The 59,556-nt window shown below is 39.9% G+C and overlaps 2 protein-coding genes and 1 long non-coding RNA gene across 4 annotated transcripts; 2 read left to right on the top strand and 1 right to left on the bottom strand.

The window, feature by feature from the left end:
• The first annotated feature begins 12,250 nt into the window (after nt 1-12,250).
• On the top strand, nt 12,251-57,211 carry NLRC4 (NLR family CARD domain containing 4). 2 transcript variants are annotated; one of them, XM_043468273.1, is made up of 9 exons: nt 12,251-12,399; nt 22,662-22,788; nt 24,661-24,921; nt 25,825-27,819; nt 36,696-36,788; nt 36,940-37,110; nt 39,870-39,962; nt 42,581-42,748; nt 56,900-57,211. In XM_043468273.1, coding segments are annotated over exons 2-9 (3,075 nt in total). In that variant the 5' UTR covers nt 12,251-12,399; nt 22,662-22,787; the 3' UTR covers nt 57,193-57,211. The 2 variants fall into 2 exon arrangements, with proteins under 2 accessions (XP_043324208.1, XP_043324209.1); XM_043468274.1 differs by lacking the exon at nt 24,661-24,921.
• On the bottom strand, nt 39,821-45,139 carry LOC122441543. The gene is made up of 3 exons (XR_006269386.1): nt 43,552-45,139; nt 42,298-42,713; nt 39,821-39,925 (listed from the first exon to the last, which is right to left on the bottom strand). It is a non-coding gene; the product is annotated as an uncharacterized LOC122441543 (long non-coding RNA).
• LOC122441542 (ORM1-like protein 1) lies at nt 40,144-41,114 on the top strand. The gene has a single exon (XM_043468275.1). The coding sequence runs from the start codon at nt 40,212-40,214 to the stop codon at nt 40,671-40,673; it is 462 nt and encodes a 153-aa protein (XP_043324210.1). The 5' UTR covers nt 40,144-40,211; the 3' UTR covers nt 40,674-41,114.
• Nucleotides 57,212-59,556: the final 2,345 nt, after the last annotated feature.

Raw genomic sequence — 59,556 nt, 5'->3', positions numbered from 1 at the left:
ATTAATGTCTTAAACTCTGACAATACTTTTTGAAGTATTTATATATAAGTATATATTGTATTCCATAACTTTAACATTTTCTAATGTCACCATGTTTTTTCTATTTTAATGTTGCCTTTTATTCATTTACTGGATATATTATAATTTATAAACTGTTTTCATTGACTTTCTTTCCAAATGTTCATAATGATAAAACAGCACCATGATAAACAACCATATAGCTGTACTTCTGTATTAATACATATTCATGAGTGTTTCCTTAGGATATATTTTTAAAGAGGAATAACTCAGATCAAAGAGTACAAATGTCTGAGGTTTTAAAATCCATATTTGTAAATTGTCTTCCAAGAGATAGTAACAAATTGTGTCTCCATTGACACAGTAAAAGACTTTCCCTACCTTCATCCTTGTTATTAATACTGGACATAATATTTTTTGAAACATGCCAATTTGATGGATTTTTTTGTTTCAATTTTCTTTCTTTCTTTTTTTGACCACACCACAGAGCATGAGGAATTTTAGGTCTAACCAGGGATCTAACCGTTGCTCCCTGCAGTGTAAGTGTGGACCACTGGACCACCAAGGAAGTCCTGAAACTATCATCTTAATGATTTCAATTAAATTATGACACTTCAGAGTGATTGAAAAGTAGAATCTAAAGAGTGAGTCCAAGAGACACTTTAGATGTGAATTGAAGGGAATGTTTTCTATTTTGAATTAATACTAGTGAGAGAAGAATGTAATACAACAAACTGTAGCATAAAGGCAAATAAATCCAAAGTGAAAGTGAAGTGAAGTTGCTCAGTCATGTCTGACTCTTTGCAGCCCCATGGACTGTAGCCTACCAGGATCCTCCGTCCATTGGATTTTCCAGGCAAGAGTACTAGAGTGGGTTGCCATTTCCTTCTCCAGGGGATCCTCCCGACCCAGGGATTGAACCCGGGTTTCTTGCGTTGTAGACAGACGCTTTACCTTCTGAGCCACCAGACCTCAGTCAATTGTCATATTTACAACCAAGGAAGCATACGTTTATCCTCTTGAATGGACAATGACTCCAGAAAAAATGAATTGAAAGTTCAAGATTTATTTAAGCATATCTGGTGCCAGTACGTACCAGTGCTAACTCATTTTTATCTTGGTAAATGACACCTTCATTCACTGAAGCCGGAAACTTGAATGTCATTATTGACTCCTCCCTTTCACTCACCCCTCAGGTCCCATCCGGTCTTGCTTGTTCTATATCTCAAATAGAGCTTGGAAGAAATTCTATTCATCTTCACTACTGCCACTCTTATTCAAGTTACTGATATCTCTCACATGGAAATCTTTGAACACTTCTTAACTGGTTTTACAATGCAGCTGCTAAAGTGATCTTTTAAAACAAGAACACCATCATGCCTCTCTCAGTGTAGAACCTTTTCATGAATTCCCACTGTATTTAGGATAAAATCCAAACTCTCTTACCTTCTCCTGCTTACCTCACTGGCCTCATCTCTGCACTCTCCCACTTGCAGTCAATCACCCTGGACTTTTTTCAGCTCTCTGTGCTTGCTCTTCTCGACCTGGAAAGTTCTTCCTTGGCATTTTCAGGGCTGGTTCCATCCATTCTTGAGAACTCAGCTTAAATATCACCTTCCTAGATTCCTTGACTGCCATATTAGTCTCAATGATAGTACCCTGGCTATTTCTAGACCTTATCACAAATATGTCATTATGCTATTTATCTGCTCATTTATTTTAAATAATTTATTTATTTGGCTGTGTCTGGTCTTTGTGGTGGCATGTGAACTCTTAGTTGTGGCTTGTGAGATCTTGTTCCCTGACCAGGGATTGAACTCAGGCCCCCTGCATTGGGAGAACGAAGTCTTAGCCACTGGACCACCACCAGGGAGGTCCCTGTTCATTTATTTTTTTAAAGGGCAAATAAATGAAAGTGTAAATGAATGCAAAAACCAATTTAGATACCACTTTTCACCCATAGGATGGCTATAACAAAAAAGACAATAGCAAGCGTTGACAAAGATGTAGAGGAATTAGAACCATAACACCACTCTCATTATTTAAAGTAAAATAGTGCCACTACTTTGGAAAACAGTCTTTCAGTTTCTCAAATGGTTAAACATAGATGTGCTGTATGATTTAGCAGTTTTACTTCTAGTATATACCCAAGAGAAATGGAAACTTATGACCACACAAAAACTTGTTCAAAAACATTTATCGCATCATTATGCATAATAGCCAAAAGTGGAAATAGTCTAAATGTTTATCAGTTGATGAATGGATAAGTAAAGTTGGTATATCTATACAATGGAATATTATTTGGTAATAAAAAGTAATTAGTTAATGCTACAACATAAATGAATCTTGAAAATACTAAGAGAAAGAAACCAGTCACAAAAGAATGCATATTATGATTCCAATTATGTGAAATATCCAGAATAGGGAAGTCTCCAGAGACAGAAAGTAGACTAGTGATTGCCTAGGGCTGGAGGGTGTAGGGGTTAGGGATGACAGCTAAAGAGGACAAGTTTTCCTTTTGTGTAATGAAAATGTTCTAAAATTGACTGTATGTTGCATAAGTGGGTATACAACATTAAGAATATACTAAAAGCTACTGAATTGTACACTTTAAATAAGCAAAGTGGGAATTATATCTCAATAAAAGCGGTTTAAAAAGATAACTGAATGACCTTGTGCAGAAAGTGAATAATATCCAATCTGTGTGTGTGTGTTAGTTGCTCAGTCATGTCCAACTCTTTTGCAACCCCATAGACTGTAGCCCATCAGGCTCCTCTATCCTTGGAATTCTCCAGGCAGGAATACTAGAGTGGGTTGCCGTTCCCTTCTCTAGGGTATCTTCCTGACCAGGGATCGAACCCAGGTCTCCTGCATTGCGGGCGGATTCTTTACCGTCTGAGCCACCAGGGAAGCCCAGTTTATTTTTAGCAGTTACTAAAAGATTGAACTTAAGTTTTAACATATTTCTGTTTAAATCTTATTCTGCCACTTATTGGTTATATGACACTGGGGAAGTTACTCGTCTGTAAATTGAGGATGATAATCATGTCGTAGGTGAGGGTTAAATGACATAACCTGTATAAAACAATTAGCAGAGTGGTTGGCACTTAGTAAACACTCAATATGTGTCCTGATAAAAAACATTCAGCAAACTAGGAACAAAAGAGTAGCTCCTCATTCTGATAAAGGACATATGTGGTAGGCAGAATAATGTCCCCCCGCAAGAAAGAGTCAGATATGACTTAGCGAGCAAACAACCAACAACAACAAAGATGTCCACATTCTAATACCCAGAACCTGTGAATACATTATGTTATGTGGCAAAGGAAAATTAAGATTGCAGATGGAATCTTTGCCATCTTGTGGTAACAAACTTAAATGTGACGGAGAAACACAAAGCATGAAAAAAACAAATGGTGAATTGAACTTCATAAAAATTAAAAATGGTTGAAGATTTTGTTAAGTCACTGAAAAAACACACCACAAACTGGGAGAAAATAGTCACAATCCATATATCTGACAAATGATTTGCCTGCAGAATAATTAAATTGTTACAGCTCGTCATTAAAAACATGGACAAAAGATTTGAACAGATGTTTTCCCAAAGAAGATATTCTTTTGATCAGTAAGCATATTAAAAGTACCCAACATTGTTAGTCACAATGGAAATGTAAACTATAACCACAATGAGATGCTACTGCAGGCTCATTAACCAGCTACATTGAAAAAGACTGATATGGGACTTCCCTGGTGGTCCAGTGGTTAAGAATCTGCCTTCCAATGCAGGAAACACAGGTTCAATCCCTGGTTGGGGAACTATTGACAAGATCCCACACACTGCAAGGCAACAAAGCCCGCATGCCCTAGAGATCGTGCATCAAAATTAGAGAAGCCTGCATCCTGCTATGAAGATTCTGTGTGCCACAACTAATAACCACACAGCCAAATAAAAATAAATATTTTTTAAAAAAGAAAAAGACTGATAATACTAAGCACTGGAGAGGATGTGTCTGTGAAACTCTCATACACAAAAACAAACTTCAGTAGTTACTTATAAAGCTGAAAACATATCATTAACATGGGATCCATGAATTCTAAGTACTTACCTAAAGAAAACCTATGTCTATGCAAAGATTTGTATGAAATGTTCATAGCAGATTTTTTTAATTAATTTATTTTTTGAAGGATAATTGCTTTACAGAATTTGTTGTTTTCTGTCAAACCTCAACATGAGTTAGCCATAGGTATACATATCCCCTCCCGTCTCCCTCCCCATCCCACCCCTCTACGTTAACACAGAGCCCCTGTTTGAGTTCCCTGGGCCATACAGAAAATTCCCATTGGCACCTATTTTACATATGGTAATAGAAGTTTCCATGTTACTCTCTCCCTACATCTCACCCTCTCCTCCCTCCCCCACCTCCCGTGTTCATAAGTCTGCTCTCTATGTCTGTTTCTCCATTGCTGCCCTGCAAATAAATTCATCGGTACCACCTTTCTAGATTCCGCACATATGTGTAAGTATATGATATTTATCTTTCTTTTTCTGACTTCACTGTATAATAGGCTCTAGGTTCATCCACCTCATTAGAACTGACTCAAATGCTTTCCTTTTTATGGCTCAGTAACATTTCATTGTATTCCATAGCAGATTTATTCATAACAACCTAAAACTGGAAGCAACCTAAATGTCCATCAAAAGATTAGTAGATAAATGGATAAATTGTGATACAGCCATACAATGGGATAGCACTCAGCGTAAGAAGGAATGATCTACTGATACACATAAGGATATGAGTGAATACAAAAGCCTTAAGCTGAGTGATAAAAAAGACACAAAAATGTATATACTTTATGATTCCATTCATATGAAATTCTAAATAAGAGAAATTATGATCTATAGTGACAAAAAGCAGATTGGTGTTTGTCTGGGACCAAAGAGGCTTGAGGGAAATTTTAGAGTGATAAAAAGGTTCTCTATTATGTTCGTGGTGGTCTTTATCCAAACTCATCAGCTGAACAACTTTAAATGGGTACAATTTCATGTATGTAAACTGTAAATCAATAAAGTTGATTTGTAAAAAAGAGGCTATATCACACAGGGAACTCTATTCAACATCTCATAATAAGCTATAGTGAAAAATAATCATATACATATATGTATAAATATCATTTTGCTGTACACCTAAAACCAATACAATGCTGTAAATCAACTGTACTTCAAAAAAAAAAAGAGGCAAAGGACTTGAACAGACAGTTCATAAAATAAGGACTCAGAATTGTCAGCAAAGATGAAAAGAACTCAACTTGACTAATAATCTAAAGAAAAGAATAATCAAGTAATAGTGAGGCACCATTTTACATTAATCAGATTAGCAAAGATTAAGTGAATGATAATGCAGTGCCCAATGTTACAGGTTATGAATGGTTCATCTCTCAATAGCTACATAGATACATCTTTTCTAAAAAACAATTTGACAAATTGTATATCATACATTCATATCCATGAATGTATAATGCATCATTCATATTCATTCATATATCATACATATCATACATTCATATCATAAGATTTTATTGTGCCCAGACTCTTGCATCTCCCCATACATAGTGAAGTGCTAAAACTCATTAATTTGAGCTGTCTGATTTTTCTCTTGACAAATTTTATTTTAAAATCTTTAAACAGTTTATTTTCTTTGACACCAAATTTCTGTTTTTTAGAATTTGTTCTGGGAATTCCCTGGAGGATCAGTGATTAAGACTTGGCACTTTCATTGCTAGGGTCTGGGTTCAATCCCTGGTTGGGGAACTAAGATCCTGTAAGTCATGCAATGCATCCAAAAAAGAAAAAAAGAATTTATTTTTTAAAATGTGCACATTGAGGACATTTATTAAAGATTAATGTATGTGTCCAATTTGGACACAATTAAATGTCCAGGAGAATGGGTAAGGAAATTGTGGGACATCCATTTAATAAAATGATACACTGAATCATCTTCTTGAGTTATTTCATGATATGGAGGAAAATCTCAAAATTCTTCATGAAGCGAAAAAAATCTGTTTGTAAAACAGTCTAGCATGATCCCAATTTGCATATGGTCCTAATGTTATAGATACAGAGATATAAGAAAATATAACTGAAAAAAAAAAAAGAAAATATAACTGAAAGGATAACATCTCAAAGTGCCAAGTGATTATTATTGTGAGTGACATCTACTTTTTTCTATATTAAGCTTTTCTATGTTTTCCAAATTTCCTGAAATTAATATGTATTACTTTTTTAATTTAAAAATATTTTATAAGGATAAAAGCAGTTTACTTTCAAATAGTAAAAAATATATCTCCAAAAAAAAAAAAAATCTCATTCAGTGCTTGCTGTATTTTCTTCATTGAACCAAAGGTAATCATCTTGTTAATTACATACAAAAATGCTTTTGCAAAATCAATTTTTTAAAAACAGAAAACAGTATGTTCACTTCTCAAACATAAATAGCCTAAACTAGGACTACCCTCAATAAAATCTGATGGATGAATTATTTTAGATACTAACCAGTTATCTCTGCTCATTTTTTCCTCTCAAGAAGTTTCTCAGTGGTCCTGAGTCCACTGATCCAGAAATCTAGAGCATCCGTGGTTGGGAGGGGGAAGCCCCTCCCATCCAGCTTCTGGAGGCTTCCAGCATTCAGGAAGTCTGAAGTTCCCAGCCTTCCGTGAGGAGACGGGAGAAGCAGAGAGACCCAGTGTATCAGGCAGGGGTGGAAAACATGCATTCAAAGGCTGAGATGTAAACTGCTGACTTGGAGCAATAGGAGGAAGGAACCACACTTTAGCAGTCTCCTGGCATCAGGCAACCAGACAGAATGCACATCAGGAAATGGAACTTAAACACCCATGAGCCAAGCACCACACTCAAGATGAGCGCAGCAGCGACATGCTCCATCAGAGGAACTGAGTGGAGAGGAGGCTTCTGATCCTCCTTATTGCTTTTAGAGGCAGAACTTAGAATACCTCCCATGAAGGAGAGAGAGGAAACAATATCAACAGGAGTTTTAAGTTGGAATATGACTAAATTATAGATCTGGATAGATTGAGGGTTCATTGAACTGGAGAAGCTTACCTCCAAATGAATAGATTAGAAGTCTACCATCAACTGAAATGGAGACTGTATCAGAACAGCAGCTTGATTTATACAGAAGCAAAGTTTGCATATGTTCTCACCTGAATTTGTTAACTGTGAGATTCATCACTAAATCAAACAAAGGAAGGTAGAGTCATCATAGACTTGTTGCAAAATATTTCCACTGTAAAAATGGACTGAGTGGTTAGGCCTGTGCTTTACCTAAAGGAATTGTTATATGACTGAGGGTGGACCATCAGGTAAGCCTTGGCCCAGCTGTCTTCTGTACACTCTTGCTTCAATTTTTAAGTCAGCTGTAGTGGAAAAGTAATTGCAAATTGTTTATGGGACACTGATCAAATGTATTTACCCGGATGTCCTGCTTCCCGTACCCTTACCACTCTAACTCCCAGAATCACAAGTTGGATAGAAATCAGAACTAACTCAACTTCCCACATAAAGCAAATGCCAACCTCCTAGAGAACTGATGCCAATCAATTGCTAAGACAGTACTTTACAGGACAAGTACAACAGAACCCACTTCAGAGAGTTTAAGCAAAAAAGGAATTTATTGAAGAGATCAGAAAACTAACAGAATCGTTAGGAGGGTGCAGAGAACCAGGACTGGAAGGCTGTGTAGGCAAGAACAGGTAAGTTCAGTGCTGGGTCACTTGGAAACTCTCCTGTCTCTCCCTCTGGACTCAGGCTCTGCAGGACAGAGGTGGAGCAACTCTGCCACTGCTTTCCCCAGGTGGATGTCTCTCTGCTGTTTCACCAGGATGGCTTTCAAACTGTAACCCCTTGGCGCTCCAACTGTAGTCTTATGTTGGCTTCCAATCAGCAGACCCCTGAGAGTAGGTGTGTCCGCACTAACTTCAAGGAACATTGTGAACAAGGATTTCTGCAGACATTTGGACACAGTGTGGGAAGGTGAGGGTGGGATGATTTGAGAGGATAGCATTGAAACATATACATTACCGTATGGAAAAGAGATAGCCAGTGGGAGTTTGATGTATGACTCAAGGAACCCAAAGCCGGTGCTCTGCAACAACCTAGAGGGGTAGGAAGGCGAGGGAGGTGGGAAGGGGGTTCAAGAGGGAGGGGACATATGTACACCTAATGTCAGTTCATACTGGTCTATGGCCAAAACCATCACAATATTGTAAAGTAATTATCCTCTAATTAAAATAAATAAATTTTCAAGGACTTCCCTGGTGGTCCAGTGTTTGGGAGTCTGCCTGCCAATGCAGGAGTCTTGAGTTCAATCCCTGGTCCGGGAAATCCCATATGCCACAGAGCAACTAAGCCTGTGTGCCACAACTGCTGGTCTCACGTTCTAGAGCCCATGTTCCACAGCAAGAGAAGCCCCTGCAATGAGAGGACCCCGCTCACTACAACTAGAGAAGACCCGCATGGAGCAGCAAAGACCCAGTACAGCCATAAATAAATAAATACACAAAATAGGTAGAATATTAAAAAAAAGAAAAAACTATTTAAGGAATATATATATATATATATTTTTTTTTAGAAAAAAGGGTTTCTGGCTTCTGCTTTGTGAAAAGTGAATGTCGCTCAATTGTGTCTGACTCTTTGTGGCCCCATAGACTATACAGTCCATGGCATTCTCCAGGTCAGAACACTGGAGTGGGTAGCCTTTCCCTCCTCCATGGGATCTTCCCTTATCCGGGGATTGAACCTAGGTCTCCTGCATTGCAGGCAGATTCTTTACCAGCTGAGCCACCAGGGAAGGATTTAGGAATATGGATTTCATAATTTGGGAAACTCTTCAATTATTGGAAGGGTATTTTAAAATTCAAGGAGAGTAAAAGGTAATCACCAATTACCCTAAAGAAGTACATTACCCTAAAGAAATATCTTTGGGCTTCTTGGCATTTTGAATGAGATTCTGATTCCTTGTAAACAGCATTTATTTGTCATAAACATCTGAGACCTGCTCCCTCTTCCCTAGGCCACACCCCTGTGGGCATCTGAACACAGCTGAATCATACCTCCTTAAGGTATTTTTTCCTTTTTGCCAAATACCTCCAGCTATTTCAAATGTTAATTTTAGGAGAGGATTTCAGTTGCCTTGAAAATCAACAATCCATCCTCCCACATTTAGTTTCTCTCACTAAAGCCTTTCTTATATTAGTGCATCTGAATTATTAGGCCAGTTGTAAGGAGAAAGGATGGGGAATTATAGATTTTTAAAAAGTAGTTTATGTGTATATATAAAACAGAGAATAATAACACAATATACCCCTACTTCCTAAAGGAGTTAGTCAAGAAGTTTTGACTCTCCTTTTTAAGGCATACTAGGAAGTTACCAACGGAGAAGGAAATGGCAACCCACTCCAGTGTTCTTGCCTGGAGAATCCCAGGGACAGTGGAGCCTGGTGGGCTGCCGTCTATGGGGTCGCACAGAGTTGGACACGACTGAAATGATTTAGCAGCAGCAGCAGCAGCAGCAGGAAGTTTACCAAACATGAGTTGGCATAGTAACTTCCCCTGCCACTGACTTTCTGGGCAAGAAGACTAGCAAAATTCTAGAACAATTAGAATTATGAGTCACAGGCCCTCAGGGAGAAAAGTATTGTGACTTTTCCTCTCCTTTCCCATTATACTGAGAGTAAAAGACATGAGTATCTATAAATGTTTAAAGTCACAGAATAGCACGCAGGTGATATTGTCAGATACAGTAGCTCAGATGATGTTCAAAAAATCCTGGAGCAAGCTGGCTAGCCACCATTTTACTGCTAAGAAGCTTACCTGACCTGTTTTATAAGCAAGATAAAACCCACACTTGAATTTAGTTCTTAGCTCCAGATCCCTGGGCATTTCCATTTTGCCACACTCCCCAGAAGAATAAAGGTTGGGAAGAGACTGGGAAGAAAAGTAAAAGGGCAAGGGATATAGCTCTTGGAACTTATTCAGGATGTCAAAATTTCTTAGTATATTATCCCTTCTAAATCTGAGCTTCCCAGGTGTCACAATGGCAAAGAATTTACCTGCCAGTGTAGGAGATGCAAGAGACACGGGTTTGATCTCTGGGCTGAGAAGATCCCCTGGAATAGGAAATGGCAACCCACTCCAGTATTTTTGCCTGGAAAATTCCATGGACAGAGGAGGCTGGCGGGCTACATTCCACGGGGTCACAAAGAGTCAGACACGACTGAGTGAGCACACCAGAGCATCCATCCTAAATGTACTGAAAACACCTGACTGCAAATCTGTTTGCGAAGGACAGTGACGAGGCCACGTGGAGGATGTGCTTGAATGAGGGTGGATATCATTTCGCTCATTTTACCATGATAAACCACAGCATTAGTCTCCTGTGGCTGCTGTAACAAAATACCACATGCTGGGTGGCTCTAAACAACAGAAATTTACTCTCTCACACTCTGGAGGCCAGATGTCCCAAATCCGCATCACTGGGCTGATACCAAGTTGTCAGCAGGACCACACTCCCTCCAGAGGTTTTAGAGGAAAATCCATTTTTTTGCCTCTTCTAGCTTCAGGTGGCTCCCAGCATTCCTTGACTCACAGCCAGTCCAATCGCTGTCTCCACGGTCACATTGTCTTTTCCTTTTCTGCCTGTTTTGAGTCTCCTTCTTCCTCTCTTTTATGTGGACACTTTTTTTTATTGCATTTAGTGCTTACCCAGATAATCCAGAGTTATCCTCCTATCTCAAGAGCCTTAACCGTATTTACAAAGATACAACATTTACAGATCCCAGGGATTAAGACTTGATACATTAATATTTGGATGGCCCACTACAATCACATTTCCACATTCCCTCTTTCTATCCTGTTTTACATCATTTGTTATTATAAAAGTAATAGGTGTTTGTTAAAGAAAATCAGAATATATGGATAAACAAAAGAATAAAATTTTAAATTATCCCCAAGAGATAAGTACTGTTAATATTGTTGGTGCCTATCTTTATAGTTTTTCTCTGTGAACATACATTTCCACATAGATTTCATTAACAGTTCAAAAATCCAGGCTGATAGCACGGTCCCTGGTCTCACTTCAGAGAAACCCTTCTCACAAGTTGGGATACACTGCTGTTAATACTATAGAAAACCAAGAATGTTGAATTTATTTAGGGTAAAACTTCAATATCCCTCTATATCAGATAAGTTAAGTTAGAAAGCTCTTTTTGAAATAAGTTTTGTAACATAAAAAGTTCCTGATTGTGCCAAGGTAGGGGGAAGAGTATGCAAGAACAGCATTCTAAAGACAAGTGCTGGGGGAAATGTCTCCATTCCTGAGGCCTGGTGCAAACCTGCTTCCTGGAACTTGTGGTTACGAGCTCTTAATGTGTATGTACAAGTGGAAGCCAATGGCTCTTCAAAGTCAGGAGGATGCCCTGAATACCATCGTGGAATGGATCAACAGTGGTGGTCCATTTGCTCTGTGTTAATCTTGCTCAGGACTCTGGTGACTAACAGTATGCATTTGCTAAAGTCTCCTGGAATCTGAGGGCTTCTCAGGTGGTGCTGGTGGTAAAGAAGCCACCTGCCAATGCAAGAGACATAAGAGACATGGGTTCCATCCCTGGGTCGGGAAGATCCCCTGGAGCAGGACACAGTAACCCACTCCAGTATTCTTGCCTGGGGAACCCTATGGATAGAGGAGCCTGGCAGGCTTCAGTCCATGGGGTCACACAGAGTTGGACACAACTGAAGCGACTTAGCACACATGCACTCTGGGACCCAAGGTATAGATGATAAGGATGAATTTGGCTGCGGTAGCAATAAACTTTAACTAACCAAACCAGCTCATTTCATTTCTCTTGCTTTCTGTCTTGGCTAATAATAAAAATTAATATACATTAAATGTTCAAAACATGTTGTTTTCATTTTAAGCTATAGAATAATAAACTAACAGCAACAGAACTCACGTTTTGTGAATAAACAGGGGAAAAAATGATGTGAATTTCCAGCTTTGCATCTTTTAAGCTCATTTCACTTGTACTTAACACTCATCTTCTCTTTTTGAACTGGAAGTTCATACTGTGTCCAAACCATTCTTTCTATGCTTTGAAGAAAAAGAGGAACTTGTCAGTGTTTGCCCTTCTCTTACAATCCCCTTCCGGGAATGGAGAGACTTCAGACCTACAAGAACACTGGATTTTGCTATGAAACAGAAAGCAAATGAAAAGAAATTTTATTTTCATTTTTAGCCCATGATGAGAAACTTTCATTTTAAAAGTGTGTTTTGATCCACCAAGAAGAGGACAACTGGATTGCTCAGCCAGGTACTGTGGGGACAGAGAATGGGGTATTAAGTGGGTTTTGGAACCAAATATTGACATTTGGATTTACATTCTTTTAAAGTTTGTTTCTGCTGGGTATGAAGCCTTAAGTCTAAAGAGGGCAGTGTTGCATGGCTGGTTGGATTTGCCAGCAGGGAGACTTTAGGGGTCATGAGTTTGGTCTGCTGGGGTTTCATCCAGTTTTTCAAAACTGAGGTTTAAACTAATGTTAAGTCAGAGGGGTGCATCTATGTTTACTGTGAGACAAAGTGAGGGGAAGGACTTTGAAAATACTTTGGGGCTTTATAGATACGAAACTTACTCTCATTCATGAGACTTCTGCTAGAGTTGCAGAAGTTCAGAGCTGAAAAGGCGTGGGGGCACTGCTCAGTCCATCCACTCTCCTGAATTAGGAGAAAGCTGCTGTCTAGACAGAGAAGTGAAGGATGCTTAGAGGACCCCTGTTATTGATAGGGTCTTTACGGACTTTATCTCAGTTAATCCTTATGACCCTGGAGGAGAGAGGGGGAAAATGCAGAGAGAGGTCAAGTGACTTGCTGCAGATTATGCAATAATTGTCTAAAGAATTGTCTAAAGATGGGATAGAACCCCATTTCCTGTCACGGTTCTCTTAACAGTTCAGCGACTTTCTATAATACTAATTGTATTAGCCTGCTCTGGCTACCGTAACAAAATACCACAGACTGGGTGACTTAAACAACAGAAAGTTCTTTTCTCACAATCCTGGAGGCCAGAAGTCCAAGGTAGACAGAATGTTGGCAGGTCTGGCTTCTAAGGCTGCTCTCTTAACTTGCAGACGGCTGCCTTCTCCCTCTGTCCTCCCACGATCTCTCCTTGGGGCATGCATCTCTCAGGTCTCTCTTTGTGTGTCCAAATCTACTCTTCTTATAAGGACACCAGGAAGATTAGAGCTTCAACATATGGATTTCAGGGGGGTGGGGTGAATACAATTAAGCCTGTGACATTAACAGTAACAGTAATCTGTGAGATTGCTGGAGTTTATTGGAGATCTCAGTACATTCTAGACTAGAGCCTTTTTACTGGAAAGGGAGACAGATAATACCCACTGATCATCTCTGTCCCAACTGCTTTCCTGTTTAATCTTATTTATTTGTTTATGACGGTGCTGGGCCTCCGTTGCTGCGTGGGCTTTTCTCTATTTGTGGTGAGTGGGGGCTACTCTCCAGCTGCGGTACACTGGCTTCTCATTGCTACGGCTTCTCTTGTTGTAGAGCACAGGCTCTAGGGCTCTCCGGCTTCAGTAGATGAAGCACGTGGGCTCAGTAGTTGTGGCTCCCGGGATCTGGAGCACAGGCTCAATAGTTATGGTTTAGTTGCTCTACGGCATGTGGAATCTTCCTGGAACAGGGATCTAACCCGTGTCTCCTATATTAGCAGGCAGATTTCAATTCACTGTACCATCAGGGAAGTCCTAACAGCTTTTTTCTAATTTTATCTATAAACTGTAGAATGCCACATAGACATGAGTTTTATGGGTCCTGAGGAAATTCAGTGCTCTAAGGAACTCATGTAACCATTCTGAAGAAAATACCTATTTATAGAATTAGTCTAAATAATATTTTCCAAAGCACAAATATAGGAAAAGGACATCTTCTATGTAATTCAATTATTCTCTGACATTTTGCTTCAGGGTGAGGGCTGGGGGTGTTCAGAGCCATAGCCAGGGTCCAGGGGAGCCAGCTGGTCAGTCATTCTTTATGCTGGTGGGTAACAGATTGGATGACCTGAGCTTTGGACTACAGGCAGAGTTTATTCTTGAGAGAAATAAGTAACAGGTCAACAGTCTCTGACTAGGTTTTCTGATCTAGTCACAGACTTCTCTGTGGGTAGGAAGACTCTCCAGTATCCAAACTGAATATGAATTTTTAACATCTTCAAAATCAGCTCAGATTCCTGCCTGATGATTCATGTAAAGTTTTAATCACTTTTGCAGACAAGGTGAATGGATGGCTAACTTTGGGTCTAGTTTATTCTGTTTATATGTGAATATAAAAAATTTCTTGGCTCTTTCCTCTGTTTTCTTCCTCTTTTTTCTGTTCTCACTTAAACTCTGACCGATTCAACAGAGGTCTGACCCACGCTTTCTTCCAAGGGGCATGCAGGAAGGGAAGGAAGAAACTATAGCAGCTGTTATCCTTTCTGTGTACCAGTCACTATCCCTTGATTGAGGATTCCTAGCCTGTCAGTGCTAGAGCTGGAATTCACCTCAATCCAGGCATCAAAATACAAATTAGGCCCTGGCTCACACTCAAGAGTTGTCCCAGTCCTTGTTCTCAGGCTCTTTCCCCTATAGTTCTTACCTTGTGCAGTTTCCTCTGCCTAGAAATAGCCTTTCCCTTTTACAGCCTCGTAACTTTGGTTTCCTTTAAGAACAATTCCAAACTTACCCCCTCCAGGCATATTTAAAAATCCCTCCATGGAAGCCCTACTGACCTTCAAAATCTCAGTTCAGTTCAGTTCAGTCGCTCTGTAGTGTCCGACTCTGCGACCCCATGAATTGCAGCATGCCAGGCCTCCCTGTCTATCACCAACTCCTGGAGTTTACTCAAACCCATGTCCATCGAGTTGGTGATGCCATCCAACCATCTCATCCTCTGTCGTCCCCTTCTCCTCCTGCCCCCAATCCCTCCCAGCATGAGGGTCTTTTCCGGTGAGTCAACTCTTCGCATGAGGTGGCCAAAATACTGGAGTTTCAGCTTCAGCATCAGTCCTTCCAATGAACACCCAGGACTGATCTCCTTTAGGATGGACTGGTTGGATCTCCTTGCAGTCCAAGGGACTCTCAAGAGTCTTCTACAACACCATAGTTCAAAAGCATCAATTTTTCAGTGCTCAGATTTCTTTATAGTCCAACTCTCACATCTATACATAACCACTGGAAGAGCCATAGCCTTGACCAGATGGACCTTTGTTGGCAAAGTAATGTCTCTGCTTTTTAATATGCTATCTAGGTTGGTCATCACTTTCCTTCCAAGGAGTAAGCATCTTTTAATTTCATGGCTGCAATCACCATCTGCAGTGATTTTGGAGCCCAAATAAATAAAGTCAGCCACTGTTTCCACTGTCTCCCCATCTATTTCCCATGAGGTGATAGATCCAGATGCCATGATCTTAGTTTTCTGAATGTTAAGCTTTAATCCAACTTTTTCACTCTCCTCTTTCACTTTTATCAAGAGGCTTTTTAGTTCACCTTCACTTTCTGCCATAAGGGTGGTATCATCTGCATATCTGAGGTTATTGATATTTCTCCCAGCAATCTTGATTCCAGCTTGTGCTATTTCCAGCCCAGTGTTTCTCATGATGTACTCTGCATATAAGTTAAATAAGCAGGGTGACAATATACAGCCTTGGTGTACTCCTTTTCCTACCTGGAACCAGTCTGTTGTTTCATGTCCAGTTCTAACTGTTGCTTCCTGACCTGCATACAGGTTTGTCAGGAGGCAGATCAGGTGGTCTGGTATTCCCATCTCTTTCAGAATTTTCCACAGTTTATTGTGATCCACACAGTCGAAGGCTTTGGCATAGTCAGTAAAGCAGAAATAGATGTTTTTCTGGAACTCTCTTGCTTTTTCGATGATCCAGTGGATGTTGGCAATTTGATCTCTGGTTCCTCTGCCTTTTCTAAAACCAGCTTGAACATCTGGAAGTTCACGGTTCATGTATTGCTGAAGCCTGGCTTGGAGAATTTTGAGCATTACTTTACTAGCATGTGAGATGAGTGCAATTGTGCAGTACTTTGAGCAATCTTTGGCATTGCCTTTCATTGGGATTGGAATGAAAACTGACCTTTTCCAGTCCTGTGGCCACTGCTGAGTTTTCCACATTTGCTGGCATATTGAGTGTAGCACTTTCATAGCATCATCTTTTAGGATTTTAAATAGCTCAACTGGAATTCCATCACATCCACTAGCTTTGTTCATAATGATGCTTTCTAAGGCCCACTTGACTTCACATTCCAGGATGTCTGACTCTAGGTGAGTGATCACACCATTGTGATTATCTGGGTCGTGAATATCTTTTTTGTACAGTTCTTCTGTGTATTCTTGCCACCTCTTCTTAATATCTTCTGCTTCTATTAGGTCCACACCATTTCTGTCCTTTATTGAACCCATCTTTGTGTGAAATATTCCCTTGATATCTCTAATTTTCTTGAAGAGATCTCTAGTCTTTCCCATTCTGTTGTTTCCCTCTATTTCTTTGCATTGATCGCTGAGGAAGGCTTTCTTATCTCTCCTGGTTATTCTTTGGGACTCTGCATTCAAGTGGGAATATCTTTCCTTTTTTCCTTTGCTTTTCACTTCTCTTCTTTTCACAGCTATTTGTAAGGCCTACTCAGACAACCATTTTGTCTTTTTGCATTTCTTTTCCATGGGGATGGTCTTGATCTCTGTCTCCTGTACAATGTCACGAACCTCCATCCATAGTTCATCAGACTCTTTATCAGATCTAGTCCCTTAAATCTATTTCTCACTTCCACTGTATAGTCATAAGGGATTTGATTTAGGTCATACCTGAATGGTCTATTGGTTTTCCCCACTTTCTTCAGTTTAAGTCTGAATTTGGCAATAAGGAGTTCATGATCTGAGCCACAGTCAGCTCCTGGTCTTGTTTTTGCTGACTGTATAGAGCTTCTCCATCTTTGGCTGCAAAGAATATAATCAATCTGTTTTCGGTGTTGACCATCTGGTGATGTCCATGTGTAGAGTCTTCTCTTGTGTTGTTGGAAGAGGGTGTTTACTATGACCAGTGCATTCTCTTGGCAAAACTCTATTAGCCTTTGCCCTGCTTCATTCTGTACGCCAAGGCCAAATTTGCCTGTTACTCCAGGTGTTGCTTAACTTCCTACTTTTGCATCCCAGTCCCCTATAATGAAAAGGACATCTTTTGGGTGTTAGTTCTAGAAGGTCTTGTAGGTCTTCATAGAACCACTGTTCAACTTCACCTTCTTCAGCATTACTGGTCAGGGCTTAGACTTGGATTACTGTGATATTGAATGGTTTGCCTTGGAAATGAACAGAGATCATTCTGTTGTTCCTGAGACTGCATCCAAGTACTGCATTTCGGACTCTTGTTGACTATGTTGGCTACTCCATTTCTTCTAAGGGATTCTTGCCCACGGTTGTAGATATAATGGTCATCTGAGTTAAATTTGCCCATTCCAGTCCATTTTAGTTTGCTGAGTGCTAAAATTTCGAGTGCTAAATTTGCTGAGTGCTAAAAACATCTCCTGTTTGAACACTTCCAATTTGCCTTGATTCATGGACCTAACATTCCAGGTGCCTATGCAATATTGCTCTTTACACCATCGGAGCTTGCTTCCATCACCAGTCACATCCACAACTGGGTGTTGTTTTTGCTTTGGCTCCATCTCTTCATTCTTTCTCGAGTTAGTTCTCCACTGATCTCCAGCAGCATATTGGGCACTTACCGACCTAGGGAGTTCTCTCAGTGTCCTATCTTTTTGCCTTTTCATACTGTTCATGGGGTTCTCAAGGCAAGAATACTGAAGTGGCTTGCCATTCCCTTCTCCAGTGGACCATGTTTTGTCAGAGCTCTCCACCATAACCCATCCATCTGGTCATGGCCCTACTCGGCATGGTTCATAGTTTCTTTGAGTTAGACAAGGCTGTGGTCCATGTGATTAGATTGGTTAGTTTTCTGTGACTGTGGTTTTCAATCTGTCTGCCTGCCCTCAGTTGATATCATGACCTGCTAATGAGTTCAGCAGCTTGAAAAATTGTCCTCAAGGACTCTGTTTCATCCTTTTTAGTTTTTCTTGCTTCTCTCATCTCCGAAAGCCTCAGATGCTTGGCACCTCACCCAGATGCACTGGGGTCCAGTTCTTTGGTATCCCATACATTAGTCATCTAAGAAGTTCCATCTTAATCTCGTTTATATGTCCAGTGATGAAAAGTTTGGCCCTAAGAGCATGACTATTTGCATCTTGGCAGCGTGTTCCTCACATATTTGACATTTAAACAAATCATTTCAGACACCCCCCTCCTTTATATAATTTAATTTTTAATAATAGTCATATGACAGGATTAATAATAGTAATGGCCAAAAGGACTCAGTGACAATTTTCTCTTTTTAAAAAATTTAATGTGGCAAAATACATGTAATATGATATTTACCATCTTAACCATTTTTAAAAATCAGACATTGGATTTTATTTTATTTGTTTACTTTTTGGCCACACCACATGGATTGTAGGGTCTTAGTTCCTGGAACCAATGCCCCAACTGTGGAAGCAGAGTCTTGAACACTGGATCGCCAGGGAACTCCCCTATCTCAACTATTTTTAAGTGTACAGTTCAGTAGCAGTTATGTACATTCACACTGTGATAGAACCTACAGAACTTTTGCATATTGCAAAATTGAAATTGCCTCCTTTAAGCAAGAATGCCCCATTTCCACCCTTCCAATAGCTCCTGGCAACCACCATTCTACTTCCTGTTTCTGTGAATGTTTTGGCTACTCTAGACATTTCATGTAAGTTAAAGCACACAGTTTTCATCTTTCTATGACTATTTTATTTCAGTTAGCATCATGTCCTCAAATTTCAGCAATATTGTAGTTTATGACAGTAGCCTCCTTCCTTTCCTTGGGACAGGATAATCTCTAAGTACATCCATGTTGCTGCAAATGGCATAATTTCATTCTTTTTAATGTCTGAGTAATATTCCATTGTGTATATGTACTACAACTTCTCCATCCATTCCTCTGTTGATGGACATTTAGTTTGCTTAAACCTAGGAATATTATTCAGCCATAAAGAAGAATGAAATGATGCCATTTGAAGCAATATGAATGGATCTAGAGATTATCAGAGTAAGTGAAATAAGTCAGACAGAGAAAGACAAATATCGTAAGATACTACCCATATGTGGAATCTAATTTTTTAAAAAGAGATACAAATGAACTTATTTACAAAACAGAAACAGTCTTACAGATAATGACAACAAACTTATGGTTACCAAAAGGGAAATGTCGGGGTAGGAGGGAGGGATAAACCAGGAGCTTTAGATGAACATACATACCAGAGGATCTTCCCAACCCAGGGATCAAACCCAGGTCTCCCACATTGCAAGCTGATTCTTTATTGTCTGAACCACCAGGGAAGTCCCAAACATTCACGCACTACTGTATGTAAGATATATAACCAACAAGGACCTACCGCATAGCACAGGAGATTCTATTCAGTATTCTACGATAACTTGTATGAGAAAAGAATCTAAAAAAGAATGAATATGTGTATATGTATAACTGAATCACTTAGCTGTAGACCTGAAACACAACATTGAAAATAAACTATACTCCAATAAAATTATAATATTTAAAAATAAATAAATAAAATATGATTCCAGGTTTCTGGCATCAGTCCCAGTGTTCTGTGTCTTGCATAGCCCTTTCTGCCCTGAGAAACAGAAATTATATAACTTGTTTTCTACTATGCAGACTAGGGAGGATTCACAAGTCTGGTCTGGTGAGCTTCCAGGAAATAAATTTTAAGTGTTTATATAAAGTTTATTCACACTTTCCTGATCTAGAAGTTATACAGGAAACAGCAGAGAACTGAAATAAACCAGGCTCTGAAGAGAGGGAACTCTTTAAGTGTAGGCAGAAGGGTTGAACTGTGACACCCTGTAGCATCCACAACTTGGAAAACAGGAGGTTTGATTCTAGGACTTAGGTGATTTAGAAGCTGCATTACTATTAATGTTCGCCATCATTTCCTGTTTCTCTGTTCTGATTGCTTTTGCTATGTAATAAACTGCCCTAACTTGTCATGGTAAAAATAAAATAAAACAAAATAAAATTAATATGGGAATGCAAACAATTCTCAAAAAGAAAATAATTGAAGAGTTTACACTACCTTTTTTCAACACTTACTATAAGGATACAGTCATCAAGACAGTGTGATATTGGCATAAGAACAGACATAAACCAGTGGAACAGAATAGAGTCCAGAAATAGATTCACAAATTCAATGGGTAAAAGATATTCTCAACCAATCATGATGGAAACACTGTATATCCCTATGGGAAAAAAGTGAAACTCAACTCCTTATCTCACATCATAACCAAGAAAATTATCTCACAGGGGATCAATGGGGATTTCCCTGGTGGTCTAGCAGTTAAGAGTCTGTCTGCCAGTGTAGGGGACACAGGTTCAATCCCTGGTCCAGGAAATAAAATCACACATGCTGCGGAGCACTGAAGCCCATGCACCACAACTACTGAACCCCCAAGCTCTGGAGCCCATGTGCCCCAGAAACAGAAGTCACTGCACCAAGAAGCCCACGGATCACAACCAGAGAGCAGCCGCCACTTGTTAAAATGAGGGAACACCCAGGTGCAGCAGCGAAGACCCAATGCAGCCAAAAATAAGCAGACAAACAAATAAATAGGACCTAAATAAGATCTAAACTGACAAAACCTCTAGAAGAAAATAGGTGAAAATCTTTGTAGCTCAGGATGAGAATGATTTTGTTGATAGGACACAAAAAGCATAAATCAAAGAAGAAAAAATTAGTAAGTTGGTCTTCATAAAAATAAAAATGTTTTGCTCTTCAAAAGATGCAGAGGAATAAAAGGCAAACCACTGTACTAATCATATTTTTTATTTTCCGTAGTTTATGGAAATAGAAACATGTGTCTGTAAAGATACTTGTCCATGAATGTTCACAGAAGCTTCATTCATGACAGCCAAAAACTGGAAACGAACCAAATGTCTATCAACTGAACTAATAGGTAAATAGATCTTTTCCAACAGTGAAATACCGCTCAGCCATTTAAAAAGGACTGAACTATCAACACCTGTAAACAATGAGGCAAATTTTAACAGCACAATAGTAAGTGAAAGGAGCCAGACACAAGAGTAACACTACAACTGTCCATTTACATGAACTTCTAGAACAGGCAGGGGGTTCCCAGGTGGCTCAGTGGCAAAAGAATCTGCCTGCCAATGCAGGAGACTCAGGAGAAGTGGGTTCCAACCTTGGGTCGGGAAGGTCCCCTGGAGGAGGAAATGGCCACCCATCCTAGTATTCTTGCCTGGAAAATCCGACAGACAGAGGATATCGGTGGGCTACAGCCCACAGGGTCGCAAAAAATTGGACACAACTGAGCACACATGTTGCCCTAATGGTCCGGTAGCAAGCGATGAGAATGAAGACAGAACACGAAATCTGGAGCAATGGGCCAAGGGACCTGCAGCCTCTACTGGACTGAGGTGTAGAGTCCACTCTGAGTCCAGATTTTACTCCTAATTGCAGATTACAAGACTTTCTTAGATCTTATCTTTCTCAAGACACTACACTGGCATAGCCCAGATCTCCTTGTTTTTACCCCAGGCCTTTCCCTTCTGGGCTAGTCTTGGGAACACTTAGCAAGTTGTGTAGGCAGCATTCATGCCTGATGCTGACCCGGTGTTCCAAGGTCCATGCTTTCATAATCCCAGTCATATTCCCTTCTGGGTCTGGTCTTGGGATATGTAACAAGGCGATTATTCTAAGAAAAACATGAAAGATAATCATTAACACAGTTTCTTAATATACGCTGTTTTTCCAGGTGCTATTTCTGTGAAATTTCTCAAGGCTGTGAAAGTACGTTATTAGGAATTCCCACTACACACACACACATGTGCTAGAACAGGCAGAAGTAATTTATAGTTAAAGAAATCAGATCAGTGATTGCTTTGATGGGGACTATAAAAAGGCACAAGGGAACTTTCTGCACTGATGGGAATTTTCTAAATCTTGACTGGGGAAAAATTAACTTTGGTGTATACATTTGTGAAAGTTCCTTGTATTTTATTGTGTGTGAAGTATACGTCAATGAGATTGATTTTTAAAACGAGGCCGTCTGGGGACGCCCCTGGTGATCCAGTGGTTAAGATTTGCCTTCCAGTGCAGGGAGTATGGGTTCAACCCCTGGTCAGGGAGTTAAGACCCCATATGCCTCATGGCCAAGGAACCAAAACATAAAACAGAAATGATGTTGTAACAAATTCAGTAAAGACTATAAAAATGGTCCAAATAAAAAAAATCTTAAAAAAAAAATGAAGCAGTTTAATACTTAACTGGTACAGGAAGGTCTCAAAAACTTCAGCAAATGAGAAAAACAGATGTCAAACATTATGTAATCTGTGTTCTTCTTGGTGTGGAAAAAAAGAAAAGGAAAGTGACAATGGTTGCTTCCTGATAGTTTCTGTCTTGTTAGTTTTACAGAATGAGGAGCCATTTTACAGAAAGAAGAGGATAATATTGGAGTCATATTTGATTTCTCCCTTTGGAAATAATACTGTCTTTTGAGATACAGAAAGCTGGGAAGTTTTTATTCAGAAAAAGTAAGTATACTAGAAATCAAATCTGCCTGATTACACAGTGTGCTTTCAAATATGGGTGGTATTGAATAGAAAAATCAATTTATGCCTCCCTTTGATCAGTTATATATGGAATTCCCATCATATATTCTTCTGTGATTTTGAGAATTCAGTTATAAATATGGTGGCCAGTGATAAATGGCAGAACCACAGATAAGCCACAAAGAGTGATGGTTTTAAAACATTGGTCCCCTGCCATCACCTGCTCAGGCTTACCCTCCTGGTAAGACAGCACAGAGGTCTGTCAAGATTATTGTGAAGAAACAGGGTGCAGATCTAAGTGACAACAAAGATGTAACTCTTTCCACCCTGATGACCAGGTCTAGAGTACGCTGTCCAATGTAGATAGTAGCAAGTAGCCATATGTGTCTATTTAAAATGTGAATTTAAATAAACAAAGATTAAATAAAATTATAATTCAGTCACACAGTCACACAGTCATGCGAGCCACATTTCAACTGCTCAATATAGAACATGTGTATCATCTCAGAAGATGTGGCGACATTCCAGCTGAGGTTAGCAGTAGTGATCAGCGACAGAGACAAGGAGGACCTGGGATGGGACTCTGGGGGTCTGAGCGCCTGACGATGCAGTTCAGATCTGAGAGTCCTTGGGGTCTTTGGGAGCAGATATCCACTTGGATCTGTCAAGAAAGATATGAAAAGCAGGAGCAGCCTAGCCCGGGAGAAAAGTAATGCAGACAATGTCTGAGAGTACGACACCAGAGAGACATTTCTCAGAGCTGGCAGGGACTGCCTGGGAGAGTTAGATCTTGGCAAGTCAGACATGAGACAGCTTTTCCAGGGAACCTCACCACGAGAGATGAGCGTTTTGCAGTGATACTCTTCAGAAAACACCAAATTTCACCACAGATGAAATGCGCTACTCCTTTGAGTGATGGCAACAGAATAATGGCTAACAATAGTAGCTAACATTTATTGAGCTATTACTTTCTATGAAATACTATACATGAATTCTCATTACAACTTCATAAGTAACTTCTCAACTCCATTGTACAGATAAGGAACCAATGGTATACTGGAGCTGGTTCTTACTGTTTTATGAGACCTGATTGCTGAATGTTTATGCTTTATGCTAGCCAGCTGACATACACTGTTAGCTTGAAATTGGCCACAGTGGAAATATTTATAATGTGCACGTTGGTAGGTACTATGGATCTGGGCCTTTACCCTCAGAGAGGCAGTGTTTTCAACAGTTAGCAGTGCAGCACTGAAGCCGGAAGAGGCTTAGCAACTTGCCAAGGCTGCCCTGCTGGCTCAGATGGTAAAGAATCTGTCTGCCAACGCAGGATACCTGGGTTTGACTCCTGGGTTGGGAAGATTCCCTGGAGAAGGAAATGACTACCCACTCCAGTATTCTTGACTGGAGAATTCCATGGACAGAGGAGCCTGACCGGCTACAGTCCATGGGGTCACAAAGAGTCAGACTTGACTGAGCAACTAACGCTTTCACTTTCTCAGGGTTACACAGATGGTAGCAACTGGCAGACTGTATGCTAGTTTCCTTGTTTGAAATCCCAACATCTTACCCCTCTGACCTGACTCTTGTACAGTGAGGACAAGATTACTCACTTTACTTTGTTATCAGAGAATAAAACATCTTGTTCACCAAGGACTCTGATGTTAAGAATGAGGGGCTTTACAGAGCTCTTCTTGAAGGCCTGGAATTCAAGCATTCAGCATCCCCATAATTCAAGATAGGTCCAAAGAAGGTGGTGGTAGGGGGATGAATAACACTAATGCTCTGGCAACATGATGCTAGTATACATATTTTGTATAAATGAATAAATATGTATATTTCCCCTCACTCCCTCAGTGAATTTCATAAAGGAGAACAGTCAAGTTCTCATTCAAAGGATGGGAATGACTGTGATAAAGCAAATTTTGGATGAGCTATTTGTATGGAATGTTATGAATTACGAAGAAGTAGATGTCATTTGCTGCGAGAAGTTTGAGCAGGATGCTGCAAGAGCGGTCATTCACATGATTTTGAAGAAGGGTTCAGAAGCCTGTAACCTCTTTCTTAAATCCCTTGAAAAGTGGAACTATCCTCTGTTTCAGGAATTGCATGGACTAAGTAAGTATCAGTTTGCTTTTATATGTTCTACAAACAGAATAAACCATGAAGAAGATCCATAATCCCCACCACAGAGCCTCTGCTCTCCTCCCTTTTCAAATTCCTGGGCTGTGAGCTTTGGTCACATTCAGGAAAAGCTCAGACACTCTCAGGAAAAACACTCCCACTAGATTACTTGATGGTGAAGCCAAATAGGAAACTCCCAAGGTCAGGGAATAAACGATTTAGCATAGTCTGACTTCAGAATCAAACTGGATAATGAAGGTACTTAAGTAGTCAATGCAGGGACTCACCTGGCAGTTCAGTGGTTAAGACCTCACACTTCCACTGCAAGGGGCACAGGTTCGATCCCTGGTCAGGGAACTAAGATCCGTCATGCCAAGTGCCCCCCACCCCTAAAAAAGGGAAGTCAATGCAATAGTAGTTTTCAATACTCCTCAATCTGATGAGGACCATCTTTGGACAAGTGGCCCCGTGACTACCTACTCTGATCCAAGCACCATGCTAAAGAGAGCCTGAGTGACTAAAGAAGCATGATTCCGCTTTTCATGAAATATTAATCAAGGTTAACTCTTGATTTGCTGAGCATCACCCCAGACCATCATTCTAAGCCATTTCCCCACTAGTCTCATGCACTTTCCTTATCCCAAACACTGGCTCGTCTCCTTTCCAAACAGCTGCTACAAAGTCTGGTGGTGGAAAGGAAGAAACAGAAGGGGAATGAAGGTAAGGGGTAACAGGGAAAAGCAGGAGTAAATGTCTGGAACCCTTTCTGCCAGTTCGGAACTGGGGAAGGAAATTAAAGTCAGATTCTCAGCACCAGCCCTCCTTCCTCCTCCTGAACACTAAGTTCTGGGGAAACACAGAACTGGGTCCTCTTTAACCTCACCTCTTCTCTAACAGGTCTTTTTCATCAGATGTCAGAAGAAGACTTAGATGATTTTGCTAAGAAATTAAAGTACTTCTATCAGAGCCCATCTTTTCTCAACTTCTATCCCCTGGGTGAAGATATTGACATCATGTTTAATTTGAAAAGCACCTTCACAGAACCGGTGCTATGGAAGAAGGACCAACACCATCACCGCCTGGAGCAGCTGACACTGAGTGGCCTGCTGGACACTCTTCAGAGCCCCTGCATCATCGAAGGGGAATCAGGCAAAGGGAAGTCCACTCTGCTGCAGCGCATCGCCATGCTCTGGGCCTCAGGAGAGTGCCAGGCTCTCACCAAGTTCAAATTAGTCTTCTTTCTTCATCTGAGCAGGGTCCAGGGTGGACTCTTCAAAACCCTGTGTGACCAACTCCTGGATATACCTGATGTGATCAGTAAGCAGACTTTCATGGCCAGGCTGCTGAAGTTACGGCAGAGGGTTCTTTTTCTCCTTGATGGCTATAATGAATTCAAGGCCCAGAACTGCCCAGAAATTGAAGCCCTGATAAAGGAAAACCACCGCTTCAAGAATATGGTTATCGTCACCACCACCACAGAGAGCCTGAGGTACATCCGGCAGTTTGGGGCACTGGTTGCCGAGGTGGGGGATATGACTGAGAGCAGTGCCCAGACTCTCATCCAGGAAGTGCTGAGAAAGGAGTTCGCTGAAGGCTTGTTGCTCCAAATTCAGAAATCCAGGTGCCTGAGGAATCTGATGAAGACCCCTCTGTTTGTGGTCATCACTTGTGCAATTCAGATGGGAAAAAGTGAGTTCCACTCTCACACACAAACCACGCTGTTCTGTGCCTTCTATGATCTGCTAATAAATAAAAACAGGCATAAACGTAAAGGGCTGGCTCCAAGTGAAGTCACTCAGAGCTTGGACCACTGTGGAGACCTAGCTCTGGAGGGTGTATTCTCCCGCAGGTTTGATTTCGAACCAGATGACTTGTCCAATGTGAACGAGGATGTCCTGCTGACAACAGGACTCCTCTGTAAATACACAGCTCAACGGTTCAAGCCAAAGTATAAATTCTTTCATCAGTCATTCCAGGAGTACACCGCAGGACGCAGACTCAGCAGTTTACTGACATCTGGAGAACCAGCGGAGGTGACCAAGGGGAATGGTCACCTGCAGAAAATGGTTTCCATTTCAGACATTACATCCAAGTACAGCAACCTGCTCCTGTACACGTGTGGCTCCTCTGCCGAAGCCACCCGGGCTGTTCTGAAACACTTGTCAGCAGTGTATCAACATGGCAGTCTCCTTGGACTTTCCGTCACCAAGAGGCCTCTCTGGAGGCAGGAATCCATGCAAAATACGAAAAGCACCACTGTGCAAGAAATTCTGAAAGCCATAAACATCAATTCCTTTACAGAGTGTGGAATCAACTTATTCCATGAGAGTATATCCACATCTAGCCTGAGCAAAGAATTTGAAGGTTTCTTTCGTGGTAAAAGCTTATATATCAACTCAGAGAATATCCCTGACTACTTATTTGACTTCTTTGAAGATTTGCCTAACTGTGCAAGTGCTCTGGACTTCGTTAAACTGGACTTCTATGGAGGGGCTGTGGCTTCGTGGGACAAAACCACAGAAGACATAAGCAGGACCCAGGATCAAGAGTTCTCAGGAACCTACATTCCCAGCAGGGCTGTGTCTTTGTTCTTCAACGGGAAGCAGGAGTTCAAGACCTTGGAAGTCACACTCCGGGATTTCTGCAAGTTGAGTAAGAAAGATATCAAATATCTGGAGAAAATATTCAGCTCAGCTACAAGCCTCAGGTTGCACATTAAGAGATGTGTTGGAATGGCTGGAAGCCTCAGTTCAGTCCTCACCACCTGTAAGACCATTCATTCCCTCATAGTGGAAGCCAGTCCCCTCACCCTAGAAGACGAGCAGCGTATCACATCTGTGACAAACCTGCAGACCTTGGGTATTCATGACCTACAGATTCAACGGCCACCAGGTATTATGAACACCAGCAGCTTAAGCTATAATCCAACCTGGTTATTTATTGCAGAAATATTAGCTATCATTTGTTTTGCTTGAAATTTTCCAATAGTTTCGACCAGGAGTCAGGACTTAGAAGGGAAGTGGGAGGGCTTGGGAGAGAGTTCCTTGCTGGGGGAAGGCTGTCAGGTCGGGAGGCCCTAGGGTGGATTCCCAGAACTGAAGCCCTATAGTCTGACTGCATAGCTATGCGGCAGTGTGTACGGTGGTGTGTGAGTGTGTGTGTGTATGTAGGCGTGTGTGTGCGTGTGTTTGTATACAGTAGGTTAAGGTTGTTTTCTGTGAACCCTCCATCTTGTCAGCATCTCTGTCTCATCCCAACACTCACTGCTTTCCTACCAAGTAGCACCTGTCCTTCTTTGAAGTCTGTGAGGAAAACCACCCATTAAATGATCACCTGCAGAAGCTAGTGGCCAGTCGTGTCAGCATATACCCAGTCCCACCTCCACCCCAAGCATCATTCATTTTGAAAGAAAATTTTGGGAACAGGTTTTGCCTAACATGAAGAAATTCGAGACATCAGACACAATACATACAGGGTAAATCTTTCTGGGTAAAGGGGAGTTTTCCCCAAATTCAAAATAACACTAAAGGTGAGGGTTACCTGTGTAGACCCTTACCTGTGTAGACCAGCCACACCTGTGTAGATCCCTCCTGTTGACCAGAGCAAGGGCTGCCGAGTTCTCTGTAGTTACGGGTCGACAGGAGCCTTGCTTTATGTGACTGTAATCTGTGATTGGTTTTCATCCACAAATGATTTTCCTTTTGGCTCTGCCTCACTTGTCACCATGTAGAGGACATTTTCTATCATCTTGAGAACCTAGAATCTTTTGTACAGATAAGCTTTGCAACCTTCTACTTAATACAAGAATCCCTTCTATAAGGTTCTGGATAGTTACTCAGACTATTAGACTACCTTCTGTGTTAGAAGGCTTATTGTCTCCTCTTGATGGCAATTCCTTTGTGCCAATTTGGCAAACTGGTCACCTACAGGCTGAATTTGATCTACATATAATTAAAAATTTCCTTTTTAATGCTAGCCAATATTTTGTTCTTAATATTTTAAATTTATTTTTTTAGTAAGATATTCACGTGGTCCAAATTATAAAATAATCTATAACGAAAAGTCTCCTTCCTTTCCCTCTCCCCTCACAATGATTCTTTTCCTTGAAGGAGCTGTCACCATTTTGAAGTTGGGAGATGTCATATGAAAATACAGGATTCTCATTTCTCTTTAAAATTACAGACTTGACAATTGCACTTGGTTTCAGCTGGCTAGAGCCTCATGATCTGATCCTATGCTCTTTGGACAAGACACATAATCTCCAGTAAGACACAGAGGTCACCTATTCTACTTCTTGTAATAACATCATCTCCCTCATCCTCTCTGACATTTGAGTGTGTAATCAGCACTTATTTTTTCTTACAGCTATGATCTAGTCAGTACTGAAGAGCATGTAGGTTATTTTCAGCTTGGGCAATTATAAGTAAAGCTACTATAAACATTATTATGCAAGTTTTTATGTAAAAATAAGCTTTCAATTCACTTGGGTAAATACCTAGTGCTGGAACTGCTGAGCCATATGACAAGTGCTTGTTTAACTTTTGAAGAAACTTCCCAGCTATTTTCCACTCTGTACCTTTTACATTTTCAATAGCAATACATAAGAATTTTAGTTGTTCTGCATTCTCACTAGCACTTAGTATTCTTCCTATTTTTCTCTTTTGTTTCATTTTATAATTAAAAAAAAAAAAGGAAACAACAATACCAAGTGCTGCTGAGGATATGGAGAAACTAGAACTCTATGCATAGTGTTATCTCATCAGAGTTGGCTGATAAAAGTTGAAAATTTTTCATGCGCTTATTTGCCAACTTAATGAAATGTCTGTTCAAGTTTTTACTCATTCTTAATTGGGTTAATTTGTTTTCTTAGTGTTGCATTTTAAGTGTTTTTTTTTTAATACATTCTGCATACAAGTCCTTTGTCAGATAAGTGATTTGAAAATATTTTCTCCAATCTGTAGTCTTTTCATTCTTTAAAAGTGCCTTTCATAGGACAAAAGTTTTATTGCAGTCCACTTTTTCTCTTTGTGAATCATGCTTTTGGTGGCATGTCTAAGAACACTTTGCATAACCCCAGGTCAACATGATTTTTTCCATATTTTCTTTTGAAGCTTTACATTTTACATTTAGATCTGTGATGCATTTTGAGTTAACATTTGTATAAACTGTTAAGTTTAGATCAAGGTTCATTTTTCTTCCCTATGGATATCCAGTTATACTGTTTATTGAAATGACAATTCTATCATGTTTGAATAACCTTTTAATCTTTGCCCAGATTATTTGGCTATAGTTGTATGGGTATAATTCTGAATACTATTTTCAATTGATCTTTCATGTGCCAATATCCATGCCTATTTTTTGTCAATACTCCATTGTCTTAGTAACTTTTGTTTATAGTAAGTCACAAAATTGGGTAGTATTATTTCTTCAAATTACTTTTTATTTTTCTAAAAAATTACAAAATATTCCAGTTCCTTTGTTCTTCCATATAAATTTTTAGAATCACTTTTTTTTTTTTTTTTTGGCTAGGCCTCATAGCCTGTGGGTTCTTGGGATCTTAGTTCCTCAACCAGGGACTGAATCTGAGCCCTCGGTAGTGAAAACACAGAGTTCTAACCACTAGATCAGCAGTGAATTCCAAAGAATCACATTTATATTGTCAAAAATTCTTCCTGAGATCTTGGTTGGAATTACATTGATCTACAGACTAATTTGGGGCTCTCCACGTGGGACAAGTGGTAAAGAACATGCCTGTCAATACAGGAGACGTAAAGAGACACTGGTTCGATCCTTGGATCCAGAAGACCCCCTGGAGGAGGGCATGGAACCCACTTTAGTCTTTTTACCTGGAGAATTCCATGGACAGAGGAGCTTAGAGGGCTACAGTCCATAGCTTCATGAAGAGTCAGATATGACTGAGGTAACTTGGCACACACATGCATAGACTAATTTAGAGAGAACTGACATAATTTTTATGTTGACTATTTCAACCTATGACCATGGTTCCTCTTTCTATTTATTTAGATTTTTCTTAATTTTTTTTCATTATTTTGAACTTTTCATCATGTTGATCCTGTATATGTTTTATTAGATTTATACCTTTTACATTCTTTTGGAGCTGTCGTAAATGGTATTTTAAAAAATCTGGTTACTGGGATTTCCCTGGCAGTCCAGTGACTAAGATCTCTTGCTCCCAATGCAAGGGGCCTGGGTTCAATCCCAGGTCATGGAACTAGATCCCAAGTGCCACAACTAGGCTGCAATGAAGATCAAGATCCCTTGTGCTGCAACTAAGACCTGGTGAAGCCAATATAAATAAATAAATATCTTTAAAAAATCTGGTTACCAATTATTTATTGCTACTAGAGAAATTCAGTTCAGTTCAGTCGCTCATTCGTGTCCAGCTATTTGCGATCCCATGGACTGTAGCACAGCAGGCTTCCCTGTCCATCACCAACTCCCAAAGCTTGCTCAAACCCATGTCCATTGAGTCAGTGATGCTATCCAACCATCTCATCCTCTATCATCCCCATCTCCTCCTACCTTCAATCTTTTCCAGCATCAGGTTCTTTTCAAATGAGTCAGCTCTTCACATCAGGTGGCCACGGTATGGAAGCTTCTGTTTCAGCATCAGTCCTTCCAATGAACACCCAGGACTGGTCTCCTTTAGGATGGACTGGTTGGATCTCCTTGCAGTCCAAGGGACTTTCAAGAGTCTTATCCAACACCACGGTTCAAAAGCATCAATTCTTCAGCGCTCACCTTTCTTTATAGTCCAACTCTCACATCCATACATGACTACTGGAAAAACCAAAGCTTTCACTAGATGGATCTTTGTTGGCAAAGTTATGTCTCTGCTCTTTAATATGCTGTCTAGGTTGGTCATAGCTTTTCTTCCAAGGAGCAAGCATCTTTTAATTTCATGGCTACAGTCACCATTTGCATTGATTTTAGACCCCCCCAAAATAAAGTTTGTCACTGTTTCCACTGTTTCCCCATCCATTTGCCATGAAGTGATGGGACCTGATGCCAAGATCTTTGTTTTCTGAATGTTGAGTTTTAAGCCAACTTTTTTGCTCTCCTCTTTCATTAGGAGGCTCTTTAGTTATTCTTCACTTTCTGCCATAAGGGTGGTGTCATCTGCATATCTGAGGTTATTGATATTTCTCCTGGCATCTTGATTCCAGCTTGTGCTTCATCCAGTCTGGCATTTCACATGATGTACTCTGCATGTAAGTTAAATAAACAGGGTGACAATATACAGCCTTGACATACTCCTTTCCCAGTTTGGAGCCAGTTTGTTGTTCCATGTACAGTTCCAACTATTGCTTCTTGACCTGCATACAGATTTCTCAGGAGGCAGATAAGGTGGTCTGGTATTCCCATCTCTTTCAGAATTTTTCAGTTTGTTGTGATTCACACAGCCAAAGGCTTAGACATAATCAATAAAGCAGAAATAGATGTTTTTCAGGAACTCTCTTGCTTTTTCAATGATCCAATGGATGTTGGCAATTTGATCTCTGCCATTCCTCTGACTTTTCTAAATCCACTTGAACATCTGGAAGTTCACAGTTCACGTATTGCTGAAGACTGGCTTGGAGAATTTTGAGCATTACTTTACTAGCGTGTGAGATGAGTGCAATTGTGTGGTAGTTTGAGCATTCTTTGGCATTGCCCTTCTTTGGGATTGGAATGAAAACTGACCTTTTCCAGTCCTGTGGCCACGCTGCATTTTCCAAATTTGCTGGCATATTGAGTGCAGCACTTTCACAGCATCATCTTTTAGGATTTGAAATAGCTGAACTGGAATTCCATCACCTCCACTAGCTTTGTTCCTAGTGATACTTCCTAAGGCCCACTTGACTTCACATTCCAGGATGTCTGGCTTTAGGTGAGTGATCACACCATCATGATTATCTGGGTCGTGAAGATCTTTTTTGTACAGTTCTTCTGTGTGTTCTTGCCACCTCTTCTTAATATCTTCTGCTTCTGTTAGGTCCATACCATTTCTGTCCTTTATTGTTCCCATTTTTGCATGAAATGTTTCCTTGGTATCTCTAATTTTCTTGAAGAGATCTCTAGTCTTTTTCATTCTATTGTTTTCCTCTATTTCTTTCCATTGATCACTGAGGATGGCTTTCTTTCTTATCTCTCCTTGCTATTCCTTGGAACTCTCCATTCAAATGGGTATCGCTTTCCTTTTCTCCTTTGCCTTTAGCTTCTCTTCTTTTCTCAACTATTTGTAAGGCCTCCTCAGACGACCATTTTGCCTTTTTGCATTTCTTTTTCTTGGGGATGGTCTTGATCACTGCCTCCTGTACAGTGTCACCAACCTCCATCCATAATTCTTCAGGCACTCTGCCTATCAGATCTAATCCCTTGAATCTAGTTGTCACTCCCACTGTATAATCATAAGGGATTTGATTTAGGTCATACCTGAATGGTCTAGTGGTTTTCCCCACTTTCTTCAATTTAAGTCTGAATTTGGCAATAAGGAGTTCATGATCTGAGGCACAGTCAGCTCCAAGTTTTGTTTTTGCTTACTGTTTAGAGCTTCTCCATCTTTGGCTTCAAAGAATATAATCAATCTGATTTTGGTATTGGCCATCTGGTGATGTCCATGTGTAGAGTCTTCTCTTGTGTTGTTGGAAGAGGGTGTTTACTATGACCAGTGCGTTCTCTTGGCAAAACTCTATTAGCCTTTGCCCTGCTTCATTCTGTACGCCAAGGCCAAATTTGCCTGTTACTCCAGGTGTTGCTTAACTTCCTACTTTTGCATCCCAGTCCCCTATAATGAAAAGGACATCTTTTTTGGGTGTTAGTTCTAGAAGGTCTTGTAGGTCTTCATAGAACCACTGTTCAACTTCAGCTTCTTCAGCATTACTGGTCAGGGCATAGACTTGGATCACTGTGATATTGAATGGTTTGCCTTGGAAATGAACAGAGATCATTCTGTCATTTTTGAGACTGCACCCAAGAACTGCATTTTAGACTCTTTTGCTGACTATGATGGCTACTCCATTTCTTCTAAGGGATTCTTGCCCACAGTGGTAGATATAATGGTCATCTGAGTTAAATTTGCCCATCCCAGTCCATTTTAGTTCACTGATTCCTAAAATTTCGATATTTACTCTTGCCCTCTCCTGTTGGACCGCTTCCAATTTACCCTGATTCATGGACTTTTAACATTCTCGGTTCCTATGCAATATTGCTCTTTACAGTATCAGACTTTACTTCCATCACCAGTCACATCCACAACTGGGCGTTGTTTTTGCTTTGGCTCCATCTCTTCATTCTTTCTGGAGTTATTTCTCCACTCTTCTCCAGTAGCATATTGGGCATCTACTGACCTGGGGAGTTCATCTTTCAGCGTCCTATCTTTTTGCTTTTTCATACTGTTCATGGGGTTCTCGAGGCAAGAGTACTGAAGTGGCTTGCCATTCCCTTCTCCAGTGGACCATGTTTTGTCAGAACTGTCCACCATGACCTGTCCATATTGGGTGGCCCTATACAGCATGGCTCATAGTTTCATTGAGTTAGACAAGGCTGTGGTCCATGGGATCAGTTTGATTAGTTTTCTGTGATAGTGATTTTCATTCTGTCTGCCCTCTGACAGATAAGGATAAGAGGCTTATGGAAGCTTCCTGATGGGAGAGGCTGACTGTGGGGGAAACTGGATTTTGTTATGATAGGCGGGGCCATGCTTAGTAAATCTTTAACCCAATTTTTCGTTGATGGGCAGGGCTGTGTTCCCTCCGTGTTGTTTGACCTGAGACCAAACTATGCTGGAGGTAATGAAGATAATGGGGACCTCCTTCAAAGGTCCCATGCTCGCTCTGCCACAGTCAGTGCCCCCCGACCCTGCAGCAGAAATACAATTGATTTTTGTGTGTGTTGATATTGTACTCTGTATCTATGATAAACTTATTTCATGTCCCCTCCAAAAAGAATATTTTTATTCCTTCCATTCCAATTTGTATACTTTTTATTTCATTGTCTTGTCTCATTGCATTGATTATGACTTGCAGTACATAGTGTTGAACAGAAGAGATGAGAGTGAACATCCTCCCTTGTTTCTGATCTTAGCGAGAAAGCATTCAGACTTTCACTATTAAGTATGACATTCATTAATTGTCATTTTTTGTTTTTTTTTAAGTTGCTTTTTATCAGGTTGAGGAAGTTTCCTTCTATTCCTAGGTGGCTGAAAGTTTTTCTCATGAATAATTATTAGATTATGACAAATATTTTTGCTGTATCAATTTATATGATCATTTCATTTTTCTTATCTAGAATGTTAATATAGTGAATTACATGGGTTGATTTTCAAATATCAAAACAATCGTGCATTCCTGTATGAAGCTCACTTGGTGGTAGTATAATATTCTTTTTATGTATGGCTGGACTCCTTGGTAATATTTTGTTGAGAATTTTGGCTCCTGTGTTCATGAGTGATATTGCTTCAAAGTTTTTTTTGTTTTATTTTCTTGGTCTTGTTTCATGCTGGTTAATGGTAGCTTCATAAAATGAGTTGGGAAGTGTTGCCTGTGTTTCTGTTTCCTGATAGTTATTGTATAGAATTGATGTTATTTCTTCTTTGAATGTTTAGTAGAATTTGCAAGTTAAATTATCCGTGCTTGAAGCTTTCTTTTTTGAGAAAAATTTAAATTACAAATTCAATGTCCTCAGTTACATAGGACTATTCAGGTTATTTACGTAATGTTGGATAAATTTTAGTAGCTTGGAGCTTTCAAGAAATTGTGTAATTTTCAATGCAAGTTTGATGTATGAAGCAGAGTACTCAAAGTCGGTGCTCTGGGATGAGGTGGGGAGGGAGGTAGGAGGCAGCTTTAGGATGGGGAGACACATGTGCACCCATGGATGATTCATATCGATGGACGGCAAAAACCACCACAGTATTGTAAAGAAATTATCCTCCAATTAAAATAAATTAATTAACTAAAGAAAAGAAATTGTGTAGTTTTATCTGTAAAGATCCTATGGACAGAAGAGCCTGATGGGCTACAGTCCATGAGGTCACAAGAGTCAGACACGACTGAGCAACTAAAACACACACATTTGTGTTGTCAAGTTTACGCATATTTTTCTCTGTTCTTTTAACATCTGTGATTTCTGTATTGTTATCTTCCTTTTCATTTCTGATATTGGTAATTTGTTTTTCTTCATTTTTTATTTATCAGTCTTGCTAGAAATTTATCAAATTTATTGACCTTTTCATGGATACAGCTTTCAATTTCCATTGATTTCCCCCTATTGTTTATCTGTTTGCAATTTTTTTTTTATTTCTGCCCTTTATTATCGCATTGCTTCTTCTTCCATTGGGTTTATGTTGCCCTTCTCTGTCTCGTTTCTTAAGTAAGCTTAGGTTACTGATTTGAAAACTTTCCTTATTTCTAACATAAGTATTCAATGCTCTAAATCTTCCTTTCAGCAACTGTTAACCTGTGATTTTGATATATTTTAGTTTTTTAAAATATTTTTTCAAAATATTATCGAATTTTCCTTGAGACTTATTTGATGCTTGCATAGAAGTGTGTTGTTTAATTTTCACCTGTTTGGAGATTTCCCAGTTACCTTTCCAGTATAATTCCATTATATTGGGAAGGCGTGCTTCCATCTCTGACCAAAAACTATATATTTGTGTTTCAGTTTCATGAACATTTCTTGCCCATGGTAGAACAAAATTCTTTTGATTGGTCACAGAAATCTAGTAAATGACAGCTGAACACCAATCCCTTTTCTTTCGGCAGGTGGTCTGACTGACAGTTTAGGTAATTTGAAGAACCTTACGAAGCTCATACTGGATAATATTAAGATGAATGAAGAAGATGCTTTAAAACTAGGTCAGATTTTTGTTTTCTCTAATATTTTTATTAATATAAGTTTAATAACAAGAACAGTAAAGACTCTGACACCGACTGTGTTTATACAATGCAAGAAGAAGGCCTTTATGTACTTCGTGTCCTAATGCATTTCCTTTCCATTGGTTTGCAGCTGAAGGTCTGAGAAATCTGAAAAAGATGTGCTTACTTCGTTTGACCCACTTGTCTGATATAGGGGAAGGAATGGATTACATAGTCAAGTCTCTATCAGCCGAACCCTGTGACCTTAAAGAAATTCAATTAGTCTCCTGCTGCCTGTCAGGAAATGCTGTGAAAACCCTAGGTAACTGCTGCCTACATTAACTGAATGAAAACAGTATAAGAAAACATGACATATGTTTATACTAAGGCATCCTAAGTCTCTCAAATGGAAATTTAGTCTTTAGAGAAATTGGAAAAGATAATAAAGACTTCTAGGCAACATTTAAGCTATTTTTATGATCTTCTCTGTGACTGGAATGAAAATTTATTATGGATGAGTAATAGGAGAGAATTTGGGGATAATTGAAGATGTCATTTTAAGAGAGGGTAAGTGAAAGTGAAAGTCACTCAGTTCAGTTGTGCCCATGGAATTCTGACCTGTGTCCAGGTCAGAATACTGGAGTGGGTAGCTGTTCCCTTCTCCAGGGGATCTTCCCAACCCAGGGATCGAACCCAGGTCTCCCGTACTGCGGTGGATTCTTTATCAGCTGAGCCACCAGGGAAGCCCAACAGAGGGTAAAGAGGAAGAAAATAAGAAATGAGTGATTGAAACTTGGAACATTCTGTTATATAATAACTGCTTAATAAAATTTTGATTGAATGGATAAATAAGTGATTGAGAAGCAGAGAGAGAAGGATTTTCTTAAATGTTCTCTGTCCTAATTCTTACCTATTGCCCTGTTAAGATGGAGGCAATATGCATCAGTATAAGAGCTGACTCTTGAGTTTCTAAAGGGTGTATATACCAAGTATGGAGAAACTTTTGCATATTTCCGGATAAACTAGATATGGTCAATTTAGTGTTTTTTTTAAATTTAGGATTTTGGGGAAAAGATGGTCTAACCCTTTAAAAAACAGAATAAACAACTGCTAAGAATCTGTAAACTTTCCTAAGAAAATTATGTATATGCCAATGTAAATCAAAAGTTAGAGAAACCTAGGGATTAGAAAAGGCCAAACAATGAGAAGCATAAGAATGAGGAGCACACTCTACTTCTTCACTTGCCCTGGGGAGACACAGGTTTAGAACTGAAAATACCAGCTGTACCCTTTTTAAGAGGAGCTCTGCAGGTTTTAAAAAATTATTTATTTATTTAGGCTCTGTTGGGTCTTTGTTGCTGCTTGGGCTTTTCTCTATTTGCCATGAGCAGGGGCTACTCTCCAGTTGCTTTCTGACTGAAGTGGCTTCTCCTGTTGAGGAGTACAAGCTCTAGGGAACACAGGTTTCAGTAGTTGTGGCTCCAAGGCCCTAGAGCACAGGCTTAGTAGCTGTGGTGCACAGGCTTAGTAGTTCTGTGACATGTGGAATCAGCCTGGACCAGGGATGGAATCTATGTCTCTTGCATGGGCAGGCAGATTCTTTACCACTGAGCCACCAGGGAAGTCCCAGGCTTTGTATTTTAAACCAAATCAGAGAAGATACTTTACTCTAAGAAAAGGGTTCATATGATTGATTAAAAATAATAATAGCTAATATTATAACAAGGGCATGTATTCATTAAAAAACTGACTAATTTCTTCTTCTTCTTCAGTCTAACGCTCTCCCAACTGAGCTATTTCAGCCACTCGCTAAAAAACTGACTAATTTCTAAAGGGGATACTTCCAATCAGTCTTGATAGGAAAAACTTCAACTAAGTTAAACAACCATGATAAATACCTGAAATGAAGAAAAGAATTAAGCAGTTCTTCACTAGAATGATAGTGTCAGAAGAGTGTAATTTCGTCAGTTCTGTCTCGCCACAACAAAAGATTTGAAACAGTGGACCTGTGTTACAGCTCGGTTACAGCTCAGAGCTTTATTCAGCAAACAAAGGATAGTACACCCTCGAGGCGTGAAGGCAGGCAGACCCCAAAGGAGAGGCCCCACTTGTCTTGACTCCCTCTTTTTTACGTTTTTGTCTCCTCCCCTCTGAGCCTGCCATATGCAAATTAGGGCTAGCCAGGAAGGGGGCGTGTTTGTTTCACCTGAGGTTCTCACTCCAGTCCTCAAAATTTTCCTTTGTTTCCTTTTCATGGGCTTTTCCCTTTTTTTGTCTTTTAGCCACCGCCATTTTGGACTCCTTTTTCCTATTTTAACTGCCTAACAATGGCATTTATGATTAATGTTTACATGTAATATAGTTTCCCAAAATTTTAATCTCAATATATTTGTATTTTTGTTATTAAAATACATCTCTTATAGATAGCATGGAGTTGGGTCTTGCTTTAAAAAAGAAAATTTAGTTTTATTCATCTTTGTCTTTAATTGGAATGTTTAATCCAGTTAATATAATTATTTATATGAATAGATTTCCAGCTGCCATTTTGCTGTTTGTTTTCTGTTTTTCTCATCTGTCTTTTCTTAATTTCTAAGTTTTTGTTATTAGCATCACAACTATGACATTAACAAAATTATCTAAACTGAGTACACAAAGAACAGCTCATCTTATCTGGTTTTTGTTCCTTTGTTTCTCCTGCATGATAGGGTATTTAGAATTGTAAGCAACCTCAGAGTTTATCCATTTCAACTTCCTCATTCTAAAGACGAAGCTGCTGAAGGCTAGAAAAGCAGAGTGATTTTACTAAAATGACATAAAAACTATCTTCCAGGCTGCCTTAGGCTTTTGGTGAATTGAAGTTTTTTAGTCAGAACTTAGGACCAGGAAATATATGTGCATCAATCATAGTTGTGGCAACTGGGGGTTAAATCTTTCCAGAGACTTTTTTGGGATAATCATATTAATCCAGTGAAATAATGATTTGTATGCTACCAACAAAGAAAACAAGGACTCAGAATTCTTCTAAGGATATTTTAAAATGCATTTATAGTCTTGTTTTGGATTGAAATTTCTTTTTTCCAGCTCAGAATCTTCATAACTTGGCCAGACTGAGCATTCTTGATTTATCTGAAAATCATCTGGAAAAGGATGGAAAAGAAGCTCTTCATCAACTAAGTAAGAATGACAATTTAGCCAAAATCAAATACTCAAAAGGTCAGAAAAGCAGAGCCTGACTCCTGTAGTTTCTTTTATCCACATATGCCTTACTAGATGGACCATAGTGAAAGTGAAAGTCATTACATAAGTCAATGTAGCCCTTTTTTTAAACTACTCTTCAAGAATACAGGCCAAGACGCCGCCTTCGCCTCCGCGGCGCTGGTACTGCTTCTGTCCGGCTGCCGGGAGTGGGGCGGCGGCGCAAACATGAATGTTGGCGTTGCCCACAGCGAGGTGAATCCGAATACCCGTGTAATGAACAGCCGTGGTATGTGGCTGACATATGCATTGGGAGTTGGCTTGCTTCACATTGTTTTACTCAGTATTCCCTTCTTCAGTGTTCCTGTTGCTTGGACTTTAACAAATGTTATACATAATCTGGGGATGTATGTATTTTTGCATGCAGTAAAAGGAACACCTTTTGAAACTCCCGACCAGGGTAAAGCAAGGCTCCTAACTCATTGGGAACAACTGGACTATGGAGTACAGTTTACATCTTCACGGAAGTTTTTCACAATTTCTCCAATAATTCTATATTTTCTGGCAAGTTTCTATACGAAGTATGATACAACTCACTTCATCCTAAACACAGCTTCTCTCCTGAGTGTGCTAATTCCCAAAATGCCACAGCTACATGGTGTTCGGATCTTTGGAATTAATAAGTATTGAAATGTTTTGAAATGGAACAAAAAGTTTTACAGCTACTGAGTTTTCTGTAAGGAAGGAGTGGTTAGTAAACTGCATAATGTGAAATGAGAGGTAGCTACATTGGAAAGCCAGTTGCTAGTTCTTCCTAGGCTGTTTTGAAGTACAGATTCTTACAGGAAGACGCCTCTGTTTAATGCATCTTGTATCTTTCTGAAGAGAGCCTTTATGGGCAGGCTGGGCAGGCCCAGCTTATAAGTTAAATGGCTGTAAAGTAAGGGTGTAGTCGATAAATCCAAGGAAATAGAGATTTATAAGAAAGTAAGTCTGGCTTAGCTTATAATGAATGGGCATTATGTTCGGAGAAGAAAATTTTCAATCATTCAGTCGTGGTCAGTTTAAGCTGACTTACATGTAAACCAGAATCATCTCTTTACAGGTTTATTATAAATTGTTTTTACTACCATACATATTCCTCTTGTGTTATATAAGAGGATATATATCCTTTGTTTTAAACAAACCAATTCCTACCTTATGAACTTTTTTGCTTTTGCAGGCTCAACATTGTTTGATAAATGAGTTTATTTTTACATTTATTACTGAGTTCATGAAAGTCCACTTTCATGACTGATTGATGATAGAAGATAGTCAGGCATCTTAGAAGCAGCCTCTGAGCTGGCCTTCTAATTTTGGAACAGAGTGGGTTTTGCTGCCTTTCCAGATACAAGGCTGCTAAACCAATTAAGAAAACAATTTATTTTTCATAATTAAAGTATATGGTAACTTAAAGTCTCTGCTTATTTGGTGGAGCAATTTAATTGTTGCTGTCTGCCATTCTTTAGTAAAGAAAATAGACAACTACCTAGCCAACCTGTGATCTGGCAGAAACTGCTTCTCTAGTAATACTATCAAAGTAAATAATGGAGTTTTCTTGAAGCAGGTCTGCAGTAAAAGATAACATCATCTTTTCTTAGTCCTCGTGCTCTCAATCCCCATCATTTACCCATTCATATTTTACCTTTCAATATGTGAGTCTTAGTGTAGATAACTCAAAATAGTTATTTGGAAATAACTATTTCCAAAGCAGAAACCATATTGAATTTTTGTCACATAGAGAAGCTTTCTATAGCTGCTAATATTAATTCCAAGAAATAACTATATACTACTTTGAGAAGTAAACATGTCAAAAAAAGTTCTGATATGGAATGAAACTGAAAAACCTAGTAACATTTGTAAGCAAGATTGAGTGAAAAGAATTATAAAACCAACTTAAAAGTCAGTTTGTTTCAAACTGACTCTTAGGGGTAATGATCATTGTTTTGTATTTTAAAAGTGTTGAGTTTAGAAAATCAGTTGTATGATAATGCCTTTGTATGTTTGTATTTTTAAATAACCAGTAATCTATACTTTAATAAAATTTTTCTTTGGTGTAAAAAAAAAAAAAAAAAAGAATACAGGCCAATGGCTTTTGAGTTATCAGTTTTCCCATATCATTGCACCTGAGATTCCCACTTGCTTGCCTCCTTCCAGGGAGCTAGGGTCTGAGAGTGACATTCAAGACAAATTTGCTTAAGAAGTTAGTGATGAGATTTTTAAGCTGTGATAACAATTCTGTGACTATGTTAAAATAAAACAACATAGTACTTACTGTCTGAGATTTGCTTCAAAATAATATAGAAGGGAAGGATTTAATGACAATGAAGCAAGATTATCCATGATTTGGTGTTTGTTGAAAGTTGGCATATTAGTTTTATATATTTTTGTATATTCTTGAACACTTCCCATAAAAATGTTAACAAAAAAACAAGTAAATTCTTATTGCACACTGAGCAGGCTTCAGAGATAATAGTCATTCCTTCTCTCACGTCCCTTCATCCTTTATCAATTTTGAGATGGATCCAGTTTCTGAAACTGCTCCCTGGTTCTTCAAGTTGACAGGCTGCACGTCTTAGAAGAGCTGACTGCTCTGATGCTGCCCTGGTGTGGTGATGTACGAGCCAGTCTGGCCAGACTGTTGGAGAAACTGGAGACGGTTCCACAGCTCGTCAAGCTTGGGCTGAAAAACTGGAGACTCACAGATGCAGAGATTAGAATTCTAGGTAGGTATACACACAGAGCTAAAAGAAAGGAAGTTAGCCCTCACAAAGTTCTTCAGTTGGTTTGTTCTATTTAGTTAGTTAGCTAGCATCTGATTTGCTTATTTATTTGGCTCCTCTTTTTTATACAAACATATTGAAAGAGTGTTCACACATGTTAAAGAGTAAAATGATTGAAGACACTGGCCTGTCTTCAAGCATTTCACCTAAAGTGTTTAAAGGAAAAACATTCACATTATCTGATAAGGTATATTATGTTAGGAATTGCTCTTCCTGGCCTTAACTATCTGAAATTCAGCAAGGCCCCTCCAATCTTGGGAAATATGTTTAAGTCACTTGTTGGGTATTCAAAACAAGTAAGAAAAAGAAAGAAAGAATGTGTTAGTCGTTCAGTCGTGCCCAATTCTTTGTGACCCCATGGACTGGAACCCCAGCCTCCTCTGTCCATGGAATTCTCCAGGTGAGAATACTGGAATGAATAGCCATCCCCTTCTCCAGGGGATCTTTCCAACCCAGGGATTGAACCTGCATCTCTTATGTCTCCTGCATTGCAGGCAGATTCTTTACCATCTGAGCCATCAGGGAAGCCCAAGTACCATTTTAATGTAAATGGAATCATGGAATACATTTAAGTAGCTGCAAAATAATCCAGGGACAAATACAGATACATAGATGACTGAAGACACAACAGCCTCAGGCAGCTGAAGTGTCCCCACACTCTCTGTCTTACTTATCAAGTCTGTGTAAAATGACTCCAAAACTTTGTGGCTTAAACCAACTATAAAACAAACAACTATAAACATTACCTCTCATTCCTGTGGGCCAGGGATTTGGAAGCAGCTTAGCTGGGTGGTTCTGGCTTTGTGTCATGAGGTTGCAGTACAGATGTTGACTGGGGCTGCTGGAAGCCTGCTTCCAAGGTGGCTCCTCACTTGGTTGGCAAGTTCATGCTGGCTGTTGGATGCGGCATTAGTTTCTCATCCCTGGACCTCTCCATATACCGCTTGCACGTCCTCAGAACATGGCAGCTCACTCTCTCCAGAGCAAGAGATCCAAGAGAGAAATCAGTTAGATGTTGCAATACCCTTTAGGACCTAGCCTGGGAAGATCATTTCTGGGGTCGTCTCTGCTGTGTCCTATGGTTACTCATGTCAGCCCAACCCAGTGTGGGAGGGGACAACACGAAAGGATGGATACTAGGAGGTGAGGATCATTGGAGCCAGCTTGAAGGCTGACTACTATATTACCTAAGGCAAAGGATTGGTGACAACAGCCTTGACTGCCTTCATTTCCCTCACAGATTGTCTCGAAAGTATTTATAGGATACACATCATACAACTTACCATTTTAACCACTTTAAAATCTACAGTTTTGTGGATTCACATTCTTAAGCAACCACCATCACCATCCATCTCTAGAACTTTTTCATTTTCCCTGGCTGAAACTCTGTACTCATTAAAGACTAACTCCCGCTTTTAAAAATTTCTCTTAGAGACGTGTATGTCTTTAAGTCCGTAGGCTGCCCAAAGGTTCTGCAGTTCTTAATGGTGCTGAGATTCTGGGTCTTTCCTTCCCTTAATTCTTTTACTTATTTTTGGTTGCACTGGGTCTCTGCTGCTGTGCTTGGACTCTGGGGCTACTCTTGGTTGCAGTGCATGGGTTTCTCATCATGGTGGCTTGTCTTGTTGTGGGACACAGGGTCTAGGGCACAGAGGCTTCAGTAGTTGCAGCTTGCAGGTTTAGTTGCTCTGCAGCATGTGGGATCTTCCTGGAGCAGGGATTGAACTGTGTGCTCTGCATTGTTAGGCAGATTCTTAACCCCTGGACCACCAGGGAAGTCCTCTCCTTCCTTTAATTTCTAACTCCACTTTCATCTCCTCCACTCGCTCCCTTAATCATCAAATCATATCAGCCTGGGTGTCATTCTTTTGGGACCTTCTGCTATTCTGGGTGATATTGGAAGCAGGTGGGGTTTCTGTGACAGGCTAATTAGCTAATAAATAATCCTTCTCAGGTAACCTCATACCTAAAGCCAGTTGGAAAGGATATCTCTTTTCAAGGAGGCTGTTGGGGAGTGTGAAGAATCAGAATTACAGGTGAGGGAAGGCATTTTTAGGTAGAGACCCTTTGTCATCTTCCAAATCTGTAAGTAGGTAGTTGCTTAACTTGCCCACTTCTGAGGCTGACTATGGAGACCAGAGAAGGAGATGGTGTGGTGTGTTTACTAAGAACTAAGCTAAGGGAGTAATTTGCCATTTCACTTTAATAGCCTAGTGCCTAACAGCATCCATGTGTAAATGAGAAATATAACAGAAGACAGCTGACTCGGGAATTTACCTGTAATGATGTACCCCAAGATGCAAGTGAAAAAATGACAAAATGAAGAACTAATTTATTCTCAAAGTGCTTTTAAAAAAGAATTTGTGGAATTGCCATTATATACGTAATAAAACATAACTATTATCCCTGTTTTATAAACACACAGAGACATGGAATCTCCTTGGCAGTCCAGTGGTTAGGACTCTGCACTTCCTCTGCAGGGGCCACTGGTTCCATCCCTGGTCGGGGAACTAAGACACCTCATGCCATGCAGCAAAGCCAGATTTTTTTAAAAAAAGAAGCAGAGACATAAGAAGGTTGTTAGACCAAAGCAGGGATAAGGCTAGAGACAGAAGAGCTGATGAAAGGAGCGAGAGAGTGCGGGTGCTGGTGTGGCTCCTCTCCAGTCATTTCCTCCACCCCCCAAAGATGTAAGGGCTTCCCAGGTGGCTCAGTGGTGAAGAATCCGCCTGCCAATGAAGGACACCCAGGTTTGATCCCTGGATCAGGAAGATCCCCTGGAGTAGGAAATGGCAACCCACTCCAGATACTTGCCTGGAAAATCCCATGGACAGAGGAGCCTGGTGGGCTACAGTCCTTGAGGTCACAAAGAGTCAGACACAACTGAGTGTGCACACGCATGCAGCTAGAGGTATAAAAAGCAGTCTGCTTGAATGTGAGGCATTAGCTGAAAAGTGAGCCAAGCATTCTCTGCCTTTGGTCTCTAGCCAGGTGATGAGACTGCTGTCTGTCAGTCCCCTCTAGAGGCTCCATCATTATGAATGGTTAAGTGAATTAGCTTTAGAGTCAGACAGACCTACCCATCCCTTCCACTTGATAGATATATGGCCTGCAGCAGCTTCAAGCTGCTGAATCTCGGTTTGCTCATCTGTCAAATGGGGATCATTACAATGCCTACCATATGAGAGGTTATTATAATCCATAACTGAGCTAATGAATAGTAAGAAGTTCAATACTGATTCACTATATATGCTCAATAAATGGTACTGTGATCATTATTCTCTGGCAGCTTCAAGAGGAACCAGATGCTAGGGTCATCTTCCTTTAAAAAAGAACTTCTTCAGCCTGCTCACTTCTGATGGATAAGATCCTTCACAATAGAACCCAACTCACATTCCTCTCCACCTTCATCTTCTGCATGCTTCCCCACCTATGTGAGGCTTCAGCCTCATGAACCTCTTCCTAGTCCTCCAAAATGCTTTTGTACATGCACTCCCTGTAGGAAGTCCTTCACCTCCTCTACAGTCCTTTAAGACATAGCTGATGTCTCTCTTTCTTGGTGAAATAGTCTCCTTTTTTTAAAAAAAATTATTTATTTTTCATTGGACGATAATTGCTTTATAATGTTGTGTTGGTTTCTGCCGTACAGCCACATAAATCAGCTACAGGTATACATATGTCCCCTCCTTCTTGAACCTCCCTCCCACTCCATCTCACCCCTCTAGGTTGTCACAGAGCACCAGGGTGAGTTTCCTGTGCTATACATCAGCTTCCCACTAGCTACTCTTGGTGAAGTAGTCTCCTTATGCTCTCTCTTCCGCACCCCTAAGAGTAACCTAGATGGTTGTTTTAAGCCTCTTGTCCAGCATCTTTCAAACTTTTTTGACTATGACCCACATTTTAAAAGCACATTTTATCTTGTTATCCAATGCACACATACACATACATTTTTATAGTATTTATATATACTTTAAAGTAGCCTTAAAACACCTTAAAAAAAAAAAGATGTGGTACATATATACAATAGAATATTAGCCATAAAAAAGCATGAAATGCCATTTGTAGCAACATGGATGGACCCTGACATGATCATGTGAAGTGAAGTAAGTCAGACAAAGAAATACAAATTTTATATGACACCACTTATAAGTGGAATCTATAAAAATGATGTAAATACTTATTTACAGACTCTCAGACATAGAAAAAAATCTACGGTTACCAAAGAAAACAGCAGGATTGGGGGCAGGCGGAGAATTAAATTGGAAGTTTGGGATTAACATAAACACACTACTATATATAAAATAGATGGGCAACAGGACCCACTGTACAACACAGGGAACTTTCAATATCTTACAATAACCTGTAACGGAAAAGGATCTGAACAGGAAAAATTTACATACAGAACTAAATCACGTTGGCGTACACTTGAAACTAACATATTATAAATTAACTATACTTCAATTTAAAAAATGATTAAAAAAACCTGCTCTAATCCATACATTAGATCCAGGGCTTCTGTTTCCATGGTCCCTCCTGGCTCTGCATTTGTTTTTGTGTGACTCTGGATCCATGTCAACTCACCCCTTGTGGTGTTCCTTTCCCTGTTCTCCAAGTTACTCAGATGGGGAGAATTCACTTATCCCTAACATCTACAACAAGGTCCCAGTATAATTACAGATGTAGCAGATTTACTGAATGCTTATAAGTATTTGTAAAGGGTGGGCTTACATGATAGCTCTTAATAGCACTTAAGTTTAATATTGGCACTTCCCCTTTCTCCAATAGATACAAGACCATTTCTGCCAATTCAGGCTCCAGTTGCCTGTCAATTGCCCTGCCCTATTTCATCACCATCTCTTACAATTCCCGAACAATTAAAAAAAAAATCCTTCTATGTTATTATGAAGAGTAATTCAATTACATTTAACCCCCTAATGTCAAACTCAGTTCAGGACCTTCCTTCACATTGTTGTTCAGTCGCTAAGTCCTGTCCAATCTTTTACCACACTGTGGACTGTCTGCCAGGCTCCTCTGTCTGTTGGATTTCCCAGGCAAGAATACTGGAGAGGGTTGCTAGTTTCTTCTCCAGGGGATCTTCCTGATCCAGGGATTGAGCCTGGGTCTCCTGCATTGACAGGAGGATTCCTTACCACTGCGCCACCAGGGAAGCCCTTCCTTCACATAGCCAGACTAATGTGCTCCATGAATAACAGGCTTCACGTTCAGGTCTCTCCTCTTCCCCTCTACTACTGGGCTCTGTTAACAGCAGAGAGAAGAATAGATTTATTTCCTCCAGAATATGAATCATGTTAAAAGGCAGAAGCAGCCAAAATCAGGGTCCTTTTGGTTTTGTTTTTTAATTGATGTGTAACATACCCACAGAAAAGTGTACAAATCTTAAGTAGATAGCACAATGAATTTTCATAAGATTCACATACCCCTGTAACTAGTACCCAGATCAAGACATGGAAGATTAAAAAAATAAAAAGAAAGAAAGAAACAGAAGAGTCTCAGCTTTGTAGCTCCCTTCTCCCAGCTCCCTGACTTTCTAACATCATAGATTAGTCTTGGCTGCTTTTTAATTTTACATAAATGGATCATATACTATATATTCTTTTGAGTTTTCTTTGGTTCAATATCATGTGTGTGAAATTCACCCACATTATTATGTGTAGTCAAGATTCATTCATTCTCATTGCTGTAAAATCTATTGTGTGAACATACTTCAACTGTTTTTTTTTCCATTCTACTGTTGATGTGTGAGTAATTTTAGCTTTTGAATACTACAAATAGTGCTGCTATGAACACCCTTGTGTACATCTTTTGGTGAACACATGGGCACATTTCTGCTGGGTGTCTACATAGGAGTGGGTTTGGGTTACAGGTAAAGCGTATGTTAAGCTTTGGGCCTCGCTGGTGGCTCAGATGGTAGAGTCTGCCTGCAATGTTGGAGACCCAGGTTTGATCCCTGGCTTGGGAAGATCCCCTGGAGAAGGAAATGGCTACCTATTCCAGTATTCTTGCCCCAAGAGTACCATGGACAGAGGAACCTGGTGGGCCACAAACTGTTGGATGCAACTAACTTTCACTTTTCATATGTTCAGCTTTAATATACATGTCAGTCTTCCAATGTACTTATATTCAATTCAGGCTTAAAAAAAACTGTGGTTTTCATTATTACACACAGACAGCCACTTATTTTTGTTAGAGCACTTACCATTTGAACTTAGATAATGTATTCATGTATCTATCTGCCCCACTAAACTGTGAGATCTTAGAGAACAGGGCTCAGACCATTAGACTTGGTATTGAGTGTATATCCCACATTCAATAAATATGTTGTATGAAAGAACAAAAGACCTTATAGCACCTCCACAATTTGCCATGAGATATAGGCTAGCTTGGGTTCTTAGAAAACCCATTATAGTAAATGCTGTTTTCTTATATATAAAATCATCCCCAAACTCCAAAATACATTTGTATGATTTCACAAACTCTTTATGATATCTGAACCAACCAATTCTTCAAGCCTCTAGTGTAAGTTTCTTGACTCTGGTCCATAATACTTCTCCTGGGTCAGAACTGGCTTTGGGATTCCCATCCCTAGTTAGTGATGGTATATGTGATGGATGAGACACAATATGTCTTGAGATGGGATAATAAAATGCAGGCTGGTAATAAGAGATGGGGAGTCTAATGAAATATAGGCTACATAGGAAGCAGCAGGGAGGAAATATGTCATAGGAAGTGTTTAATGAAATATGTGGTAGATAAGATGTGCTGGAGACATAGGGAGCATTTTCAGAAAAGTACCTTTTTAGCAAGGGTTTTAGACACCTCCTGGTCCTAACTGAAACCTTGCTCTCCCCTACAGCTCTCTTAGTCACTTTTTATTCTCTTGATCTTTATGCCTCTCAGAATCCAAAAGCCAAGGTCAATTTCTCCTTGATTTTCACTGTCCTTCCAGTCCACTCCTCCAACCTCATGAAGGATTCCTACTTCCATGTGGCTTAGGCCATTTAACTGAACTATGGCTTGTCCTTATTGCTATGAACTCTGAATTTATTGTCATCTTTTCTTATGCACTGAAGCCTTTGACAACCAACTTACAGAATTCCTCACCGTCTAATTTTGGTCATCAACTAAGACTTCACTTCTTATGTGAAACTACTCAGCCAACACTCAGGAACCTCCTCTTTGGTCCTTCCCTTCTATTATCCTTCACCCATCTGTGAGGACGGAATTATCAGATTATGATAATTCCACTTAAAACTCTTCTACCTCAAAGATATTAAATTCAGACAATTCATTCTCAAACAGCCTTCTAAATTTCCATCTTAGTTACTTAGTGACTGACTCATCACCAGTTCATTTCATTTCACTGGGACGTCCAGTCCATTGAGCCCACTACCACTTACCTACTAAATAGCTCCTCTTTATTTTGACTTTTCTTCCCACCTAGTTTAAATTCCATCCTTCAGCCTGCAAACGTTCTTGTCAAAATAGCTGAAACTCTTATGGCCCATAGTATGACAAGTCAATTTAGGCAATGACACTTAGTGATGGCCTGTGTGTGTGATAGATGCAAAAGTGAAATGAAGAAAGTATAATGAGAGATGGAGTTTCTAGATGGAGTTTCTAAATAAAGACTACTTAATAAGATGTAGGGAGAAAATGAGATGTGGAGGTGAGGTGTGAAATCAGATACAGTGGTTAGGGCGTATTTGCTGGCAAAACTCAAAGCCTGGATTATCCTCAATTTTCCACTTGTTCTGTACCTATACTCAGGCCACTGGGAAAAATCACACAGTTTGGCAGATAGGTACACTTCAGGTTTATAATGACACGTTTCAATGAAAATACTAGAGAAAATGGTAAGAAAGCATTATATATTGAAACATAGCATGCAGCAAGAGCAGGGCTTGAGCAAAATGCTCATAGTCTTAAATACTTATAGTAGAAGAGAAGAAAGGCTGAAAATTATTTTTTCTAATTTAAGAAGCCAGAAAAAGAGTAAACTCAAGGTAATAAACATAAGAATGTAAATCAATGAAATAGAAGACAAAAATAAATTTAAAGAAAGATTAGTAAAGCTTAAAATGGTTCTTTAAAGAGTAACAAAGGAATAGAGATAAAAATTAAGCAAAACTGATCAAGAAAAAGCAGAGCAACATAAATAATTTCATTAATCAAAGCGGAGACACAGGGACATGAATGTTTGTAGTGGCTTTATTCATATCACATATCTTATAAAGGACTACTATCTAGAATATATAAAGAACTCCTACAACTCATTGATAAAAAGACAACTGGATAGAGTTTAGAGAAGACAAAAATCTAAATAGGCATTTCTCCAAAGAAGATATATAATGGCTAATAAACATCAGAAAAAATGCTCAGTACCATTAGCCATCAGAGAAATGAAAACCAAAGCCACAGTGAAATGCCTCTTACCATCCACTAGTATGGTTACAATAAAAAAAAAAAAAGGACAGGTAATAAAAAGTGTTGACAAGGACACAGAAAAATAGGAGCCCTCATATGCTGGTGGTTGGACTGTTTCCTACTTAGGAAAACATTCTGGCACCTCTTCAAAAGGTTAAACATAGAGTTACCAATTCCACTCTGAAGAATCCAAGAGAAATGAAAATATGTGTCCATACAAAAACATGCACAGCAATGTTCATTGCATATTTTATAATCCCAAAGTGGAAACAACCCAAGTGCCCATCACTACTAAGTGGATAAACAAAATGTTATATATCTACAAAACAGAGTATTATTCAGCCATAAAAAGAAATGAAGTATTAGAACAGACTATAACATGGATGAACCTTGAAAATATCATACTAAGTGAAAGAAGCCAGTCACAAAAGACCATATATAGTATGATTACATTTATATGAAATGTCCAAAATGGGCAAATCCATAGTGACGAAAAGTGGATTAATGGTTGCCAATGTTGGGGGGTGGGGTGAGAATGACTGCTAATGCTGTGGAGTTCAGTTTTGGGGGTGATGAAGATGTCCTGGAATTAGATAGTGGTGTACAACTTTGTGGCTATACTAAAACCCATTATGTTGTTGCTGTTTAGTTGCCCAGTCATGTCTCTTGAGACCCAAATCCCATGGATTGGGATTTTTCAGGCAGTAATACTGGAGTGGGTTGCCATTTCCTTTTTCCAGGGGATCTTCCCAACCCAGGAACTGAACCCGAGTCTCCTGCCCGCATCTCCTACATTGTAGGTGGATTCTTTACTGCTGAGCCCCTGGGGAAGCTCCAAACCCACTATAGTTACACTTTTAAAGGTTGAATTTTATGGTATGTATATTATGTATCAAAAAGACCCTAAAAGTATATCCTAAGCAACTGTATTTATACAGTACTTGTAAAAACTGTATTTTAAAAAATACAAAAGAATGACAAACTCTTAATCAGAACAGTAGTTTCTGTGGGTCAGCGGGGACAGATGTGCACAACAGCAGGATGCCACATAATAGATCCAAGTTTTTATCCATGTTCTAATTCTCAGGTTAAGTGATAGATTCATGAGTGAACAGGTGAAATTTGTGATCTATCCAATTCTGAATAAACAATAAACACGACCTGTCAACATTTCCTGACAATCTTACTGTGCCTCTGTATGCAGCTCTCTACATAAGCAATTTTAAACTTTATTCTCCTTAATCCACGTCTTTCTCTATTTCACAATGAATGTGATTTTCCCCTCTCTCTACTTTTCTTATTAAATTATAGTAGGTCTCTCCCCTTTTAAGGTCAGTCTCTCTGCTCCAGCCTTGATTGAGATCCCTTCCCTGCCCTCATCCCTGTTCAAGATCATTTCACCAATTATGCCCGTCTTCACTCCTTCCTATCAGTTTTTAAAGGTGCTCAAATCTCTCTCATTTTATATAGAACTCTTCCTGACTCCTATCTTCCTCCTATGACTATCATCCTTTCCCTCCTTCCCTTCAAGGCAAAAATTTATGAAGCCTCAACACATCTCCACTCTCTGACCATCCTCTGCTTCCTACTTATTGCAGCTGACTCTACACATGTGCATATGCCTTAATGGCTATTTCCCCAAAGTGTCCGAGTTACCTGTGTGAAAGCTGATGCTGAGCATTCTCTCCTTTTCAAAATGTTCTCTTGACTTCCATGCTACCTTGGTTACTTCTCAGTCTCCTTTACCATGGCAGTTTCTCCACACAGACGTTAAATGCTCCCAGTTTTTCTTAGAACCTGGTCCTAGGCTCTCCGCTCCCCGCTCTTCTTCCTTAAAGATTACACTTCATCTTAAAGCTTTAATTGCCATGTTTCAATTTTGACTTCCCAAATTTTGTTTCTTCCTGATCAGCAATCTGGGACTGTTGAATAGGAATCATTGTGAGCTCAGGGATCTACTGCACCTGTTCTCACTTACTTTTTTAGATGCCATAGTTTGATTTAGATGTTTGAGGCTGAACTCACAATCTAGCATGTTCTCAAAAAGACAGTCATCACATCTGAACGCCATTATCCAATTTTTTTTCTCAAAAAAAGAACCACCACAGACCATACTTATGTTCTAGCTCAGCGGTAAGTTCTGGACCAAATCCTGCTGCCACATGGATCCTCAGAATTTTCCAAGTGTTCTGCTTTGCTTTCTACTTGTAATTTAAAAAAAAAAAATAGCATCTTATTTTTACTGGGTTGGACACAGTAACTTTTTGGGATCTCTGAAAAAAACTAAATTTATGAAGTGTGTTTTTCCTGTCCCCTATGTTGCCTCATTTCTTGGGAGCTTTTTGTTCGGCTTTTTGTCTGTCTTTAGTTCCTTGTTGGAGGCTGTTCTCAACTGTCTGGTATTCCTGAACTGTTCTCTTCACATTTTAGAGTGAGGCACACGTCGGTAGGAAGCTCCCTGCACCTGAGGGAGGGGCTTAGGTTCACAGCGGGTGGTCAGGAAAGAAAAATAGCTTTTCCTGTGTAGGGCCTTTCCTTGGAGGCAGTTCAATTTTCCCTTAGAAGGATCCTTGTCTTTCTCCTGGAGTATATAAGCCCAGTTGCCACTGCTCTGCAAAGTGGGGCTGGGAGGCCTTTGTGTGTTCCCAGGGCACCCGGACCTACCACAGCACCTATCTTCCATCTGGTTACTTCACCATGTATGTTTTCACACCATGTGTAAGCCCAGGGAGACAGAGACCATATGTCCTTTTATGTCATCCCCAGCACCCAGCACAACCCAGGGTACATGGTAGGCACTCAAAAATGTTTGTTGAATGAACAAATGGTAAGAGCTCTGTCACACTAGAGCTTGGTTTAGGTTGTAGGAACCCTTCAAGGATCAGAATCCTTCTACCCAGAGAATCTGAGATTCTGCCTGGAATTAGGATCAAGCCACTTGCATTCTCCACAACCCACATACAGTCTACAGAGCTAAATGTCACTGATTCCTTTTCTCTCAGCAGTCTGCTCCTCATGACGACAAAAACACCAGATTCAATGAACAAAATGCGTGCCCTTGTGGATTACATTACTTATTCTTGGTTTGTGTGCTTGTGCACATTCTGGTAATTATCCAAAAATCTAACTGATACCATTCTTTAAGCCTGGCAGGCAGCCTGTATAAATAGCTTACCCTTAGAGGGTGGGATGGGCTTGAAATTCTTCTTCATTTAAGTTCCTTTCAGGTGGTGCAATCTGTTCTGGTAATTGAGAAGGAGAAATGAAATTGCTTTTTGCAGGCGAAGGAGCTTTATATACAGACATGCTAACTGGCAACCAGTATTTTGACTGGGCACATACTTTGCTGGGAAGAACCTGGGAAAGAGGCACAGGCAGAAAGGACTTGAGAATGAGGTATAAGAAGAGAAAAAGCTACCTATGAGGAAGAAAGAAGGGCTCATTATGGGAAAGAGGAAGAAAGGAGAAAGTGAGGCCCCATGTATGAGAGAGGCTGGGCACAGGCTAAGCAGGTAAAGGAGACCCAGCCACACCTTGGCTTACAGAGCACAGAGCTATATTCCCCTCTCCTGTAACACTCAGGAGTGCGCAGTCCAGGCAGGTGAAGTGGCTTTGCTCTGTGCAGTCTTTCAGACCCAGAAACCTACATGTTCTTCATTCCTCCTTTTCTTAGGGTGTTTAACCTTTGACTTCATGGTAATGGCTAGGATATTTACCTTTCCATTGTAGGAGTTTTTTTTTTTTTTTTTAAATAATTTTAAACATTTATTTATTTATAGTTGCGCTGGGTCTTTGTTGCTACACAGGCTTTTCTCCAATTGCAGAGAGCGGGGGCTACTCTCTAGTTGCAGTAAGCATTCTTCTTGCAGTGGCTTCTCTTGTTGCGGAGCACAGACTACAGGGTGTGTGGACTCAGTATTTGTAGCTGGCAGGCTCTTGAGCACAGGCTCAATAGTGGCGGCGTATGGGCTTAGTTGCTCCGAGGCATGTGGGATCTGCCTGGACCAGGGATTGAAACCCTGTCTCCTGCATTGGCATGCGGATTCTGACCCACTGAGCCACCAGGGCAGCCCTGTTCAGTTCAGTCGCTCAGTCGTGTCCAACCCTTTGCAACCCCATGGACTGCAGCACGCCAGGTCTCCCTGTCCATCACCAACTCCCAGAGTTTACTCATGTCCATTGAGTCAGTGATGCCATCCAACCATCTCACCCTCTGTCATCCCCTTCTCTCGCCTTCCATCTTTCCCAGCATCAGGGTCTTTTCAAATGAGTCAGTTCTTCCCATCAAGTGGCCAAAGTATTGGAGTTTCAGCTTCAGCATCAGTCCTTCCAATGAATACTCAGGACTGATCACCTTTAGGATGGACTGGTTGGATTGCTTGCAGTCCAAGGAACTCTCAAGAAAAGCATCAGCTCTTCAGTGCTCAGCTTTCTTTATAGTCCAACTCTCACATCCATACGTGACTACTGGAAAAACCATAGCTTTGACTAGACAGACCTTTGTTGGCAAAGTAATGTCTCTGCTTTTTAATATGCTGTCTAGGTTTGTCATAACTTTTATTCCAAGGAGCAAGCGTCTTTTAATTTCATGATTGCAGTCACCATCTGCAGTGATTTTGGAGCCCCCCAAAATAGTCTCTGTTTCCATTGTTTCCCCATCTATTTGCCATGAACTGATGGGACCAGATGCCATGATCCGTTTTCTGAATGTTGAGGTTTAAGCCAACTTTTTCAGTCTCCTCTTTCACTTTCATCAAGAGGCTCTTTAGTTCTTCTTTGCTTTGTCATAAGGATGGTACCCTAAGGGCAGTCCCTGGAGGAGGTACTTTAGAGTGCCCTATTCTGTAAGGAAATTCCTCAAGTTTGCTGCTGCTGCTAAGTCGCTTCAGTTGTGTCTGACTCTGTGTGACCCCGCAGACGGCAGCCCACCAGGCTCCCCGTCCCTGGGATTCTCCAGGCAAGAACACTGGAGTGGTTTGCCACTTCCTTCTCCAATACATGAAAGTGAAAAGTGAAAGTGAAGTCGCTCAGTTGTGTCCGACTCTTAGCAACCCCATTGACTGCAGCCTACTAGGCTGCTCCGTCCATGAGATTTTCGAGGCAAGAGTACTGGAGTGGGTAGCCATTGCCTTCTCCACCTGAAGAGTTTAAAGAAGGTTAAAAATAACAACCCCAAAACTCTTTATCTTGAGATACTGAAGGAGTTTACTTACTCAAGTTTACACTTTGGAACATTTCATACCCAAAGAAACAATCATTTGGTAGCATATGCTTCTCCAGAAGAGGAAATGACCTAATGTTGCCAAAGTCTGACTCCAGTTTTGAAAATAGGTACTGAATATTTCAATTGTATCTCCCACATCTCAATTTTTACAATCTTCCATTTCTTGGAAAAGTCAGGAAAACAGAAAAAGTATATAATTCATTTATATTGGTTTGCTATAATTGGTATTTATCAGATTCCCTTATACTTTAGGAAAAATATAATTTGTAAATATAATGAACCAGGTTTATAATCACTTTTCTAACTACACAGAGAATTCTAATTTCTTTCTTAAGCAAAGCCCTGGTCCAAACATAGCCATTTCTCTAAAATTTAAAACAAAAATTTTTCTTCCAGTTAATGAATTTATTTCTGTTTTTATTCAGGTGTATTTTTTGAAAAGAATCCTCTGGAAAACTTCCAGCAGTTGGATTTGGCGGGAAATTGTGTGAGCAGCGATGGATGGCTTGCCTTCATGAGTGGATTTGAGAATCTTAAGCAACTGGTGTTTTTTGACTTGAGTACGAAAGGACTCTTACCTGATGCATCATTAGTCAGGAAACTTAGCCACGTGTTATCCAAACTAACTTTTCTGCAAGAGGTTCAGCTTGTTGGGTGGCAACTTGATGACTATGATGTCAGTGTTCTTAAAGGTGCTTTTAAACTAGTAATTGCTTAAATAAAGGGTACCCTAAGCCTCTGAATGCTCTGGGGACTCCATTACTTTCAGCCTGGTGATTTAAAAATCTTTGCTCAAAAGAACTGCCCCAGGTGCCCTGCAGACTTATAAGTAAGAAATGTATGCTTATTGTTGTAACTGAGATGTTTGAATTGTTTCTCAAATTGCATGATTGCAATAAAGGCCTGGCTAATGAAAAAACGAAACAAAAAACTTTGCTCATATACTTCAAGAGTCTGAAAGTAAACAGCAATCCACTATATATCTAAATATTATCCTTCTCAACAGTGTCTGACTAACTCACACCCCTTCTAAACGTTTTCTTCTTTTACTGATATCAGGACGATGTGGGGCATCATCTTCTTAGCTGGCCTCGTCCATGGAAATCAACTTTCTTAATTTCATCACTCAAATAAAAAGGAGACAGAAAAGAGGAGGATGCCAGGAAAATGAGGCCAAAGAAGAGGAGGAAGTGGAAGGGAGTTTAAATTGATGACAGGTATAAATGGGTGAATTTAACTCTAGTGACCATTATATACACTACTGTGGGCAAGAATCCCTTAGAAGACATGGAGTAACCATCACAGTCAAGAGTCTGAAATGCAGTACTTGAATGCAATCTCAAAAATGACAGAATGATCTCTGTTCGTTCCCAAGGCAAACCATTCAATATTACAGTAATCCAAGTCTATGCCCCGACCAGTAATGCTGAAGCTGAAGGTGAACGGTTCTATGAAGACTTACAAGACATTCTAGAACTAATACCCAAGAAAGATGTCCTTTCCATTATAGGGGACTGGAATGCAAAAGTAGGAAGTCAAGAAACAGCTGGAGTAACAGGCAAATTTTGTCTTGGAGTACATGAAGCAGGGCAAAGGCTAATAGAGTTTTGTGAAGAGAATGCACTGGTCATAGCAAATACCCTCTTCCAACAACACAAGAGAAGACTCTACACATGGACATCACCAGACAGTCTATACCAAAATCAGATTGATTATATTCTTTGCAGCCAAAGATGGAGAAGCTCTATAGAGTCAGCAAAAACAAGACCAGGAGCTGACTGTGGCTCAAATCATGAATTCCTTACTGCCAAATTCAGACTTAAATTGAAAAAAGTGGGGAAAACCACTAGACCATTCAGGTATGACCTAAATCAAATCCCTTACGATTATACAGGGGGAGTGACAACTAGATTCAAGGGATTAGATCTGATAGGCAGAGTGCCTGAAGAACTATGGATGGAGGTTGGTGACACTGTACAGGAGGCAGTGATCAAGACCAAGAAAAAGAAATGCAAAAAGGCAAAATAGTTGTCTGAGGAGGCCTTACAAATAGCTGAGAAAAGAAAAGCTAAAGGCAAAGAATAGGAAAGATATACTTACTTGAATGGAGAGTTCCAAAGAATAGCCAGGAGAGATAAGCAAGCCGTCCTCAGTGAGCAATGCAAAGAAACAGAGGAAAATAATAGAATGGGAAAGACTAGAGATCTCTTCAAGAAAATCAGAGATAACATAGGAACATTTCATGCAAAGATGGGATCAATAAAGGACAGAAATGGTATGGACCTAACAGAAGCAGAAGATAGTAAAAAGAGGTGGCAAGAATACACAGAAGAACTATACAAAAAAGATCTTCATGACCCAGATAATCACGATGGTGTGATCACTTATCTAGAGCCAGACATTCTGGAATGCAAAGTCAAGTGGGCCTTAGGAAGCATCACTACAAACAAAGCTAGTGGAGGTGATGGAATTCCAGTTGAGCTATTTCAAATCCTAAGATGATGCTGGGAAAGTGCTGCACTCAATATGCCAGCAAATTTGGAAAACTCAGCATGGCCACAGGACTGGAAATAGTCAGTTTAAAGGCCATGCCAAAGAATGCTCAAACTACTGCACAACTGTACTCATCTCACACGCTAGCAAAGTGATGCTCAAAATTCTCCAAGCCAGGCTTCAACAGTATGTGAACTGTGAACTTCCAGATGTTTGAGTTGGATTTAGAAAAGGCAGAGGAAGCAGAGATCAAATTGCCAACATCCAATGGATCATCAAAAAAGTGAGAGCTCCAGAAAAACATCTACTTCTGCATTACTGGCTATGCCAAAGTCTTTGACTGTGTGGGTCACAACAAACTGTGGAAAATTCGTAAGAGATGGGAATACCAGACCACCTGACCTGCCTCCTGAGAAATCTGTATGCAGGTCAAGAAGCAATAGTTTGAACAACTAGACATGGAACATCAGACTGGTTCCAAATCAGGAAATGTACTGGTTTCAGTACGTCAAGGCTGTACATTGTCACCCTGATTATATAACTTATATGCAGAGTATATCATGAGAAATGTTGGACTGTATGAAGCACA

Source organism: Cervus canadensis, chromosome 5 (assembly GCF_019320065.1).
Source record: "Cervus canadensis isolate Bull #8, Minnesota chromosome 5, ASM1932006v1, whole genome shotgun sequence".
Classification (NCBI taxonomy): Eukaryota; Metazoa; Chordata; class Mammalia; order Artiodactyla; family Cervidae; genus Cervus; species Cervus canadensis.
The sequence above is the reverse complement of the archived record's forward strand: the minus strand, read 5'-3'. Positions and strand labels throughout refer to the sequence as shown.

What these genes read in the sequence shown, in the direction of transcription:
- NLRC4 (XM_043468273.1), top strand. An exon ending in AGAAGATGCTTTAAAACTAG is followed by an intron (nt 36,789 to 36,939) that starts GTCAGATTTTTG and finishes ATTGGTTTGCAG; the next exon opens with CTGAAGGTCTGAGAAATCTG. An exon ending in AAATGCTGTGAAAACCCTAG is followed by an intron (nt 37,111 to 39,869) that starts GTAACTGCTGCC and finishes TCTTTTTTCCAG; the next exon opens with CTCAGAATCTTCATAACTTG.
- LOC122441542 (XM_043468275.1), top strand. Translation starts at nt 40,212, where the DNA reads ATGAATGTTGGCGTTGCCCACAGCGAGGTGAATCCGAATACCCGTGTA.